Below are 64,284 nucleotides of genomic sequence, written 5' to 3' on the forward strand. Positions count from 1 at the left end.
ATTCACATTCCACCTGAAATGGATTTAGTCAGGCTGAAAAGTTGACAGTGTCACCAAAACACTGCGCTCAAGTCAAAAACTCAAATTCCTGTGCTCAGTCTCTGCTGTAGCCACTATACTTTTCTGTAGCTTCTGTTTCACAGCAGGCTCAGACACCAGGAGCTCAGAGCTCTCCATGCCTCATTCAAGCCCACAGCCCAGTCAAGGCTCAAGTGGTTCACTGTGAAATATCATCTGGTAATGGGAAAAATCTTTCTGTATTGAATAGAGTTTGATTCATTGCATTTTTATTTGAGCTGCTCCCAGGAAAACCTCTTCCCCAAATAAGCTAGAAATCCTACAGTTTATTGTGTCCCTTCCAAAGCTCTTGCTTACTTCTTCCTCTTTTCTATTATGAACATAGATTTATAATGTATAAGGTGCAGTCTAGTTAGAGGTGTCCCCCAGGGGTCAGTACTGGGTCCAGTCTTGTTCAACCTCATCATGAGGGGAATGGATGAAGGGTCAGAGTGATGACACAAAACTGGGAAGAGTGGCTGATAGCCCAGAGGAACGTGCTGGCATTCAGGGACCTGGACAGGCTGGAGGATTGGGTGAAGAAGAACCTCTTGAAATTCGACAAAGAGAAGAGCCCTTCACCTAGGGAAGAATAACCCCAGTACAGGCACCAGTACAGGCTGGGGGCTGACCTGCTGGAGAGCAGCTCTGTGGAGAAGGACCTGGGAGTCCTGGCGGACAGCAGGTAAACCATGAGCCAGCAATGGCCCCTTGTGGCCAAGAAGGCCAACGGGATCCTGGGCTGCATTCAGAAGTGTTGCCAGCAGGTCAAGGGAGGTGATCCTACTCCTCTACTCAGCCCTGGGGAGGCCACACCTGAGTATTGTGTCCTGTTCTGGGCTCCCCAGTACAAGAGGGACATGGACATGTTGAAGAGTCCAGTACAGGTCTACAAAGATGATTAGGGGACTGAAGCATCTCTCATATGAGGAAAGTCTGAGAGAGCCATGAGGGTGACAGAGCACTGGGACAGGCTGCCCAGAGAGGCTGTTGAGTCTCCTTCTCTGAAGATATTCAAAACCCTCCTGGATGCCGTCCTGGCTACGTGCTTTAGGTGACCCTGCTTGAGCAGGGGGTTGAGCTAGATGGTCTCCAGAGGTCCCTTCCAACCTCAGCCACTCCATGACTGTGATAATCACTTCTTCAGTTAAGCTATCTGGTGCTGAAATGTTTAGAAGTGACTTAGAAAGGGTATTTTTAACATGTAAGTACAGTTCATTTCCTACATTTATTTTTGTTGGATGCTTTGTAGTTTTTAGCAATTTGGAGCAAATTTTGGAACTCAAAACAAGGAGGAAAGCTGAGCGAGAAGTCTCCTGAACATGAAAATCTAGCTGTCATTGGGTCCTATCATTACCAGACTTCTCTGCCATAAAACAAATTGGCCTTCATCATCAGAAACAAGTCTGACATAAAAGCTTCTGGCTCTCCATAATGCTGAAGAGAAAGTAACCACGTGGAATAACACAAATTAAATGTCTCAAGCAAAGTTCACAGGCTTCTCACTGAGCCCCTCCAGTCACTGAGCAACTGACTTGATTTCTCCAGTTGCTGTGACAAGCTATGTTTCCACAAGTGATTCTGGACGGAAAGCATAAGGTGGGTTGAAACATTTTTAGCACTGTCATTTAGCTTGAAAAGGCACTTCATAAAAGTATTTTAGGGAGCAGTAAAAGTAATTGCTTTTTGGAAAGCATAAGGAATAACGGATTTATCTACACTTTTTTAGTTCGTTTAGTCACTACTAAGCAGCAGTACTGAGAGAGCTCAAGTCTTCTGAGATGTTTGTAGTACTGAACAGATGAAATTTCTAACAGAAAACTATGATTTCTCTAAATCACACTAAACTGCTACTCTTTCAGGACAGTTAGATTCAAATCCTCCCTTTGGACGCTCATAGAGATGAGCCAAATCTAAAGTACAGCTCCACACAGCGAGTACGGCAAGAACTCCACCATTTACCTCAGGAAATTATTTACTGTCTCTCAACTAATGTATTCCATGAAGTGTAAAATTGTTTTTAAAAAATCATTAACTGCCTAATGGTGCAACATGAGGTAATTAACTATGAGTCCTGACTGACATCTGTCAGTGACAACTCATACAAGCTGTAGAAATACACAAGTGCAAACTATTGTTCAGGGGCTCTTAAAGTGCTCTATCCCTAATTCTGGGGTAAAAACTTAAGGTAAACTACAGGGAGAGAAAGAAGTGACTTACTTTGTAGTAAAACAGGAAAAGTCCAAAGAACAGGCTGTAGAGGTCCGCAGTCAGAATGCCCAAGTTGACTGAGGTTGCACTCGTAACTTTAATCACTACTGGCATGAAGCTGTACAGCCCAAACATACACAGGGCAAACACTGCAAACAGCAACGCTGAAAAATAAGGTAACAATTGACTCCTCAGGGATGGAATAATGATTTTAAAGAACACTGATATTCCTCAGATGTGTCAAAACTACGTATGTTCATCTTTCGGAATAAGGTGTCCTAAAAGATACGGAAATGTAAATTTAAGAAAAACGCAGCAAAAACATTTCTCTTTCAAAACTACCCTGTACTGCAGAAATGACTATACATATATATATAAGGTTGTTCTTTCCCAGCTAACATGACAGCTGACTAAAGAAATTTAGATCCATATTTCTTAATAAAGTACAGTTCTGGACGTACAGTTCTGAGATCTAAATGTGTCACAGATCCCATTTTCCCAGTATTTCATCTAGGAAGAACCAGCGAAAAATACTCTTGCAATGTTCCAACACCAAGCACATTTGTGATTAAAGGGGGTTGATTTTTGCAATTTATTTTGAAAAATGATTTCATGCTGTATGTAAAATGCAAAATCTGAGCTCAAAGTTCTAATGTTCGACCCTGCACTCCGTATGTCTTTGTTGAACTGCAAAGTTTGCAGAAAATAAATGTGCAACAATATGAATGTTACTTAATAACTAGAGAAAGGAAATGAAAACCCCAGCATTTCAAGTCTAAATCATCATCATTTTTCCAGTGTTCTGTAAAAATGCACATCATTTTGCCATACACATACCAATTTTCCAGTTCCATTGAATTCTCATTATATCCCTATGTTCCACGATGGCTCTAGAGTTAGAGAAAAGATATAATATAGTAAAAAAAAAAAAAAAAAAAAAAAACACATATTATATTGTATTCAAAGAGTGAATTTAATTAGCAGAATACACAAGAAACATTTTGATTTGTAAGCCCTTCATTTTTGTTTGAAATGTTATTGAATGGCACTAACTCCAACCTCTAACAAGCATGAGGAAAGACTTGAAAATTAAAGTGCCTGAAAGTCAAGAGCACTTTTATTGAATTCTCATGCCTTCTTCCCAGGCCTTTTCATCCTTCAGATTCATTCTTATTTGAAATATAATTTGAGGAAATTATTAACTATAATGATGAGAAATGAGGAACACAAAATTCATTAGATAGGCTTAAGTGTATGTGGTCTGTTCCTCTAACGAGGTTATTTGTAGAAGTATACATGGCTTCATTTGAAACTGAAGTTTAATACGGACGACCTCCTGCTAATGATTATCTCCTAAAACTATCCACTGAGAAAAGCCATTAGGAAACACATTCCCGCAAGCAGTCCTCAGCGAGCTGCATGTCCTCATCAAGGTCAACAGATCGAAAATAAAGCCAAGTATCACTTGTACTCAATTGTAGGATCTGAGCTTTACAATTGCTGTAGTAAGAGCAGTGCAAACCAAAAGGATATAAAACAGATGCTGATCAGCAACAAAAATAAAATTCAAATAGAAGGACTCCAACATAGCCCAAATGCAGAGGCAACAAAGAATTAACAACATTTCATTGAAGACAAGCAATCATCTGCAGAATATTCTTAATTAGTTTTAAAATAAATATTAGATCCTTACAGCTGTAGACCGCTGATAATAGTCCCAAACAAGCCCACCATTCCTAGAAACTCCACTCTGCTCAGATTTTTCACAATGTATTCCTCACTCACATTAGATATGGCATACAAAGAAGCACCCAGAAGAACTAAGACATCTCCAATCACCACGTCACTTCCTGTACAGAAATATTAATCCACAATAAGGGTAATGCTGCAAACACTTTTGTTTTAAAAACTAGACAAGCAAATTTATCTTTAGCATCTCTATTTTCCTTGCACTTTTCAGGGTAGGGGGGAGGGAAACATCTGTGTGCAGGCGAGTTGCTGGCTGACTCTGCTAACTGCTCGCATCCCCCTGCACAGTCTGGAAGGAGCTGAACTTGGCATTTAAATCACATCCTGACCAAGCTGCTGTGTAGGTCCAGGTCTGCTTCTGCTGACATTAGGCGCTGTCGGAGCTGCAAAGCCCAGGTTAGAGACGCTCTCTGCCTTGCTGAACATCATCCCGCCTTTTGCCATAAGGCAAAAATCCATCTATTGATTTCAGCGGGACCTGGACTGCGCTTCAGGCTTCTGACAGATGGTAAGTGGGCGCTGCAGACAGGTGGTATCAGGTGTCACGCTGAGCTATGTGCGTGCTGGGCAAGTGGTACTCCCCGTAATCCAACCGGTCATCGAGCAAATGCCGTTGTGCATCAGCTGAACAGCAAGGCAATTGCTGTTGTTTAAAGCCTTGAATTGATTTCAAATTTCCTACCCTGAGCCAGTTGGCAATCACTGCAGAGATATGTCTGGAATCTGAGGGTAAGCAATAGTAAGGACATGCAAGTTGTGCACAACAGGCCTAAAGTCTAAGGGAAAGAGGATTTTTCTCCCTTAGGGCCAAGGGGTTTGTAGCACACAGCATTATAGCTAAACCTGTTTGTCTTTCTACCTTACCTACAGCACTGACCCCAAAATAAGGCCAAAAGGCTTAGTTTTATGCTGCCTGATGAAGGCAATGCTACTTTCCTGCCCCTCTGAAATTTGCCTTGCCTCATACCCTCTGGCTCTGGAAATTCTCAATTCTTATTCAAAGTAAGATCACTGGGGTTCTGGGCATCCTTCCTCCCTGCTCCTCTTGCTCTCATGCCATAGGACAGCACTTTCCAGGCTGGGGACCTTGGGGACACGGGGACTATTTCTGCTGGGTCTGCCAAAGACAACCAGAGAAGCGAGCCTGTTGCTAAGTAGCTTCTGATTTGCTATTTGTGCTCAGAGAAAACGGCCCACCAGCAAAGTCTGAAGCATCTTTTATCAGACACCATCATATGTAAAATGAACAAGCTTTTGAGAATAAGGCCTGTCATCAGGTTTCATAAACAGCAGCAAAATTTAAGCTTATCGTGAGGGTTTCCCTTTTAAGGTGGAAGAAATAATCCAAAACCACAAGCAAACAAAATTTCACAGCTCTCTATAAAACCAACATCTCCTCAGCCTCTATCTTGTTGAAGAAGAAATACAAATAGCAGTGTGTCTTCTCCTTTTCTTAAAATCAAACTACATCCTTTCCCCCTGCATTTGCCTCTCTTTCTCCTTTGCAAGTTGGACAATCACGGAAACTGTGACCCCTCTTTTCCCCCGCGTGATAAGCGATTCCTTACCTTCACTGTCTTGCCTCCCTGCCAAAATGTCAGCACCCACCATTGTTCCCACACCCAGCAAGCAGACGGCAACTGCGATAAAATGGATCAGTCGGTATCTTGCACGGAGGATGAACCAGGACAAAGCCATCAGCACGGGGATCCCGAAACAATCCAGCAGCTGTGAGCACAGAGAAATGAGTTTCACTAGAAGCCCATCCCAAATCTGCATTTCACTGTCCTGAAAGCAAACATTCAGGATTTTATCTTCCATCATCACCAGATGTTACTGAAAACCACAAAACAACTCCCGTGGGTTTGTTTAAATGCAGGAGGGGTCAGACCCACATTTTACCATGAAAAACACATTCAGACCAAAGGGCCTGGGGTGGAGAAGGAGGCACTGTCCCCTCTCTCACTGACCTAAAAACTCTTCCAGTGATGGATCTCATCAATCCTAGCAGCTTCCCAAACGAATGCTAGGACATTGCAGTGAAACCACACTGCTCCCCATGACACCAATACGAGGAAGTGGCTCACCCACCCAAATCTGGACCTGCTAACAGACACAGCTGATCTGATTTTACAGCAAAGTGAGGAAGGCAAAAATCTGACCCTGCAATTTTGTTATTTTTTTTTTCAAGCGGGTCCTACTGAAAAAGCACTGGTACATGTGCTGGAAGCCGCATGCTAAATTGCTGGAAGGAAAACAGGATGGGAGGAAGAGGTTTCCTAAGCCACCTTCACAATCTTCCAGCTTCTCAAAGTCATGCACAATCCACCAGTGATTTTTCAGCCCACCTCAGCCAGAAGCAGGTAACTGGAATTTATCCATGCCACAGCAGCAAAGACACACAAGGCAGCTGGAGTTCAGAAGCACTTCAGATGTGTTTGCAGACGTTGCCCTGAGCAGATTTAACAGCCAAAGTTCAAGGATGTCTGCACTCTGTGACAAACACTGGCTTCTCTTTCCTTTCTTCGTTACCCCCTCCCTGTGTGTTCCTCAAACCTTGTGTATCTTTGCCTTGCTGTTAGCCTCACCCATGTTATGGGTAAGAAAATAAAAATCAAAAATTAGCTAACCACTTAATGCAGAAAAATAGGTAGCAGCATACAACAGGCTTAATGTTCTGTAATAACCAAATAATACCAAGAACACTGAGCTAATCATAATTGGTTCAATATTTAATTCGACATAATAGATTCTGTTTCCAAATTTGTCTAGGGAAAAGAGAGGTGGATTTTCTGAGTACCGTATAGAAGGGACCAGGCTATAGCAGACCAGATAGTCGGCCTTCCAAAGACTGCTCACAAATTACTCTTAAATGTCAACCTTTAAATCCTGGCCTCCTGAAGTCAATACCAAGTGTTAGGTTCAGGTCACTGTGACTGTGGCAGAAGCATTCCAAACCAAGGCCAGAGTCCCCTGTCCTTCTGTAATGTTCCTGTCCAACTTCTGCCAGCTTCTACCCACAACCATGGTCTTCTGCTTCTGTGGGTTCAGCCATCACCCACAAGGGTTACAAGCAAACTTTCTTAAGTCTGTTTTTACATTTGTAACTACAAACATTAAAGCCTTACCAGCACAGCATTAAGGGGGTTGATACAGATTAAATCCTAATGGTTCTCTCTAATCCTTCCATTTATTTGTCTTTGTTTCTTGGATTGTCTCCAGCTTGTTCAGCTTCAGAAGTCTGTGTAAAAGCACAGGTACTTCCCAGGCTGTATTATCAGACATTAGAAGCACACAAGTCATAATACATGTATTATGTATTTTTGTATTGCAATACAACTTTGTTCTATTGAAAAAGTATCATGCTGTGAGTTTCTATCTATTCATCAGCCTTTTTCTCTACCTCACCTTTTGTCTGGGTTCAAAAAAAAAACAAAAACAAAAAAACACCAAAACAACAAAAACTTGTAAGACTTCCTACGAGTTTGGCTGTTTTGACAAGTATCAAGAAGTGTTGATTTATCTGTTTCAGCACCATGTATGATTTAGCTCTCCTAACTCTGTTTTTTCACCTCTGGTCTGAAGCAGTTCTGTCCTGAATACAGAACTGTATTTGAAAGCACTGAGTTCTAACCAAAGATCTCTGGTGTGAAGTTGTAATCATGGAAATGAAGAAATATTACAAAAATAAAGGAGCAAAAATGTTTAACCCTCTCATAGTAGACATCTATTACTAAGTAAGCTTTCATTCCCCATTTATCGAGTTGTTACTTTGCAGCTTTCTAACCTCCAAGCAGTTTTTCAACCCAAACAGAAAGAGCGGAAGAAAAAAAACCCTTCAGTAAAAAAAAAAAAATAATACTTAATCAGGATGTAAGGAAGTAGTAGATAATGTCCTCTTTCAGTAACACCAGATGGGGAACTGCTGCATCCAGACCAATAACATGCCGTAGAGCTACCGCATCCTGGTTAGTGGACTAGCAGCCAGGACATGCAGGCACCAAATGATGAAGAACACACGCTGGTAATCTATTGCAGGGGACAATTACCCTCAATTACAGCCAAAAAAAAATCTGATTTCCAACTACTGGATCTTGACTTCCCTTCATCTACTACGTTACTAAGCTCTTTGGTGGAAAACGCTCTCTTCTGTACAGGATCAAGATCAAAGAAGTGCAAAGCAGATGCAACATGGCAATGAATTGTGTCAATGGAACCATTTAAAAGAATGAAGTTTATTTATTCCAGATTCATGACATTTCCACCAGGACCGTGGCTCATATTATTATTGCCAGCAGAGCCTCAGCAAACTCTCATCTTCCTCAATCCTAGCATGCATCTTTACAGGGGGAAAGAAAAAAAAAAAAAAAAAAAAAAGATAACCTGTTGATTCGATTTACGAGTGTTTTGCCTCAAGCCAGGCTTTGGCCACACTGTTTATAAGAAGGTTTTAAAGGTAGGGCAAGTAAATTATTAAAAGACGTTTTAATACGTGGTTAATCAATTATCACAGATTGCTGGAGGTTGCTGGTTTGCTGTAACTGCCAGCCCCAGACAGCTTTGAGAGCACTGAAGCTCACCAGCTCCTGCTGCTCGCTTCCCCGCATGCCTTCCAAAGGGCAGCCTGCAGCTGAGCCCAGGGGCTCACCCCGCAGTTCCTCCTGTTGAGGTTCAGACTCTTGCACAAGCTGCTCTGCCTATAAAACGTCCCCATCTGAATTATCAATGGAGAGAATGCTAATTGTGCCTCCTAATGTGCTGACAACACGAAGCCACAGCTGCACTGCTTGCTTTTTGCTGTGAAATGTGTGGTCAAACAACAGCACAATCGGGTCCTGCCTCCAGCTTGGAGCACACCAACGCTGAGGAAGTCTCACCCAAAGCTGAGACCAAAGTCTTTCTCTGTTTTTACAGAGCAGAGAGCTGCCATCCTGATGTTATCTCTGTAAAAACCTCCCAAACCCCTCCTTGCAACACTAGCCTTTGATAACTAAAGAAAAACTTTTTTTTTTTTTTCCTGTGTTTGTGTGAAAATACATGGAAGGTCCTTGCTGAGCGGAAACTTCTCTTTGAAGAAAACCACTGGGCTGAGCTAAGCTCCAGCCCGCCAGCATTTTCACAACGATTTCACTGTACTCAGGAAGGTCTCACATACTCCTGCTTTGCTCTTTCACTCCCTGGGCATCCGTTTACAGCCACTACTAAGGCCAGAAGCTCTGAACAACAAATTCTCACATAACTGCTGAACTGCTTGCTGCTGACAGAGAGCAAAAGCCTTGTGCTGGAGCAAATCACGGGCTTTTATTGTCCTGAATCTCCTTTCTGACAGTGGTGAGAACCTGGTAACTCCAGAAAATGTGCAAGAAACCTGGCTGCAACAGGCAGTTGTAGCAAATTCACGGTTGCTGAACTGGCACTTGAAACATCAGTCTGAAGGTTAGCACAAGCAAAAAAGGTTCAGCAAATGCTTGAATTTGGCAATTGAACTCAATGACCCCCTGTACCTATTCTTTCTTAATTTCCATGAAAGAAGTCATGGGAACAGCTTTATTACTGCTGAGAATTTGGATCAAAGTCCTGTCTTTTCCAGCAGTAAAGTACATGATCAAACAGTGTCTCAATTATCAGCTTAGCTTGGTCTTGAGACTGAAACATGTCATTCTTTAGAGCAATTTCTGAAGCATTATTTGTAAGTAAATTAAAGGCTCAATGAGCCATAACACTTAATTACAAAGTGGAAATGTGACAAGAAGAACCCATAAGGAATATTACTGTTCTTTTAACAGTGCAAGGAAAAGTTACTGCAGCTCCCTAAAAGGAGCCCAGACCTCGGGAGTTCATTGCTTTACGGGTAACTCTCTTAAATATTAACCCTTGTTACTTTGACTCTGTAAAAACACTGACACCTAAACACTCTTTTCCACCTAACAGCTAATTCTGCATCACCCAGTATGCCTTTATTCAGGTTAACGGGGCCATGATCCAAGCCACAGATCCACCACCAGTAACAGCAGGCAAAGGCTGGCACAGCTCCATCGCCCTCTGCTCTTGCTGCCGCGCTGTCCCCACCTTGTCCCAGCAGATGCAGCTGATGTCCATGAAGGGTTAAAAAAAATGCACCCTTGGTTCTCCTGCTGATTCAGGACAAGAGATGAGTCCTGGCGCAGCGATGCAGCACTGGCACTGCAGGGGACATCGCTGTTAACTAGCACTTTGGGTGCCCTGCACACCTCCCTCCCTCCCATCTCTTACAGAGAGGAGTCTGAAGGGCCACATCTGAAAGCCTCGCTGCATGGTCAGAAACACCAGCTAACTTCCAGCGTGTCCTCACGTGTGGGATTGCATCTCACAAAGCCTCCCACTGCTTCTAGGACTAGGCAGGACATCTACTTCGCTCCCATCAGCAAGAACCCGAGCTGAGTCGGTGTTATTCAGTCCTAAATCTTTATTCTGTCTCATAAAAACAAAAGCAAAATAAAACAAAGAACCACCTGAGTGGCTGTCAGCAAACTCTTAGAAGTGCTTTCTATCAAAATAATTAGAGTTCAACTCAAGAGCTGGCACTGGGTAATACCAGCCAATTTTCCCTGCTTCCTGGAAATGTTATTCATGAGGCAGGATGCTCTTCTTTGTACTGCAGAGAAAATAGATATTGAAAAGCTTTTTCAGGTTTAAATAGCTTCCCTATCTGTCCTATGAATCTCATTTCAGAAACGAGACCAAAACTGTAATCAAAGCAACAGTCCAGAAACTGGTCCTTACCTGCACGCTCGTGAGGGTCGTGTACTGGTAGGCTTTTACAATCGTGTAATTGGCTTCAACATCAGCCAGTCCCAAAAACAGGTACTTCCACCACCTCTGCTTCAAAATTTGAAGAAGACTGTCACCATCTGTATAGAAGAAAGCAGCAATCAACATGCTTCCTTGCATGGAAAGGAAAGAAACTTGCTTTTTAGAAGCCTAAGTAATACTGAGGGGTTCGGTTTGGATTGTCCCTGCTTAAGAAAGGTGTAACAACAGCAAAAGGTAGCCTGGGAAAAAACAATGCAAAGAGTGAAAAGCACAGAAATCCTTCCATGTGAAAAGAAAAAAAAGACAGGAATGCTTAAATAGTAAATTAATAATATAGGAACAATATTAAATAGCCTCTGGTTAAAAAAAAAAATATTACAACAATTCCTACTTCCTCCTAATATAACACAGAACTTAAACCCAAATATAAGAATTTTAAATAGGTATGAAGCAAAATCTAATTAATTGCACATTTAACCTATGAAATTCATTCCCATATGTTATTATAAGGCAGGAATTTCAGCAGGATCTTTAAAAAAAGAGGACAAATATTCAGTAAGTTCTATGGCTTCAAAATCTGAAAGGAAAAAGTAGAAGAGAAAGAAGAAAAAAACAGCATAATCTCCCATCCCGTATTTCACATACCAGTCCTAAATGCCAGTATTGTTGTATAAACTAGAAGAAGCAGAAAATAGTTGATAAAACTTTGCAACATCGGAGTATTCACTTGGTATTGTTCCGCTAGGTACTGGCTCGTAACAGCAGTCCCACAGATAAACAAGGAGAGCATCTGGCCCAGGAGGATGGTTTTCAGAATACGCCTGTAAATATAAAGGACAACACAGCAAGCTTAGAACCAAATGCTCAAGCTGGTTTTGAGAATGTTTGGTTCTTGTAAAGGGAAAAAGACGTTTTTTAGTTGGCAATTCTTTTTTGACTGCCTACCAGTGTTCCTCCATTCCAGCAGCAAGTGGTGCTCTGTCTGCACAGATCTCATCCAACCCCGTAACAGCCAGTATCAATAGGTGAGGCTCAGCCCGAACCAGCAGTAACTGAGGCTGCAAAACATTTGCAAAGATCTTCACGCAGCTCAGCCCAACAAGAGGATCTGTTCTCATCACGAGAGATTTGGATAAGCGCAGCCTGAGTTACACCCTCCATCCTTTTTGCTCTGTTCTGTTACATTCTGGTATAGCTGAGGACGGAGTTAAGAGCATATTTTGGCCACAGACCACATCAGCTTGTATGGTGACTTCTAAGTCCAACCCACAGCTGGGAAAACAACACCAACAAACCACCTCATGTTCTTCTAGCAGCAATTCTTCACTTAATACGAAGTGGCCTTGGACTATTCTGGACGTTCTCAGATGAGTAAGAGCACGCAGAGATGGCCGTGTATCCTGTGGTGAGGCTGGCTTTCCTGCCACAGGAGCTACATGGCCGTGCCACCCTGGTCCCTGCCTGCCTTCCCACAGACGCTGTCCAGCAAGGTTGGCTCGATGCTGCGCTGCCTGTGTGGGTCTGCACAAGTTCACATTTAATTTGTTTACTCTGAAGACTACTGATGACAACTTAACTGCCTGCACAACCGATTCGGTTGTTGCTACAGAGTAATTGAGCAAGGAAAGAGCATCCCCACTAGGAATTTGCACCTCTCCACAGCTCTCCACTGATCATTTCCAAGCCACTCCCGCGTGCCAGACACACCACAGGACGGACACTGGTTGTTTTTCCAGCGCGGGGGACTCCAACGCAGTAATTACCAGGTGACCCAGCCACGATGTGCAATCCGGCTGCCAATGTCATCCGTAGGAAGGGTGTGTTCTGGGGTGCTGAAGCCAACTCAAACCATGCAATCGATCCCTTCTTTTGGAGCCGACACATCATCTTTGCATGGACTCAAATTCAGCTGCCTGCATTTTGTTTTCAATTCAGCCTGGCACCAAGGCCCATCCAGCTTTAAAAATGCTGCTAAAAACATTTCTGTCTCCAAATCCATTCTGATGAGAGAGCAAATCTCTGAAGTCCAGCAGTGCTTTACTTCCAAGAGACAAGAGGCCCATGTTTTGCTACAGCTTGCCTTGAACATCCCAGCAACTGTGCACGTCCACGCTGCAAGTATTCATATTTCTCATGGCAAGCTTTAAGATCCTCTCCAGCCTGGTGTGAACACCTCTTTCTGGCCCATGAAAGAAATAAACATTCTCATTTCCAGCATTTGGAAGGCTGAAGTAAGCTAGAGAAACCATGTTTCAGATGGAAATTTATCATGGCTACTTTGTGGCACAGTCTTAACTGTAAATACTGCTGTAAAATGCACATAAAGCAGAAGCTGTGGTTGCTGGAAAAAAGAAAAAAAGCTTTGGAGCTATCCCAAAAGCTACCCCATTTTTGTCATACTGGATTTCTTTTTACTCTAGCAAGTACCATCTGGTGAACAAATTAGCAAAGACTTCTTATACTCCAGCTAATCCTTCAGACTGACGCAGAAATGTCTCTTTATGTACACCCAAAGAACTCAGGCCATCAGGTGCCATTAAGAAGAATTCTTAATTAAGAATTTCAGAGCTGAGACTACCTCTTCTCTCCAACAGACACAAGCACAGCTCCCGGCTCTCCCTTTGCCAGCCCTGTGAACTCTGGCTCCTCTCATAGGTGCTAAGAGGACAGAAGAGCCACTGAAATATCAAGGAAGAACTAAGGTGGTGAATGAGAGTACGGGAAAATGGGGTTTCAGTAACAAAGGCAATGCCACCCCACAGGCAGCTGGCCTGTTTAATATGGATTTCTGTGGAGCAGGTTTTTAAACATCCCCCCAGGCTATGCAAGAGGCAGCTTTGCTTCACCTGAACTTCTGCACCCTCTTTATCACCCTCTTTATAGAAGAGGCCTGGACTCTACCCGCACGGTGTTTTGGCTGGGTACTGACCAGGCTCCGGTGAGAGGCTGAAAGGACAGAGAATTTGCTGTCATTCAAATTTGCTAAGCATTAATCAGCTTCAAAATCAGCTTCATTTATCAAAATCAAGGATGACCTGGTTGTCTCAGTGGAGCTGACCGTCAGCTTTCATAATAACTAAGTTCCTCCAGTTTTGAGGACCTGAGGAATTCTCTCTTTGCATTTTTGCAGGTGGGAAGAGAAGCAGGTCCAGAATCTGCAGGACTGTTTGCTTGGTGGTTACTGCACCAGCAAGCATATTTAGTTAATGTGTGCTCAGGCACTCCTACAGCGCTTGCTTCTGCTGAGATCAAATGATGCAAATACAAACACTGCTCACAGACGGTGGAAGTCCATCCTCAAAAAACATCCTGAGAACCCCAAAACACTGTATTCCTGGCAGCTTTCTCAGCCACGCATACAATGTGGGCCTCTTGCATGGATGCTCTGTGCCACGACGAGGTGCACACCTGCCAGGAAGCAGCAGCATGTCCTCCTCACTCTGTTTATCCAGGTATCAAAGTGAACTTTTTCCAAGCAGGATGCCTACAGGTACCTGTGGTGTGACGTGGCAGCAAGGCAGAGGTTTGACACAGTAAGGTTACTCATGTTAAACGTGTGATCAGGTGCTTTACTTGAGCTTTAGGAATTCAGTGCTCACCTAATTTCCATAACAAATGAAAAAACCTTTCCACAAAGTGCTCCTCTGCAAAAATTTGAGAGTAAAGTAAATCCTATCGGTTTCATTTTGCAAAACAATTTCTCATGGGAAAAACGCTTCAGAGACATGTTTCCCTTCATTCTTGTATTGACATGACTATTGATTACCATGATTCTTATTAATAATTCAACTTTTCTTAAAATATATTAACTTCTCCATGCCAGAAATTGGTCCTCTCTACCTTTTTTGTTTGTTTATAAATGCATCAGTAAGGACTAAACCACTTGGGACTCCAGTGACGCAAGGTAAGTGGTCTGAAATGGCCTTTTAGTTTTATAGCTTATTTTTTTGGTAGTATTTTTGTTCTGTTGTATTTATTTATTTTTTTTTTTTATGAGGGTACTTTGTTTTTTTTACTGCTTGATAATTAGCTACTCAGTAATTATTTCTCCTCTCCATTTAAACAGTGTATCTTATCTGACTATACCTGTAAGCAGCTCTGAGTCCTTGGATTTGCAGAACATATGATGATTTCCCACAGAGGCCAGTGCTGACCAAGCCTATTCAGGGTGCAGCTCTCAACACCATGAGAAAGGCGGAGTGGCTTTCTGTGGCTCCATGTGAAATGCAGAGGAAAAATACCCCAGGATACTAAAATATACTGAGAGTCTGTATCTGAGGAAGTCAAAGAAAATCTGTTAGGCCCACTGTTAACAGTTTTAGTGGCTATTTTAATAAATCCTATGATTTCAATCTGATTTTTTTCCCAATTAAAACAAATACTGCTTTCCTTTCAGTAATTAAAATTTATTTATGCCAGAAGTTAAACAGTAAGAGGTAACACTTGGCAACACTCCACGTAGACAGCTTACTCACATTTTAACTTTAACTACTATTACTGACCCCTTCCTGAACAAGAAAAACAAAAAGGAGACAGACTTTCATTTGAACAATCCCACATTGCCATGTGAATTGATATACAAAAATGCAGGTTCAGACTGAAGCCATATTCCAATGTGATGAGTAGATAATTCAGGAGAGAAAAAGGTTTTTTCCAGAGTTCCACTTTTCAGTGTTTTGATGCTCTATTTTGAAATTTAATTTAATTTGTAAAAGGTAAGGAACTGGAGGAAAAAAAATAAAAGTTTTGCTTCAAGAACCAGAAAGTATACTTCCTATGTTTTTTCCCCATGTATTAAAAAAAAAAAAAAAAAAGTCCAGCTCATTTATTACATACAAGTATCAAACCTCCGTATACTCAGAATTCTAAGAAATCTCAGGTGGCTGAGCATCCAACCACCTGGAAAAAAAAATTAAAATTCAATTCAGTAACTCAGAGAGGACCTTGCAGAAGTCAGCGAGAGCTACTTATTTTCTTTCAAGTACCAGCAACAGACTCAGTACAGCCCTTTGGCAACATTTTGGCAAAACCACTAGTACAGGTGAGGTTCCTGAGCTCCTCATTCCAGCCCTATCCTGCCTTTTGAGGAATTCCTGGCACGCAGGAGGAACTGGAAGAGGAAAAACTTGTAACCGAGAACAGAAAGGCGGGTTTTACCCTCTGGAATGGGTCTGTACCTGACCACACACAGCCCCATGCAGTTCAGGTGTTAAGTGTGATGCTGGCAGGACAGCAAACGTCCTGTTTGTCAGCTGAGGGTACCTGAGGACTTCACAGAGACTCACCTGCGGCCCTAAAAAGGTTTTTAAACAGAGATCCCCTCCAGATGAAGGCTGAACATGCGGGCAAGGGGTAGTTCTCACAAGCGGTTTGTGCTTGCTGAAGGCAGCCCTTGCCCTGCACAGGGAGGCATGCAGCACCTGCACAGCCCGGTGGGCTTCTCCCCCCAAATTTTCTGTGCTTTACCAGTGCTGCCAGCGGAGGTGACACACATTCCAGGGGCTCTGTCCCAAGATGATTCAAGGGATAAGGGGATGGGAGACCTTGGTCTTTGTAGACTCCGCACTCTCAGGTATTTTCTGTTACCTGTCTCCCCCCACCCCCCTTTGCCACAACGCCGCTAAAAAGAGAAAAGCACGGATAAAGAGCAAAACATCACACTAAACCAGACCTACCAAACCCAACCCAACGACCCCGGAGCAGCCCGGCCCCTCTCCACGCCGGGAGCTGCAGCCCAGCGCTCCCCTCAGCGGGGCTCCGCTCCCCCACAGGCTCCCCCCCGAAGCCCCGCAGCCTCCTCCCCGTTCCCGACGGGGCTGAGCAGCTCGGCGAGCAGCTCGGCAAGCAGCCCGGCTCCACGTGGAGGCCGGCGGCCGCCGACTCACCATGTGCACAGCTTGGCCCTGAGCTGCGCCAGCAGCCGGCGCCGAGAAGGAGAAGCAGCAGCAGCGGCCCCTTGGGGCGCCTCAGCCCCGGCCTCGGCTCCGGCCCCCGCAGGCTCCATGGCGCGGCGCTGCCCCGCAGCCCCCTGCCCGCCGTGAGGGAAGGAGCTCGGCAGCGATGCCTGGCGGCCCTGGCCCAGCTTTCCCTTCGCTAGAGGCCGGGCCCAAGCTTTGTGCCCGCCGAGGAGCCGCCCCCAGGCGGGGCATGGCTCGTCGTGAGGCGGGAGGGTTGTGGGGATTCGTGTCTGTGTGGCAGGAGTGCCCGAGCTCTGCCTTCCTTGGGACCAAGTTACCCCAGAGCCGTAGGTTTGAAGTGTTCCCCGATCTCTGCCACAGCTCCTCCAAGTCTCCAGTTCAAACTGATGAGCCGCATCCAGAAAGATTTAACCCTGCCCTCGTCCTCTTCACCCACAGCTCTCACAGAATCGCAGAATTGTCTAGGTTGGAAGAGACCTCAAGATCATCAAGTCCAATCTCTGACCTAACACTAACAAGTCCTCCACTAAACCATATGCCTAAGCTCTACATCTAAACGTCTTTTAAAGACCTCCAGGGATGGTGACTCCACCACTTCCCTGGGCAGCCCATTCCAATGCCTCACAACCCTCTCAGTAAAGAAGTTCTTCTTAATATCCAACCCAAAACACCCCTGGCACAACTTTAGCCCGTTCCCCCTTGTCCTGTCACCAGGCACATGGGAGAACAGACCAACCCCCAACTCTCTACAGCCTCCTTTAAGGTATCTGTAGAGTGCGATAAGGTCACCCCTGAGCCTCCTCTTCTCCAGGCTGAACAAGCCCAGCTCCCTCAGCCGCTCCTCGTAGGACTTGTTCTCCAGACCCCTCACCAGCTTCATCACCCTTCTCTGGACTCTTTCGAGCACCTCAATGTCCTTGTAGTGAGGGGCCCAAAACTGAACATAGTACTCTCAAGTACTCTCAAAGTAAGATTAAAAAATAGAAGAATTATCATCCACTACATATGTTGTCATATCTGATCCCTACAACTGAGGTACTATTATCTTTGCCTTTCATTTTATTTGTCATATATTTGCAATCTGCTGCAGATTCACCAGTGATGGGGAATCGTGGGTTTGGTGCTTTTGGTCTCCACCTAAGCTCCACACTTGGAGTACAACAATCCAGGTAGGCTGCGGCTGCCCCACACCTGGGAGCTGCTCTGGTGTAACAAACTCGCTATCTTTGGAAAATTGTATGGTTTGTGGGTAAGCGTGGCCATGAACACAAAGATAATGGGATATCTAAGAGCCAGGAGCTGGACTCAGTGATCTTTGTGGGTCCCTTCCAACTCGGGATATTCTGTGATTCTGTGATGACTTCGTGCTGAGGCACTCCTGCTTCAGGCTCCTGCTCTTTACCACAGTTCAGTGTTCACCTCAGGTGTGACCAGAGCTGCATGGTGCTGGTGAGGCCAGTGACAGAGACACGTCCCATTCAGCCCAGGACTGGCATTATCGCTCCCTTGTGCTGCTTCACAAGCAGAAACTTGTGTGTGAACACAAAGGCTGTGCATCCTCCTTCAGGTGTGACAGCTCTGCTCCTGGAGATCTACCACAGCAACTGGGCTCACTACAATGTGGTTTACTCTGTCTTTACCAGGGTGAGTGGTTAAGTTTAACCACATTCAGGATGCATTTTGATTTTCAATGGTCCTCTAAAATAGGATACATCTCTTTTGACTTTGAAAAACATGGGTAAAGAACTATTAGCAATGTATTTGCAGAATTCTTTAAAAAATGAGGTATATTCAAGATTTATGTCAAACTATTTCAAAGTCTCACTGAAAGAATTGAGAATCTAAGTATTTCTTACAGCTGGTTATCTTCTAGAATGGTTGGGGGATACTCCAAAAGTAATGGCATAGCTACTTTTCAAAAAATAAAAATACAGATGAGAGGATATAAAAGTATTAGCGCAGCCATTACAAATGAGACTCAGATGTACCTTGCATATCATTATCTGCTTTCTTGTCCTTTTTGTTAAAGTTTGACTTCAGTCTGTTGGATCAAGCTGTTAATGCTGCTAAGACAAACTTAAGTTTGAGCAGGTGTTAAAAGTAGGTGGGGGGAGGAGTCTCTCCTGGCTTCTTCCTACCAAAATCTGCTCAATGGCTGGAGTCAATCTGTTCTCTCTCACTGTGCTATTTGTGTATTATTTTCAATAATAGCAGGTAAAAACAAATAATGTAATTTTTAAGTTGACAGGATCTGCTTTAAGTTCCAAGGAACTTAAATCAAAGTGCCATTGTACACCCTGACACTTTACCAGATATTGCTATTTTCTGTTTTTACTTTATCTACAGCAAGAAACACAAAATATTGTAGATGAACTTAAAATCTGAAACTGTTGCTGTGGTTCCTAATAAAATTATGAGCAAGCAAAATTGTGAGTTTTTTTATGAAAAGCATTTATACCACTAGAGGTCCTTCATGGTCAGATTATGATTTCTTACACATTTTTTTCTCCACTTCTTTATGCATACTACATATGAGAATTACTGTTTATAAATAAATTTATTTTGTTCATTATAATATAATCTTAGAAAAATTGTGATTTTTCTTGCTGAATTGTTTTATGGGAAGAAAAACAAAAGAATATATGGATTTTTCAAATAGAATATTTAATGGAAACTCCTTCTTTATGAAGTAAAATGTAATTTTATTTTGTAGCTCAACAACTGCACATTTAACATTTCCAATTTTTCATCAACTTACACTCTGCTTCTCCAACAAAACCTCTCTTCTGTTAGAAAAAAATAAATAAAAAGAAGCGAAGGTCAAACTACTGAGACAATTCAGAATAAACAATTCAAACAATAGAATAATATATAAGGTAAATTTTGTCTGCCTTATTTTCATGGCTTTCTTCATATTTTTCCAAGTTAGAAGACGGTTGATAATGTTTGAAAACTGAAAGAACTGTGCAACCTTGGGAACTTGGGTAGTAGGACTGAGATTAGATGTATCTTTGCAAAACACAATACTGCTTATCGGGAAACCAGTAACAAAGATTTGCAGCGTATGCTCATCGTTTGGAAACAATGAGGTCCTAAGACAAAGAAGTACTTGCTGTTCCCAGGATGGCCATGAGCTGGAAAGACCTAGTAGCAACACAAAGGGCAAATGGTAATCCTAGGATGCATCAGCACCCAGAGCCAGGACAAGAAGCAATGGGCACAAAGTGGCACACAGGAGGTTCCCTCTGAACATCAGGGAGCGCTTTGGTACTTTGCAGTGCTGTACTGTGCAGCACAGCTGTACTGAGCACTGTGCCTCGCTGGCACAGGCTGCCCTGAGAGGCTGTGGGGTCTTGTCTTCGGAGATCTTCAAAATCCACCTGGATGTGGTCCTGGACAGCCTGCTCTGGGTGTCCCTGCTTGGGCAGGGGTTGGAGCAGACCTCCAGAGGTCCGTGCCAACCTCAACAATCCCGTGATTCTGTGGGCCTGTGATCAGCTGGAATCGAGACAGAGATGCACTGGACTATCATCGGTCCTTGGAGAGAATTCTTCTGAAATATGGCGTACCTGATGATTGCTCATGTTCAAGAAGAATGCACAAAAATATGCAAAAATGGAGGCCGTGAGAGCATGGCTTATTAGTATAGCTGAGATGCTGAGATGGACGGGGCTGCTGTCAAAAAAATGCACTGAGAACAAACCTCAGAAAAGGAGATAAACCTTTACAAAAATAAAAGACAATGTTAGCAGAAGAACAAGCATGTATATAGTCAACTTTATTAATTTTAGGCTGAAAATAAGTGACGTGCGGAAAACGGACTCCACAATCAGTAAAATGGTGAAGTAGGTATGTTTATTCAGCACTGGGCAGCACAGGGGGTAGTCCCACCGAAGTTGTGCGCACCCCAACGTGGCAACTTGCCTTGGTTATATGCAGTAAAGAGTTACATATGCAAGGTTTCCCAATACACCTATACATATGCATAACCTATCTCCACTTCATATTAAAATTAGTTCCAAGAAGTTATTTCCATAAACTTCTCCCATCTGCGCTTGCACAGTGTCTCCTGGCGGTGGTTACCGGGGCTCGTGGGGATGAAGGCTGGCTGATAACTCTTCTTCATCACCACTGGCTGACCCCCTGCCTTTGTGCAGACTCAGCTGCTCCGTGGCACTTGTCCAAACCACAGGGTTGGTCTCAGCTGGCTTTTGAGACAGGTTTCCCGTTTTTGTCAGGAACCTTCCGTTGTGAGGGGCCCCAAGACTTCTTGTTTTGGTTTATTTGCACAGTGGTAAGCACAGACATTCAGTAACATCTGTTTTTAAGACAATTATCTAGGTGTTCGTTAACTGTCTACTAAGACTCTCTTAATTCCCTCTCTCATGAGAAGACATATTTCATACTTGCAATGCAGCGGCCTTTATCCAGAAAATCAGGCCCTGGAATAGATAATTCTTTGGGAGTAGTAGAAGAAAGAATCACGATAAATTACTTAGTGCAACGTAAGCGTTAGGCTGACTGACTCAGGGCTAAAATTCCAACGTTTATGGTTCCTAACGGGCCTGTTTGCTGACAGCAGGCACTTATGGGGAGCGGGTGGCGGTGAGTCGCAGGACCCCACAGGCTGAATGCCGGGCATTTGGTGCTGAGGGAGGTGCAGCAAGCAGGCGGAGGGATGCGCCATGGCACCTACACCATGGCACCAAGTGCCACCATTTCCCATGTGCTGAGTAGCCAATCAGCAGGCTCTGCCAGTATCGTGCCCATGGCTTTCCTGCTTTGATTGGTCAACCCAGCCGTCACTCCATGAGGTGACCCACTCAGTAGCGTTGGAGGCAGAAGTGGGGCGGGGCCTAGGCACAAGGAGTGAAGGCGTCAGGGTGGGGGCAGCTGTGGGCCCCCTGAGGGCACCTGGCTTTGTGGGGCCCAGATGGTCATCTGAGGTGTGACCCCAAGAAAATATCTGTTGTTTTTGCAGATTTACTGCCCCTGAGGCCTAAGTAAACTCATGAGAGTGCTGATTTCAGACATAACCAGTTAGATCTCACAGGATTTCACTCCCAGCCCAAACATGACTGCCTCCAACCTTAAGTCCTCCAGCACTGGCACCACCATAAAAGAGCTGAGGGGATGCTGGAGGTACAGCTTCACCAGGGCAGCTACGTCTTGGGAAGGCAGGCACAGCAAAGCCCAAGTACCACCACAAATTGCATCTGCTCAGGACGTGTTGATAGCATGACTTTTCCCCCATTCTACCACTGAAATGAAGGAAACTGTTCCTCAACCCCTTAGCAGATTTCTGTCCCTTTTCAAAGGCATTCTCCCAGTGGCTTCATGGAATAACATTTAACACCTCCAGTTATGCAGCCACAGCCTGCAACAAGACCTCTTTGACTTTAACCTTCTTTTCTATGGACTAAACAAAATAGTTTTGTTTAGTTTTGTTTAAGTTGGTCACCCTGATGATGATGAACATAATACTGGAACCTAGCAAATTGCCTCGTGTCCTGGGTTGCACTTAGTCAGCAATTATAGCCTAAGGAATATTCCTGAAGTTTGGAAAGATTTTTCTTTTTGTTTTCCAGGGAGAAACTCCTGACTACATGAATTCAGTGGGGATCAAACAAGTGCTCTTACACTTCCAGTGCAAAAGCAGAGGCATATGGGGTATAGGGCTGGAGTAACAAGAACAGCTCTAGTGTAGATCTGTTTTGTTAAGATTGGGTTCTTCTTGGTGAAGCACATTTTTCTGTGGTCCCACCCTATTTTTAATATAATCGGTTTAGGAATTTTAATGTTGAAAAGAAAATCACTAATTGCTTACTACGTTGATCCCATTTTATTATCAAAATACTTTGTGACAATACTCAGCCTTGATATTACAGAATAAGATACTATGGGTGTATATTTGTTTGCAAACCTTGCCATTCTGAGATCTGTCTTAACCAAGAGTGCATTGTGTCTGGAGTATTTATTTCAGACCACTTGTTTGTTGGTGATGGCACACTGAAAGAAATTATCACTAAACTCATCATGTCAAAGGCCAGAAAATACAGCTGATCTGAGTGAATGCCAGACTTTGCATTCTGTGTAGTTTATCCTTAAATATTAACACATGCATGCAGACCAAGGCTGAGAAGAGACTAACCAGGCACTGCCAAAACCAGGTTTAAGGCTGTGATAATAAAACCTAGTTTTTTCCTTCTTGTCCCTTTTTGCTATATTTTGTTTTCAAGTATTAATACAATCAGAACTATGAGAATTGAAATGCATTCTGAATTTTATTTTATTTATTTTGCACAAGCTCCACAAAGAAAATGAATATCCTAATTGTTATAAGGTAAGCACGTGAATGGAGGTCTCCAACTGCTCCGGCCTGATGAATGTTCCTTTCAAAGTGTTTCTTGGCTGCCCACTCGAGCGGAACCACGACAGTTTTATCAAAACATATTTTAGAATTGCAGAATAGTTTAGGTTGGAAGGAATCTCTGGAGGTTATCTGGCCCAACACCCTGCTCAAAGCAGAGCCAGCTAGAACAGGTTGTTCAGGGCCATGTCCAGTTAAGCCTGAATGTCTCCAATGCTGGAGATTCCACAACTCCGGAGGCCCTTGTCCCAGTTTTTAAGTACCCTCATGATATGTGAGAGAGAAAGATATGAAGAGAGAGAGAAACAGACAGATTCTCTCCTCTACTCAGAAATTCCCTTATTGTAAATGATGACCGCTGTCCTTTGTCCTTTTGATGTGTGCCTCCAACAAAAATCAGGCTCTGTCTTCTCTACTTCCTCCCAACAGGAAAAGCAAAGACTGCAGTAAGATCATGCAGCGTGGTTTAGTAGTTTCACCATTTAATGTCTCAGAAGCATGGTTTCTGCCAGTTTCTTTTTGAAGTCTTACATTGTCTTATTTCTTATTAACTGTTTCTTAGTTCTTTTATTCTGTTCACATCTATATTGAAAGAAGGGTTACTTATTCTTAGGAAAGACATCGTTCTTAAAATCAATGCATGCCTTCTGACACTGAGAACCACGCTTGGAGGAAGAGTATTCTGTAGAAGAATATTCGGTGTTACACAAGAAAAATCAGATATTGCGTATCAACCTCAATATGGAACTAAGATCAAATTAATTTTTCTTCATTTTAAGTTTTTGTCAGTATCAACAAGACATGAGTATTAGCAGACGGTGCATATGGTGTAAAATAAAACTCTATTTGACATATTAAAATACATGGTAGAAAATAGATACTGTACGCTCATATAAATAATGCAGAAGTAAACAGAAATAAGATTTTTTTTCCTAATTTTCCTACATACACAAAAGACGTTTTATTCATGTTGCCTGCTTGAAGAAATTCTAGTTAAAAAACATGATCTTGTGTCACATCATTTTCCTCTTAGAACAATAATTACTTTTTTCTCAAGAACATTCTATTTCAGTATTAAGTATTTAAAGATTTTGTTGTAAATATCAATCTGTTCTATTATTAATGTTGGATCTTGGGTTTTGGTATTTTTATTCTGAAGAGTTCCTAAAAACCTTCTCTAGGAAGAGAAAGAGGAAAATGCTTCATAACAGTGGAATAAAATATAAAGAGGTTAGATGTCAACCAAGACCTGTGGAACGGCATTCCAGTCTTTGTTTTAATCCTGGCAAGACATCCGGCTAATGAGCAAATGATGCAAGCTGCACCTTTAACACCGCATTACCTTAGCTGAACTTTCGCTGCATTGGAAAATACTGGAAGATATTTGAAACCTACAGTTTAGCATACATCCAAAGGGGATTTTGTTATTGTTGTTGTTCATCTCATAAATGAACGCCAAATGAGCAGGTTTTGTTTGTTTTTGTCAAAAGGAGTCTCAGAAAATAGTAGTCTTGCAGACACTCAGGCAAAGCTCAGCTGCCATATTAGAAAAACATTCAGTACATACTTCACATGCTGAAGTGCTTTCCTAAACATTTTTACTAAGAATTGTAACCAGCTTGGTTCAGCCATTCTTTTTTCCTATTCCTAGAGCTAAAATTTATCACAGAATTCTCTTTACCTGACACTCTTCATATATATACAACTTTAGTAAAATCAGTGTTATGTTGAAAAAATAAATCAATGAAGAAAGACTAATTCTTGGATATTTGTTAGGAGGGAAGAGTTTACAAAATAAAATATGCTCCTGTCTAAAATCTCAACTGTTTCATAGTAAAATGTTAAGGATTTTATCAGGATTTTATCTCACTTAAAGCAATACAAGGTAGCAGTGCTCTATGAACTTTGATAGTGTTACACAAAGATACTTGTAATGTTGACCAGCATTCTGACGGTTTTTTCTTACAACTTTTCCTTATATTCCTGGCCATTAGTTTTGGAAACTACAAGTTAGACCTTTAGACCTCTGGAAACTGCAAGTTAGACCACTTATACCACTAAAACCTTTGCCACCATTTCCCAGCCTTAAAAAAAGCAGACAGTGGTGTCAGCCACAACAGTCACAATGTGACACCTCAGTATTACAGTGATCACTTCTAAGACACGTTTTATTTCTATAACCAGTACGTACAAATCAACGGTCATTCAGTTCTCACAGCGTGCTAAATTATACTCCCTTGTTATCTGCATTTCATTAGCAGTGACTCAAAACTTTTTCAAATAGCTCTGATTACTTTTGCCTTTTGAAAAGACCATTGTGCTTCCTGGAGCTGTAAACAGTACAAGGTATTAGAGAATGCACACTCAGGAAAAAGGGTTTTCAAAATTTATAGGCAAATATGTATTTACTTGTACTTTGACTCACCTGGAACTGTCAGACAATTTCCCATTTCTTAACGGGTAAGTCAGAACTTCACCTAAATCAAACAAAGGGCTAGGTAGCCAACTGCTCACCTGACCCTGATGAGCTGCAATTATTGGATATCTTCAAGGAAAAATGTAATAAAAAATGTTCCTATGAACCTGATATAAATGCTTCTAATTGAATGAAGTATGAAAACCAGAATGTTTGATAAGGCTTAATCACTGCTAGCGAAGGCAACTTAGCTTTTATCTCCAGGTCTGGCATGACCTGTAATGTTGCCAGCAGAGCTGAGCATGCCTAGGACTTCCAAAAAGGGGGCTTGTTCATAAAAATAACCCTTAAACTCAGGTAATTGTCTTCCAAATTATTTATTAGTCTCATACTGTCAGCTGCTTGTACTAACAAACATTCATTATTGTGTTACTGTTAGAGCAGTGAATGTGATGCTATCATTTAAGGAGTCTTCAGCAAAGACAATGGGGGAAACCCATCTTACCACAGCTATTGGAATTTATTTCTGGAAAAAAGTCACTTTTCTAAAAATGATTGGTCTGTAAATCTCTCTGTGAGTCCAGTCCTACAAAATGCTGAGAATCTCTGCAGCACAGATGTTTTTTTCCATTGGCTTTGACAAAAGTAAGAGGAACACTTCACTTAGGCAAAGTGGTTGTTTGGTTGGTTGTTGTTGTTTTGTTTTGTTTTTGTTTGTTTTTTTTTGTTTGGTTGGTTGGTTGGTTGGTGTGAGAAACACTCCATAGCCAATAACTTAGGCTCAGGCGAGGATCTCAGTGAAGTAGTAATTTATTCGCGATTGCAATGGCGGGCGCCCCACAAGCAGGAGAGAGCGCATCTACTAGTTCCAAAACACAGTTTATATACCTTTTGATGGCAGGACCCTCCCCTGTTTCCCCACTGAGTGGGTAATCCAGATTCACAATCTATCTGATGCTTCACAAACAATGCATGGCCTTCAGTTGCCGGCCTGTTAAATTTCAAATTTCTTTTGACATTTTTACTGCTTGAAGTGGTAATGTTTCTTTACTTATCTGACTTGACTTGACACCGTGATTTTCACCTAATTGTCCTAAGGAGTCTGATTGTCTGCATTTTACAAGGTCGCCTGCTAAACTTTCTTATCACTGTAAGCATATCTCAGTACCACATTCCCTCCTTCTAAACAATGTAACTCTGCAAAAACAACATTTCTATTCCCACAATTCCCCCCTTTTCTTTTTTTTTTATAAACTGTTGATTTTTGCAAAAACTCTTTTTATTTTTATTTATTTATTTATTTTAAGTGTAATTTGGTAAATATCTTCCTCTTCTTCACTTTCTTTGCTCTCCGTTTCCTCTAATATCATTTTATCTGAGTAGGGTGGTGGATCTATGGTCATTTGTTTCAATAATGTGGTTTCAATTAACCGCTGGACAAGTCCCCTTACACAGGGGATAACGCAACAGCCAATAGCTGTCAAAACTCCTGCTACTATAATCAAGGATGTAAATATGGACATTACCATCCCTTTCCATTTACCAAACCAAGATTTCAACCATCCTGTGATGGAAGTGTCTGCTCCCGAATTTTCTGCCAATTCATTGGCAAGGGTGGTAAGCCCTTGCAATGCTCTTGTTACTGTGCCATCCGGGGCAGTATTGTTAGGGATAAAAGTACAATGGTTGCCCAGCATCACGCATACACCACCCTTCTCCACAAGCATCATATCTAATGCTATCCTGTTTTCCCAAGCCATTTTGCTGATGGCATCTAGTTGTTCAGCGATTCCTCTCATCGCATCCTTAGTATAATTGATGAATCTCTGCTGATTATAATAGAAATAATTAATCCAATCCACATTTTTATTGATTGTTACCCACCAGAACAGTAACTCAAACCCTGCAGCAATTTAATTTCTGGCTTTATATTCATCCCGAATTCCTCTAGGTACCCCAATAGAATCTATGTATACTCTATCATCAAATGATATTCCTAAGCCTCCTTTACTTCTTCTGGGTATTTGTGATGTTTCTCTTTCAAATGCCAGGGTGAAGGGTATAGCTGATTGAACAAGTGCACAAGTGCCTTCCCAATTAGATGGTAGGGTGGACCGTAAGATCTTCCCTCCACTGTACCACCAGAGATCTGCCCTGGGGATCTCTAGTCTTGAGCAGTTTCCCATCAAGTCCTTGGTAGCACAAGGCAAATTCTCCCAGATGCCAGGTAGCACTCACACCCTGCCGTGAGAGGCAAGCTGTATGGTTACCTATAGCTGTAGAGAATGCAGGGGGAACTGTGATATTGTTATCATGCAAGAAACAGCAAAGAGAGACTTACAGGCCTCATTTCCCCAGGCAGTCTTTTCTTGGTACAATGCAATCATACATCGCATCCCTTGGGAGTCTTTGGTCCACCCCCATGGGAAGGGCACTATCTGGGCAATCGGTCATCCCGAGGCACAAGCATAGCAGTAGCTACGATTGAGACTCTGGACAGTATATTTGACCCATTCTATCCAGGCATTCACGTCCCCATACCCTGTTTGAATCTCAAATGTTTGAACTGCCACATTTCAGAGGGCCTCCTGTTTACTCTCCTGTTTTCTCCTTGAGTTTTTCCCTTTCTCTGTTGGCAATAGAGGATTGTTTCCATACAGCTATTCTCAATCTGGCTGTTGTGTCTCTGCCAGTTATTTGTTCTTTCTGCTCAATTGTCATTGGGCATTTAAATCTCCACAAGCTAACACCTCACAAGCATCAAACGTGACGGCTTGTGGTACATAACCCTCTGTCACAGTCACCCATATTTTGATGGGGTATCCCGTTTTTGCTATTATCTGGTCATGCCTTTTCCAAGTTACCAATTGACCGAGGCCTTCTCTGAGGCCTAGAATCACTAAAAACAAAATTAATAATCAATTTTCCCGTCATTACTTTTAAACCTTAGGTTTCCAAATAATTATCGATACAAAAATAAGATGTACACTACTACTATAACAACCCCCCCTTGGGAGCACTGCAATTCGCTATAGGTCTGTCCTTTCTCTCAATCACAAGTCACACTCGTTAGTTACCTGTGAAAATAAAAGGTTAGTTTACAATTGTAAGCTCTTATCCTGCTCAGAGTCCACTACGAGATTTTTCTCTTCAATTTCAACTTCCAACAAGTCTTTTGTAGGAACAGCTTCCCAGGTACTTAGCGTCGATGGATGCCTTCACTCGAGTATAGTGAGTCCAACCTTTTTCCGCAATTCTTACGGCTGTTTCAGTGGTCAGTAATTGTCCTTCCCATTCAGGCCGGAGTTGACTCTTTCCAGGTCCGAATCAGGACCCAGTTTCCTGGGTGATGGTGGTGAATGGGGAATTCCAAAGGTGGGGTTTGAGCCAACAGCCCACAGGTCCTGAGAGATGACAAAGAAGAAGACAACCCCAGAATACAGTTCTTAAGGAAACTCTTATTTTGAATTGTGGTATCTCATCCCTTCTGCCCAGATAGGGCAATCTGAACAGCATCTCATATGGTGAAATTCCTATATCCTTTCTTGGTGCTGTTTAAACCTGTAGGAGTAAGCATTTTACCCAAGGAAGTTGGGTTTCTAACACTAGTTTAGTTAATTGCTTCTTTAATGTCTGATTCATTCGCTCCACCTTCCCAGAAGAGGAGGGGTGCCAGGGGCTGTGAAAATCCCACTCAATCTCTAAGGCCTGCTTTAACCCTTGCAGTAAAGCTTACACCCATCTAGTCACGTGGTCTATTAGGACAAACAAGTAACTCAGTAAAGTTTACCTGTATACTTTGGAAAGGTCAAACCCCTGGCTCCCGTCCCCCTCTAGATGGGTTACAGAACACCTTTTTATTTACCTTTTGACATATGGTACATCCTCTACATATTTGCTTCCCTAAAGTGTATATTCCTACACAGACATACTTTCTTAGCACAACATCACACATTGCTTGCACCTCCTAATGACTCTTCTGATGTAAAACAGTTAATATTTGCCTCATTATCACTTTATTCAGCATTTCTCTCCCATCAGGGAGTATCGATTTTCCTTCAGACTTCATGGCTCCTGATTCCTTAAAAAAAATCTTTCTTTTAAAACTTTTTAGTTCTTTCTTAATTTTCAACAATTCCCTGAATCCTCTCTGCATTTATTCTGTTTTCCTTCAGACATTAGATGCCTTAAATACCTGACTTCTCTTTCTCCATATTGTAATTTATTTATTTATTTATTTATTAATACTCCCAAGCCCTGCTTTCCCAGAAAGTTGAATAGCTTGTTAGTAGCTTCCTTCACAACTCTTTTCTCCTGTCCTGACAATAGAAAACGATCCACATATGTGTTAACATTAATACCTCCTTGGGAGGTTGTAATTGCTCCAAAATCTCTTTTTTTTATTTTTCTTTTTTTTTTTTTTTTTTTTAGATCTTACCCAAATAGATAGGTGTCCCTGTAAACCCCTGAGGTAAAATTGTCCACCTATATTGTTGCTTCCGCCCCCATTTCAGGGTCTTTCCAGTCAGAGGTGAATATACATGTATGTTTGCTCTCAGGGCCAGAGAGCACTCCATTAATAACACTGTTATTCCAGTCTAACAATTTACTATTTGAATGCCCAATTTAATCATCAAATCCCTTCCCAACAAGTTAGTCTCTGCCTTGGATACATACAATAATTGCCCAGTGATCATTTTATCCCCTAGTCTCAGCTTGGTATCCCCCAAAAGTGGCACTGTTATCCCAGCCCCTTCTACCCCCATCACTTTTTAGGGTTTCATTAGTTAATTTAATCCCTGATACTTTACAGCTCAGTAATGACCTAGCTGTTCCCCAGTGTATTGGGTTTGATGGCAAGGTTCGGGGGCTGTGAGCAGGGGGGTGGGAAACTGCAGTGGCAGCCCCCGTGAGAAAAAAAAACCCGGAAGCCTCCCCGTAGCAGATAAGGGACAATTTCATCTGGCCCTAAGGGGCCCACTGCTGCCCAGAGCCAAGCCATGAGCAACACAGTCCGTGCCTCTGTGAGAACACATCCACGAAAACAAACAAACAAAGAAACAAACAAAAGCCTGCTGCTCAACAGCAGTTGGGAGAGCGAGAAACCCCCCCGCAGACACCAAAGTCAGTGCAGAAGGAGGGGGAGGAGGCGCTCCAGGCGCTGGAGCCGAAGCCCCCCCTGCGGCCGCTGGAGAGGCCCCTGGTGGAGCAGGCTGTTCCCCCCTCCCCGATGCTTGGGAAACTGAACAAACACCACAGCAAATATGCAAATATACCATAACTTCTAGACTGTTACTTAGATAATGCCTACATCCTCTTTCCCTGCTCATTCAACTTCAAACAGCTCTGTTAAATATTACATGCCACACCTTTAACACCTTCAGCAACTCTTTTAACACTTCCTTTATCTTTTTCCAGCCTGTACTTTTCTAATACCAGCACCAAAGGCTCAGTCAGGGTCCAACTTAATTCCATACCTTTTCCCTCCAAGATACTGAAACAACATATCAATATAGCATATTTCATCCCATATTCCTTCTTTCCTCCTTCTTCCACTCCAGATATTCCCATTCGAAGTGGCCAGCCTGGCCACGCTTAAAACATCTTATCAAAGCCTGTCTCTGCTAGGACTCGGGCCACAACACAGGCAGCCTTCTTTGCCTGCCATTCCTTCATCTCTCTTCCTCTCCTTTCCATCCTGGCCCTGACTCCCCCTGAAGATTTTCTTCATCTTTCTCCAACCCTCTGCCTCACTACCCGCTGCACTGTCAATACCATTAGTTTCGATCCTTTTTTTTTTTTTTTTTTTTTTTTCCCTTCATTTCTCCCCTCCAGACACACACCTCCAGGGCCTCCCACAGGAGGGTCCCCCAGTGACTGTTCACTACATTCCCCCACCTTCTGAAGCATTTTCTGCGTATTTTGCAAGGCTTTAATCACACAATGAACTTTCAAGAGCCCTTGGGATACTGGGTCCTCAGGTCTCATCCCCAAGTACTTTCTCATTCTGACACTAAGTCTCTCATATAATTTCTGTGTTGCACACTATTATTATTCCAGCCAGGATTGGCAAGTGGGTATTTCTGCCCTGCCGGTATTACCCCTGGTCCTGGAGGATGAGCTCTTTCCCATTCTTGTATAGCAGCTCTCCTCCTGATCATTCACATTTCTTTCCCTGTAAACAACATACTTATAGACATAATTCCCTCCCCCAAGAGTATAAATAAGGTCGTAGGAACTGGTCTAATTGTTCAACTAGGCTGTTGGGGTCCTCGAATAAAGAATTCCTCTCCTTCTTAAAAGTCCTAACCTCTCTGCTGGTAAGGAGGAGGGGGTAGTTCACCTAAGAGGATACACAGTTAGTGTTAGTACTGTTAGTATCAGGGAAGGCAAAATTCTCAACATATCTTCTACCTTGTTCTAATTCTTGCCAGAGCCTAGAGTACGATCCTTCTTTAGGGACAGTGTTAATTACAGTCCCTGTCTCCCTTCCTGGAGTGACTGCTGCTGCCACCAGTTCAATATTAAGATTATAGGGAGCATAACTTGACTCCTTCTCTGAAAAAGGAATCTTATTGTTTATACATAAATTTAAAGCCTGCATTTTCATCAGACCCGTATTTTGGCCAAAATACTGCTGTTTCCTTAATTGATTCTTTTGTCCAGACTGATACGCAATGTTTAACCTTTTTTTTTTTTTTTTTTTTTTTAATTACTTTTCTTTTACAATCCCTCTAATTTTGGGATTATGTTTCCAATTTCTTATCATTTTTCAGGAAGAACTATTAGTAGGCACTCCCCCAGGGATATCTCCCTGTCCCCTGGAACTCATATTTTCCCATTTTTCCTAACCCTCACCAGTATGTGCTACAGAAATTTCCCTTCTGCAGTGTACCACACACCAACGTACTGAAAAATGGGGGTGTACCGCCAAGCACTTCCCCGTGCCAGCGTTACCGCACACCTATGAGTTTACCAGATTCCCTGGAACTCGTACTTCCCATCTTTCCTAACCCTCGCCAGTATGTGCTACAGAATTTTCCCTTCTGCAGTGTACCACACACCAACGTACTGAAAGATGGGGGTGTACCGCCAAGCACTTCCCCGTGCCAGCGTTACCGCACACCTGAGTTTACCAGATTCCCTGGTGTACTTCCAAGCACTTCCCCGTGCAAGGATTACCGTACACCAGATTCCCCTGGTGTAGTGCCAGCACTTCCCCGTGCAAGGGCTTACCATACACCAGATCACCCGACCCCCAAGGCAATACTTAATATTTCTTACCTTGGTCTGTGCACAGAGTTACCGGATCGATTCTTAAAAACCCGGAGTGCCTACCTTCTTCCTTTCCCCACTACTTCACGGATCCTGCCTCTTTAACCAGTCTCGGGCCCTCTGTCAGCTTTCCGCAGAACCGCCACCGTCGATGCACAGGACCGCTGAAATCAGCGGGGCATGCCTTCCTGCTGCTGCGGCGGTGGGGCTCCCCAGCAGGTGACTGGATCCCGGACGAGCCCCCAAATTGTGAGAAACACTCCATAGCCAATAACTTAGGCTCAGGCGAGGATCTCAGTGAAGTAGTAATTTATTCGCGATTGCAATGGCGGGCGCCCCACAAGCAGGAGAGAGCGCATCTACTAGTTCCAAAACACAGTTTATATACCTTTTGATGGCAGGACCCTCCCCTGTTTCCCCACTGAGTGGGTAATCCAGATTCACAATCTATCTGATGCTTCACAAACAATGCATGGCCTTCAGTTGCCGGCCTGTTAAATTTCAAATTTCTTTTGACATTTTTACTGCTTGAAGTGGTAATGTTTCTTTACTTATCTGACTTGACTTGACACCGTGATTTTCACCTAATTGTCCTAAGGAGTCTGATTGTCTGCATTTTACAAGGTCGCCTGCTAAACTTTCTTATCACTGTAAGCATATCTCAGTACCACATTCCCTCCTTCTAAACAATGTAACTCTGCAAAAACAACATTTCTATTCCCACAGTTGGTTGGTTTGGTTTATGTGAAATTTTTTTGTTTGTTTTTGTTTGCTGTTTTTTTTTCCACGTCTTAAAATTACGTTGGCTACAAAAAGAGTCCCATCTCCATGACACACATTCTGTGACATCTCCGGCATAGCACCTCACTAACACATTGTATAATTACAACTTCTGAACAAGCTTAATTACTGCCAAGGCACCCCGATAAACCCAGCATGCCCTGTAAGGCACGACTGGCTAAACAGAACGTATCTGAAGGTAAAGCACTGAGTTTGGCAGGTAAGACGTTGATTATTTTTTTTTTTCTACCACCATGCTCAAACGTTTACTTTTATAAACTTTTACTTCATGAAGAATTTTCATCACCGCCCCTCACGGCAGCAGCGGGGTCTTAGGCGCCAAGATGGCGGCTCCCCGGCGCCGCCTGGCGGCTGGAGGAGCGGCGGAGAGCGCGAGCTCGCGCGCCGGGATGGGGGGGAGGCAGGCGCATGCGCAGTCGCGCGCACGCCAGGCGCGATGGCGGAGGGATGCTCGCCCAGCTTGGGCTTTGGCGCCAAGGGTGAGGCGTCGGAGCCATATTTGGTTCCCTTAGTGTGGTTTAAGCTTCGGAGCTTTACCGGATTAGTATTTGTTAACGCCCTCCACACCACTGCTTACAATTTATGGATTGTTGTTAATAAACAGTGGAAATGTTTGTTAGCAGTACCTCCAAAATTAGGTACCGGTATAAAAATCACAAAGCTGGCACTGCGGTTTGAGCAGCAGTGGCCGCAGTTGTGGTGTCCATCACTGTGGAAGCAATTAGGCTCAAGAGCTCTCACATGAGAAACTACTTCCTTTCCAAGCAAGAAAGATGATATGCAGGGCTACTTCAGTGATAACTGAGAAGATAAAAGCCCAAATATCCATGTAACAACTATTACAAGAATTGAAAAAAAAAAAAAAAAAAAAAAAGCACATGCTTTTCTATTAAAAAGCTCTACCTGTAATTCTGCTATCAGCATAAAATATTCAAGTGAGGCTAATAGTAAACATTAACTCTTTCATTGGTAATGTTTGGTTTTTAAAAGAGTAAAGAGCCATTTCTTCGGTATACATCCCCTTTGTTCAGCATTCCAGGCCATATCGTATGTGTCAAGGAAGGAAAAGTAATTTGATTGTTCGCTTATCTGGGATAAACTTTTAACGTTCATCTTCATATTTTCAATGTTAAAATGTGGGTTCTGCCAATAAAACACTCAGAAGGCACACGTGGTAACATGGCAGATACACAGATGCTAAACTGTTGTGTCAGGGAGTAGGTATATTTTGAGAACTGAGAGTGCTGGACATACTGAAAATTTTTTCCTTAATTTCTCAAGTGAGCTAGAATGACAAAGTCAGTTCATGCACTTCATAGAACATGAATTATAAAATACCCTGAGTTGGAAGGAACAGACTCGCAGAGGGCTCCTCGTACAGCTGAGGAGGGAAATGAGAGATCTCCCAGCCTGCATGGGGTTTGTGCTGTCTCCCCACAGGGATCCAGCAGCTCCTCACCCCCTTCTAGGCCTGAATTCATCCCCAGGCTGCAATTTCCTTTGGGGCCATATCTGACCCTGCAGGGGTTCCTTCATCAGCTGCAGTCCCTGCAGGGAGGACTCCTCATAAGTCTCCTCTTGCATCTCCTGTCGTCACCTCTTGAGCCTCCTTCTGTATCACTGCTTAAACTTCCTCATGTCTCCCATTGTACTTCCTACCTCCAGCAGCTGTTTTTTTTTTTCTTAAATATGCTTTCACAGAGGGCAGTGTGGTTCTCTAATTGGTTCTAGTTTTGGTGCAGGATGGGTTGGTGTTGTCCATGCCAGCTGGAACTGGCTGTGACTGAAGGGCTGCCAGTGACCTTCTCCTACAAAGGTCGCCCGTGTAGCTCCCCTGCTACCAGCACTGCCAGTTATGCCCAATATACCAGTTTCTTTCAGCACTGGCAACTCAAGATCTAATTAGCCACCGTATTTAGACAGAAGTGTTCTCAGCCTCACCTCTGCTGCTCCACTGGCCAGATTTCCTCTGTCTCTCACTGCCACCTGGTGGATAGTGCTGCTTGTCAGAATTGTCTACCGTGGCACATCAAGCAGACAGACCCAAGGAGCTTCCTTTCCTTCGACACAGTATCCTTTGGCAGATAAAAAGAGAGCTACATAGCCATCACTGTCAATATATTGATTCAAACCAGTCATAGCATGTAAGTAGCAGCATTCCAAGACTGAACACTGAGAATCCCTAAAAATCTTTGACTGATTCCTGAAAAGAGTTTTCCTTGTGAACCCAGACACTTTCTGGGCCATAAGAACTGAAATGCTGAGAACAAAGAGGTGTGGGTGATCTTTGAGAAACCTCAGGCTGGACTTAGTGTGAGGGTTTGACTTGTTGATAATGATTTTCATTTTCATCCTAGGTGTCATTCAGATTCAGATTCATCCCTGGGACCAGGAGCAGGACTTGAAAAGAGGCTTCACCAATGAAAGGTTTGTCTGTGTTTTATCTGAACTAGAACAATCTCGTTTGGAGGGCCGGTAATATCCCTGACAGTAACAAATGACTCAGAAGGGGTAGTGGAAGTGAAACCCTCCCTTCCTGGCAGGGATCTCAGAGAGCTGTTTCTGCAATGGTATGCAAATAAACCCTGCTTCAACAACCTTACTTCCCTCCACACCCCTCTCCCCCCTCTTTTTGTTATCCTGTTCCCTCATCCACATTCCGCTCAGTCCCTTCAGTGAGACCATGGGCAAAGCAGCAGGCTGGGGTTGGCGCATGGTGGTTCCTCCATCAGTAGCTGCCCCTTTAGTCATCCCTGGCTGGGTTGGAGTTGGGGTTTGTGTCGCAAGCTCCATCCTGTGGGAGGGATGGTGCAACCCCGGCGGGAGGTTGGGTGGCTCAGCCTGGAGGTTCCTGCTGTGCTGGGTGTCATGCTGGCACGGGGTCATGAAGTTGTACCGGGCTCTGTTCCCCTCCCTGGGCTCCCCACAAGTTGCAGAGATGATCCTGGTCATGGGTCTTCCCTCCCTGTAGTCTTTTTTCAGCCACAGCCGATTACCCCAGTACCTGGCAGTGCCCTTGGGTAAGGGATTTGCTAGAGAATACATTGTGGATAATTAAGCCATTTCTTTTCTGGTTTGCTCTCACTGTTGCTTATGTTCACAGTCTGCTTGCTCCAGTCTTGTCTGGATGCTTTTGCAATTCTTGGTGGTCAGTAGGTCATTTGCACAGCTTGGCTGTGTCCTTGAGCAAAACCAACAGCCCTCTGATCATGCTTTAACTGAGTAAAAAGTCAGTTAATGTTCACAGTTCGTGCTAACAGCTACGCTAACTCAGCCTAACCCGTACTAATACCCACACACAGCAGCTCAGCTGCTCTCTCCAGCTGCTGAAGCCCCAGGTGTCACTCGGGGCTTCTTCTGTCTATTACACACACTTGCACACAGAGAGCCCCCTTTCCCGGGAAAATTTTTAGAAATGCTGTTTTATAAGAAGCTCAGACTAGATCTTCCTAGACTGAGGGAGACAGAAGAAAGGTTCAGGGTATTGCCAGACAAGCTGTCATGGTCCTGAGGACTCTAACAGGCCTGAATTGCCCTGATCAGCCTCATATGGGGCCTCCCCTCACTCTCCAGCCCATGGGAAACTTTATTTAAACTCTAGTCAGCTTTAAGTGGCTTTCCAAACCCTACCAGAGTGTGAAGGTTCCCATCACAGGTCTGCCTCTGACAGCTGTACGGAAGCTGTAGTTCTTCAAAATCTCAGTTCTTCAAAATCTCCAGTAACACACTGGGGCAGCAAAAAGTCTTATGTACCATAAAATATTTCCACAGCTTGGATTTCAGCATTTTTAAAATGTTCTGTGGCTGAGCCTCTCACTTCACTATGAGTAACAGGATGGGGAACATAACACTGCTTAACAACTTGTTTAGAAGGCAGTTTGGAAATTCTTTTCCTTCATCTGTCTGTAGTTTCTGCTGCGTGCATTCCCTGTTAAGAGCAGTTTTTAAAGTCCCAGCTATCTCAGAGCCCAGCTTGCCTTTCAGACCCAAAGTCAGGGCCTATTTGGATTTTTAATTTATATATATATATATCTCACTGCCAAGATGTGCTTAACACTGGCATTGCATTTGGAAAACTCTTGAATAACTACTGAAATACACCCTCCATACATTGAACATCCCCCTTTTGACACAATCACATTGTTTCTTCTAAAATGCTTTCTTGCAGGCCTGCAAAAGCTTTAAGCATTCCTTGTTTATGAGCCATTTTGCTCACCTGGTGTCTGTTCAGATCAATGGTTTGTATTTTAGCTGCTTCAGAAAATAAAATTCCAACACCAGCACTCCACATCTCTCCAGGAGCTAGTAAATCTCTTTGGCCAGACACTCTGGCATAGGCATGTCCAGTAACACACTGATAGTACACCTGCTTGTTTGTTTGTTTTAAAAGAAAAGAAAGGAAAGCACCAGACAGGCAATCTAAGTCATGGTCAAAGACATCATTAACGAGGTATCTGGGATCTGGGGGGTTGCCTGTGTGGCACCTTCAGACTTCTTTCTTTTTGAACACCACTGTCTTTGACCTTTCTTTGAATGCTGCTGTGCCAGGCAGAACTAAAACTGGTAAGAAATGCTGCCTTTTACTCAGACAAGTTCAAGTTTTGGAAACTTTCTGCAAAATCTCTTTTGACCCAATGACAAGGAAACACAGCACACGTATGTAAGACATGAGGGTATTATGAGTAACTAGAGTGGAGATCCAATGCCTACAATTTACTTCATTTATTTTTCTTTCTATCAGGTGATGTTTCTTTGGGATCACATCTCCATCCTTAGATCTGGGCTCTTCAGCAGAAGGTACAGCTTTAAGAATTGCAAAGACTTTTTTTTTCAGATGTCTCATGAAAAAACAATGGCAATAAGTGAGACTTCAAACTAATGGAGCCAACTGTAGGAGGAACCTCTGGCTTTGTCACCACTGTGGAATTCCCTTGGGCAGAGGGAGGACTTCCTGCCCTGAAGGCACTTGATCTACCTCCAGTGTAAGCAAGGTGGGGCTCCAGCTGGCAGCGTAGGGACTGGCTTTTGGGGTGCAAGACCCTGGAACCTACTTGCAGTTCCTAAGCCTGAGACAAACCTTTGCCCTAGAAGGATGCAGGGCAGATGACATGTTTTTAGGATTTACATTGCCCCTAGCCTACACCATTCCTCCAGCGGTCAGAGGGAGTTGGGTGTGTGCTCCTGTGCTCATTCTAAAACTGTTTATCACTTTCTGTATTAGATCATCAATACCTAAGCTGGCAATAACTCTGCTACTCATGTGTCTTTGTTGTTCCCTGTCCCTGAGGCAAACTAACAATTGCCACTGCAGTTTCTGTAACCCTTCAGCCTTCCACCCAAATTGCAAGGGAAGAAACCTTACCTGTGCTACCAGCTTCTGCTGGCGTAACCTAGTCAGCTCAGGCTCAGCAGATGTAATTATGGCTCATTTGTCTGGGCAGTTCTTCCGGGCAGGTGAAACTCAGTGACACCTACCATGCATGGAAGCTCTCTGTGTAATTTTCGTAAGTGGTGCAGGGAGAGTTGTCTTCCCATCCTGAATTAATTCAGCAATTCCTTTTGTGTATCAGCGTCTTCTGTGTCCTTTGTGAGGCCTGAAACAGCACAACGCATAAGAAGAGTTGCAGGCACACGACAAGGAAGAGCTATTGGGAAGGCAATTAAAAATCATATTCCTCTTCAGAATTTATCAAAGAATGCAGCTGGGGCAAAGGTGGAAATTTGCGAAACACAGATGAGCATGAGAGTGGGCAATGACTTACAGGGTTCCTTCAGAGGTGCAAGGCTTACAGAAGAAAATACTGACTTTGACCAGCGTACCCACAGGGTGTATGGCACAAAGCTGAGACAAAAAACATCCTTTGTGAGCTGAATTCTACATTGTTTCATGCCCTGGCACTTCCCAGACTGAAAAGAGATGTAGGAGGTGGACGTCACCAGAGCAAAGAATGTGCAGAATCTCAAAAGGATTTATTCCAAGTGACAAATGGAGAAGCTGAGTGAGGTTACAAGTAACAGAAAGGAAGGCAGGAAAATGCATTGCTCGTTTTAGATAGTAGAATAAATTGCTATTTGGATTTGGTTCTTAATCTCACCTGCCAATGTGCATGAATTCAGTTGAGTATTTCAGTGGGGCAGATCGCATGTCCCTAGGTTTTCCTGACCCCTCCCCGAGCTAATTGTACTTCTGTAACTGTGATGCCTAACAAGGCCAGATTTGGGGAAGTGGAGACCATCTACTACCGGAGCAAACAGACATTTGGGAGGCAATTGTTGTTGGAAGGCTGATCTAGACACAGTCAAGGTGAAACTGGGAGTGGCTGCGCTGGGTGTAATAGTATTACAGCATCGTGAGGGAGGCAAAGAGGGCGTCTGCTGAACCAGGTGACAGGCCTATGGATGGGAAGCTTACTTGTTTGGAACAGGGGTGGCTTACCAATTGGTGAGCTGTGAGGCAAACTACACAAATTACTACATGTTTATAAAACATCAATTAAGTAAATACGGAATTTCTGGCTTTTAATGTTCTGAAGAGTTGTGGCTTTGTAAGCCTGTCTCTGAAACTATGGTGTTGGCCCTTCTGGAATACCGGGTTTGAGAAGTTGGGAGAAGTTTTCCTTTTCCATCTGGGCGTTCCTGAGTGCCTCTGTGAGTTCGTTCCGCTGTGGAGTTGTTTCACTTGTGTCATTTGCACAGAGCAATTAAAATGCCTCATGAGCAGAGCAGCTCTGAGCTATGTATGTGTAGGATCCGTGGATTTTGATGATTCAGTTCTGCAGCATTTTCTTTCTTATTTTTGCAGTGTTTATGCATTTGTTCTAGCACGTACACATCTGTCTCAGCAGCACAGGGAACACCTTCACATGCATCAACCAAGGACAGCTTCTGAGAGGACAGAGCGTACCTTTGAATGAACCACCGCATTACCACGCAGAGACTTAGGAGGCTAAAAATACCCTCACCAACCATTTATTTGTGTTGAAATGACTGGAGACTGTTATTGATACCATAAACTGAAAGAAGCTTATAACTCCTACCATGTTTTCCCAGAATCTTCCTCTCTCCTTGGCCTGTGAAGAGCTCCAGGTGTTCCAGACACAGTGCCAGAAACAAAGCTCCAGCAATACATAACAAATGAAATAAGATTGTGTTAAGCAATAAATACAGGAATTTCTGACACATTTCCCTTTACTCAGTGGAGGTTTTATGATGCATTATTTTTTTTCTCAACCACCTCAGCTCCTTCTAACACATCAGCAACAGGAATTTGCCACCTGTCCCTAATACTGTTCCACAGGTCTGTGGCTTTTTATGGTGGACATGCTGTCCCACAAAGTTTAACTGCTTTTCTGCATGCAGTAGCATCACTTAGGTTATTCCCCAAACAAACTGCTCCCAGTCTGTTCTGAAGTTTGAAGCTGGAGCTGTATCAGAGCTGAGGAATATATAATTAGTGTTTGTATCTTCCAATAGGTCTGTTGGTTAAATGGAAGATACTTTCTTCCCTTACAAACCTTGCCTCTATTACAAAATAGAAGCCTCTATTCTTAGAAAAATGTTTTTAGTTATTCCTAAACTTTACTGTAGAAAGACGAGCTGAAGGTTCTCATACAGAAGGACTATTTGGAGGAGGGAAAACACAAACAAACAAACACCAGCAAAAGACCAAGCAGGCACATGATGGCATTCTGGTAGCTCAGTCATGAGAGCTGCGTACAAACCAACACAGGGCAGAGACGCAGCAGACTGCCAGAAATACAGAGCACAGGAGTACTCTCATTATGTACAAACCAAAATTTAAGCAGGATTGAACAAAAAATGTTCATTTTTATTTAGTTCTGTTCCTACAGAACAGAAGGGGATGAAAGGAATTTTTTTCAGCTAAGAAGGCTGAGTAGAGTAGGGTAACACCAGAAGTTCACATGTGGTATCCAGTCCTGCAAAGGCTGCCTGGGGGAGCTCAGGCAGGTAACCTGGATCTCACTGCCTGAGCCCCACTTCTTGACATGGAGATGGCACTGTAGCATACAGAATGTAACTACACTGATATTTCTTACACATTTCCTTGTGATTTTGATGTGAGTTCGACAACTATTACTTAAAAGTGTATTTCTCTAACTTACCAGAATGCAATTTGCTATCAATATGTAATTGCATAATCACTACTCCTTTTTTGATACAAACACTTCCATGCTTGAAGATATTTTTCATAATTTTTCTTCCAAAAGTACACTTTTAACATCAACTTTAATGTTAGAGGGGCATAAGACTTATGATGGTTCTGATCATATAATTTGTTGGGTTTGTTTGCAGCCATAGACAGCCATACAAGCAGCGTCATTTCCAACAGAAGCTGAACAGTATGATTGCTACAACCTTAAACATAGTTTCATGAGAAGGTGCACAAGCCCTTGTCAGACAAAAAGAGACTGGGTTCAGTGTTACCAACAAGAAGAAATGTATCTGCCATTGAGGCTCTAGTAAGCAAATTCAGTGATTCTGAGGAAATTGATGAGTTTACAGCAAGAGGAGTGCCTGTGTGCAGCTTTGTCTTCATTAGCATTCAGCACCTCGAGCACTTAATCCTAGTTTCCACTGATGCAGGCACACACAGACCCGCTCAGCAGCTACTGCAAAACTTTGCGTACAAACATAGTGCAAAAGCAAATGTGGTGGTCTTTTTTTTCACAGTCTTGCCAGGTGAATATTCACTCTGCACTTCAGTAAAACTGTACCATTGGCTTGGGCTTATGTTGTCAGAAACGCCTTAGAATAGCATTTAAATACTATGATCTTCCTTTGGCATCATCCCCTCATCCTTTTTTCTTAATGAATTTACTTGAAGATGTTCATATCTCCCTCTTACTGAGAGCAGAAAGTTCCATAAGCCATCACAGAGGTTTATGTTAGCTTCAGCAGGAGTTGGAATGACTCACTGAAAACACCACAGGAGAAAGTGTGAAACCCATCGAATACTATGAGCTGCAAAAATAAAGAAGGGCAGCAGATTTATTCTCATACCACATAAAAGATTTTAAGGCAGACTGATCATATCAACATAGTGCCATTGTGCTACTCAGATACTAAATTTATGTGTGCATCAAAGAAGTGAGTGAAGAAACATTACCAGACTGTTATGGTTTAAGAAACATCCTTCCCACTGAAACCCAGCTGGCTCCATGGCACTGAAGGAGAGTCATTATTCATTTGTAGGGAGTATCCCACCTCCAGTACTACTCTATAGAAAAAGAAAGAAAAAGAAAAAAAAAAAAAAAGAAAGGGAAAGGGAAAGGGAAAGGGAAAGGGAAAGGGAAAGGGAAAGGGAAAGGGAAAGGGAAAGGGAAAGGGAAAGGGAAAGGGAAAGGGAAAGGGAAAGGGAAAGGGAAAGGGAAAGGGAAAGGGAAAGGGAAAGGGAAAGAGAGGAAGAGAGAAAGAAAGAGAGAGAGAAAGAGAGAAAGAGAGAGAGAGAGGGAGAAAGAAAGAAAGAAAGAAAGAAAGAAAGAAAGAAAGAAAGAAAGAAAGAAAGAAAGAAAGAAAGAAAGAAAGAAAGAAAGAAAGAAAGAAAGAAAGAAAGAAAGAAAGAAAGAAAGAAGGAAGGAAAGAAGGAAAGAAAGAAAGAGAAAAAGGAAAAGGAAAAGGAAAAGAAAAAGGAAAAGAAAAAAAAAGAAAAAGAAAAGGAAAAAGAAAAGGAAAAAGAAAAAGAAAAAGAAAAAGAAAAAGAAAAAGAAAAAGAAAAAGAAAAAGAAAAAGAAAAAGAAAAAGAAAAAGAAAACTCCCAGCATCTTCCAACAGCATATGCATAGTTGAACTTTCCCTGCAATGAACTGAGCAGCTGTGTCAGCCTCCAAACTTACAACCTAGGCCATAAATATGGGCATGGCATCTTACTTCCAGTCTGGTCCCTTAGTTCTCTTCGGTTCTTGGGGAAGCATAATTTTTCAGACCCAGGTCGACTGGGGTTGAAAATCCATTACTTTGGTCCATATCTCTCTAAGCCTCTGTGTAACGACGCGTGCATGTTCTTCACCTGATCTGTGGTGTCCTACCCACTTTAAAAAAAGTTAAGAATAATCCACACAAAATCACAAATAAATAAATAAATAAATAAAAGAATTGAGGAACTTTCAGATTGCAAGGTATTGAGTTATGGCTTAGTGCAGTCATCTATCTAATAATACAGTAGATTTGGAAGTAGTATTTTTGTAATAATTCCCCAGAATTTAGGCTGGATTTACGCTTCCTGGGAAGAGCAGACTCCAGCTGCCAATGTCCAGGTAGTGGAAACTGTCTGAAGGAAGGTCAGGTTCTCGCTGCTGCTTTAACTTCTCTGTTTAATCTGTTCCAGCTCCTCAAACCAAACCAATTTTTGATTGATCTCTTCTTCCAACCACTGGTCAGAGATCTCTGCAATGGACTGTGTGCTGTCAGGGCCTCTGCTGTCTGTCAGACTAACAAAATCTTGAATGACTTGGAGATAAAGTTCACCCACCTTGGCCAAACACAGGTTTCTGAGGTAGCATCTCACACATGGCATTCAAAAGATCCCAAATGAAGGTATAAGGCTGTGCTTTGGATATATGTGACTTTCTGTCTGTCTTTCTACAATGCCAAGCTGAGTTAGGCAGACCAGACTCTGAAGCCTACAATACTTAGGAACATGTTTAGCTCAACTGTAGGCAAATTTCCTTCTGTCCCATGTAGGAATGAAACGAGCTGTGCAACTCGTTAGCGTGAGGTTCTTCCAATCCTGACTGCAGGGGACAACAACCTGCTGTGCATCTAAGCCAAAAGGCACAGACCTGAGGCTCTGAAGGCCTGGGGGTGTCAGCCAGGGCACTGATCCACGCAGGGTCCAGGCACTACATAAAGAGCACTTCTGACAAGTATCAGAGTTGCTGATACCACATACCTCACGCCTCTATTTCGCAAGCAAATGTTTTTTGTACCCAAGCACCACTTTTGTTAAAACAGTTAGAAAAGATTGATAGAAATAACCTATAAACGTGTCCTGTATCAAACTGCAAGAATTGGATTGATTGCATTCTTCTGAAGGTTCATTTATCAAAGTTAGCATTGTTTTATTTTAATTGTTACTCAAAGGCAACAACTACGCAAGTACAAGCTACATTCAATTTATTTTTCACAATAGCAGCTAGTGAAAGTAGAGGGGAGAAATGCACAGGGTTTGGTAAGAAACACACTCAGAGACGCACGTAGGCACAGAAGTCCTGGGGACTGACTGGCCATCCCAAAAGGTCCTTGGAGAGATGAGATTCTTGGAGCAGGCGGCATCCCACAGCTTTGGCTCAGCCTGCACAGCAAGGTGAGCCCCTGTGGCAGCTTTGCCTTTTATAGTTTCTGGGTGGCCCAGCTGAGTGTCCCAAGGCCAGCCACCTGGACATCCCACCCCAGCTCATTTTGGGGCTGGAAGCTGTGATCTCCTACGTGATTCATGCAAACCCCTCTTCTTCTGACTTAAGACCTGCCCTTAGTCAGGCCATGCTCTTCCACACCATTGAGCTGCAAGGTCTACCAGAGCCTACGTGGAGCTACACTTACCTCATCTCACCCTTGTAACCACCTAACACGTTGGAGTACCAAAACCAGACTGAGGCAATGAGAAAAGTGGTCACAGATGTCCCCCAGAGTTACAACAGGCTGCGAGAAACACATCACCCATCTCCTCTCTCCCTTTCCACTCTCCAAGTGTGCATCCATACAAGTGTCCACTTGCTGCAGATCTGCCAGCAGCAGCCCACCTGCCAGCTCTGCCAGCCTCCTCCTCATGGCCCCCAGGCCCACAGCCTCCTAGGATTTCTGTGAATTTGTCCCCAAAGCAACCAGCAACCTGTGGGTGCCTGCTATCCTCTGTGGTCCTCAGGCCTTACAAGAAATCTGAGGAAGCTACTGCTCAGCAGACTGACCATAGCATGATACTGAGCTGAAGATCCCTGAGACAAAGGAATTCCTCAGGAGGGCATCCATGCTAACAAAATCATTTCATTGCCAGGGTAAGGGTATTTCAGCAAGGCACCCAAAAAGCGGTTTGTACCACGTGGAAATGAGGACTGTGCACCCATTGCCTCCCCTGTTCCCCTCTCCTTCCCTGTATTATGCCTCTTCCGAAGACAGCAGACAGCACACTCTCCTCAGACACATCAAATTAAAGTCATGGAGATTATTATTCCTCTGGTTGTATCTTAGGGAGAATAGGAGGAACAGGACTCCTGAAGAAGCTGGTGAAGGGCCTGGAACACAAGTCCTGTGAGGAGCAGCTTAGGGAACTGGGTTTGTTTAGTCTGGAGGAGGCTCAGGGGAGACCTTACTGCTCTCTGCAACTGCCTGAAAGGAAGTTGTGGGGAGCTGCAGGTCGGCCTCTTCTCAGATAACCAGTGACAGGACTAGAAGGAATGGCCTCAAGTTACACCAGGGGAGGTTCAGGTTAGAAATGAGGAGACATTTCTGCTCAGAAAGAGCAGTCAGGCACTGGGACGGGTTGCCCAGGGAGGTGGTGGAGTCACCGTCCCTGGGGGTGTTCAGGGAAAGGTTGGACGTGGTGCTTGGGGACATGGTGGTGTTGGTGGTAGGGTGATGGTTGGACCAGATGATCTTGGAGGTCTCCTCCAGCCCTAACGACCCTGTGTTTCCATGATTTTAAATGTTCCCCCGTCGCCACACACCAGCTCCTCGCCCACCTCCCCCTCTCCCCGCTCCGTGCCCGCCATTTCCTGCGGGCTCCCTCCCGCCTTTCCCTCAGGCTCCCCCCATCCCCACCCCGGGGGCTTCCACTCCGCGTCCCCAGCACCTCCAAGAGGAGGAGGAGGAGGAGGAGGAGAGGACAGAGGAGGAGGAGGAGGAGGCGGCTGAGGAGGAAGACGAGGAGGAGGCGGCCCAAGCGGGAGGGCTCTGCCGCGCCGCCGCAGCGCAGCCGAGGGGAGGGCGGCCCCGGCGGGCAGCCGGTGCTGAAGGGACAGCGGCCGCCCCTGCCCGCCCCGTCCCGCCCCGGGCGGCCGCAGGGAGCCCCCCGGGAGCGGGGCGGGGGGGAAGCGGCCGGCTCGGGGCTCCCGTCCCTCCGCCCGCCCGTGCTGCCGCCCCCCCTCCCGCCCCGCTCGGCCCCCCCCCGCCCGCCGCCGCGCCCATGCCGGGCGTTGGGGCGATCGGAGCGCGGTGCGGGCACCGCTACCGCCACCGGCCCCGGCCCCGGCCCCGGCCGCGGGAGAGCCCCCGAGAGAGCCCCGAGGAGGAGCCGGGCCCGGGCGGGGCCGCCATGGACGCGGCGATTTGGATCTACCAGTTCCGCCTGATCGTGCTGGGGGACTCCACCGTGGGCAAGTCCTGCCTCCTGCACCGCTTCACCGAGGGGCGCTTCCCCGGGCCGCTGCACTCCGACCCCACCGTGGGGGTGGACTTCTTCTCCCGCCTGGTGGAGATCGAGCCCGGCAAGAGGGTCAAGCTGCAGCTCTGGGACACGGCCGGCCAGGAGCGCTTCAGGTAAGGGGCCCCCCGGCTCCCCGGCAGCCCTTCGCCGCCCAGCCCCAGCCGCCAAGTGGCCTCCTGCCCTCCCTGCGCCCTGCCTGGGGGTGCCGAGCCCGCAGCTTGGTGGCCGGAGGGCCCCGCAGCCCTCCCCGCTTCTGACTTTGTCATCGCCTCCCCCGCAGCGCTGCCCGCCAGCTCCCTGCCCTCCGTCCCCGCAGCACCGCAGGCCCTGGCACCCGCTGGGGCGTTACACCTGCCTCGGGCACCTGCCCCGCTATCCACCAGGGCAGCGAGAGCGCAGCCCAGCCAGCTCCAATGCTGCACCGAGTGCTCAGCCCTCTCCCATCCCCTCTCTGTCACAGTTTGCATACAGTGTTGGTTTCGAGCCAGGTAGGTGTGAGCAGGGCGCTATCACGCAGCCCATCTGCCTGCTGTGCCCTGTGCTGCTTCACCCATCACTGGGTCCAGCAGTGGGGTTGCGATGGGTCCCCACACCGACAACAGCAGAGCCCTTTCTGCTGCCTGGCTTCCTCTGCAACAGTTGTGCAGAGCCTGGCACTCGGCTCAAGAGGTGGGGTTTCAGCATCTTACCAGGGGAGGTGAAGCCTCGTTCCATAACAAGCACCACAGTGAAACAACAAAAAAAAACTTTCCTGGGCATGCATGAGTCACAGGCTTATATATATTTTCGCAGGCAGGCCTCTGAAGGGTTAGGAAAGAAATTACCAGTGATAATGGCAAGCTCTTAACATTTTTCATCCTCCTCGTGCTTTCCAGCAAAGAAGGAGAAATCCTTGTAAACAAGTGACTAAGGAGGTATAATCTCTTTATTTTGAATTTGCTGACGAATAGCCAGGATAGCCAATGACAAGGCACTTGACTGAAAGGAATGCAAATACAGAGTTTTGCATACATCCTAACTCCAATGATAGCCATCGTTTACAAGGGGATGCTCAGGGGATATTCAGTGATGAGTCATGCATTCAGCTGCTTTAAAATTTACCAGGAGTATACATCTGTGTTTTTTCCAATGCCCAGCAGATACAAGCTGGGGGAAGTAGTTTTAAACATCTGTGGTTGTTTTTCTGCTAGAAGTTTCTTGTTGTACCAATATTGCAGCATTTATTGCATAGTCTGTTTTGCATGTACTCAAGTAAATTATAACTATTTTACTAAATTATACACCACAGGTTAAAAACTTGCATGTTCTGCTCTCTGCTACTGGAGAAGTCTACACAAGCAAGGATAGTCTTGGGGAAGAACTAATTATTCTGAGAAATAATCCAATTTTGCAGAATGCCGAGCAGTTTGCAGTTAACATTCCCAGTTGTGCTCTAATTCACTTGCTTTGGTACTTTACAGGAGGTAAAACCAGCTTTAAAAGCTCCTCGGGGAGTTCCCGTGTGCAGGACAAATGCTGGCTGTATAATCACCCCCTTCTCTTTGTCCCAGCCATTAGGGACGTTGCCCGGGGACAGGTGGGACCCACCTGCCATCACACCATCTTGAACGAGAGCACTTATTTTCTCAGAGAAATTGCTTACCTGTGCCTAGTTCATTGATGCCTCTGTATCTGAACTGGGCTTCTTGCACGTTCTTAGAAATCATCCGTAACACGCCTCGTTTGCATTACTGCTCAGAGGAAAAATAATTCTTAACGCTTCCGCAGGCAAGCTGCGAGCACAGTTTACTTGTTATGAGCCCAGCCAGTGCGGTTACTTACTGTATCTGTGGGGACACCAGTGGGGCACCAGTAAGCAGGATCTCCCATGGTACAGGCTGCCATACAGACAACGTGCCTCATGTCAGTGCCTCAAGTGGGTCACTAGAAAAAGAACCTACAGACCTGCTTAGCGTAGACTCAGGTCCATAACGTAGACTAAGGAAAAGAAGGGATTCTCCCTTTCTTCTTAACTTGGGGTTAGTTGTTATTTACAGCAGTCTGCTGCTCTGGCTGGTTGTTTCACATGGTCTACTTCGCTGTGATTCGTTTGGTTTAATTTTCCTGTATTTAAAACCAACAAAAATGAATTTTAATCATGGAACTTCCAAGGCTATGAAGCAATGCTGCTAAGACAGAGAACTGATTTCAAGAAGTTAGGCACATAATACTATGGGAATGCCTCAGTTATGTTAACCCCGATAATATAGCAGACTATGATATTAACTAGGTACGTTCTGTTTCCAACACATCTTGAAAATAAAACACTACCCTTACTCTTCTTTCTGAGCAAGCAGTATGTATTTTCAAAATTGCTGTCATTATAATGTAGTCTTTAGTCCTAGTATAAAATAACTCCTCAAAACTAGATAAAGCTTTCAGTGAAGGTTTGGTTCATCTGGTAAGCATCAGTGAAATCATAATGAGAAAGAAACACTATGACTGATTTAAAGTCATCCTAAAGCCATGGACTGATGTGATTAATACATCTTCTAATTCATTTTCAAAAACAATTGTTCAGTGGCCGTCATCTTACCAAGACTTTCCTTGAGCGTATTAATTAGGGTCTTACATCTTTAGCCTAATATTTAGATCAAGCTAAGAAGATGACTTCTTTTTGAGCCTGTACTTTCCCCTGCCATTACGCTACCGTAATCAGAATAAATGAGTGGAACGAACACGTGCTCTACGTGGGAAGTTATCATTTCAAAAAGAATTTACAATCTGCATTTAACAACTACTCCCATTAAAACTAAAGACTTTAAAGTTATCCTTTGTAAAAAAAAATCTAACATATCATTACTGTACATCATAACATATGCCTTCTTGAGGAGTAGTCTCACCTCCAGCAGTTCCAAGTGTAGATCAATCTGGAGGAACTTTACAGCATTCGATATCAAGGTGTTGTGGTTCCCTTTTTGTCCTTGTAGTCTTACCTTTTAACGGGTTCTGGTCAGGGGAAAAGTGATTTTCTCCAGCCTTTTATCTGTATTTACCTTTCCTTTATTACAAATGCCAAGCATTTTCCAAAAGGAGCAAAAATATTATTCATACAGGTATTTTTGCTGAAAATCAGGATTAAGGACAGTCTAGAGGATGCTAGGACAGTCCGTATTTAACAGCAGCATAGTTAAGGAGCTTTGTAACCTAGATTTTGTTTGCATGGAGTGGGGGAGAAAATAAGAATTACCTTTTCAATAACGCTTACATCAATTTTTGTAACTTCCAGACAAAGATGGTATAATGTGTTACATATTATACTGGCCAGAGACTGCAGCATACCCACTGTCAATGGCCGGTGTGCCATGCACTGCAAGGAGCTGCACAGCCCCAAGACCCCAGGCAGAAGGGGTTGCACTCACCTCTGTAGGTAGGAGGGTTGTTTCCCTTTCCTTAGTGCTGCTTCCTTAGTGCTTTTTCCTTCCTTTAGTACCTACTTCCACTTGAAGCAGCCAAACTCCCTCCTGAAACATTATCAGCTTGCGCCTCCAACAAGGCACACGCAAAGGCATTGTTAGGACATTTCCATTACCTATTGCTTCGAGAAGGGTTCAGAGTCTCCTGTGAAAGAGAAGTGGAGAGAGGAGGAGAGGAGGCAGCAAAGAAGTATCAGGCACAAAGGAACAGAAGAAAAACGAAGTGTCGTAGGCAGAATGATAAGACACGTGAAAGGTAGGTGCGGGGATGGATCGGAGAGTTCAGTCCCCTTTCATTCAAAGCCACAGGCAGATTTGCCAGATTCTAAATCCAAAATAAGATGTGCTTCCCACTTCCAACACATAGTCTGAAGGCTTTTCAGGAAAGCAGACTTCATTGCCTGCCATCTCCCTCATTTTAGAATGGGGGAAGAATGAGGGAAGCCTTTAGAAGAAAGGCTGGTCTTTGGCCATTATTTTTTCATCCTAATCCCACCCTGTCCTTGGCTGAAGGCTCTCCCACTGCCAAAGGAAATACTCTCCTCTCCCTCCTTCCCCACAGAAAATGAATCATGGTGCTGCAAGTGACGCATTCCCTTCCATAATGCTAGTTTTATGGCAATTAATTAGCTGAACCAGAATTATCTGTCTACATAGGAAGACATTTCGGGAATTTAGGATCTACATGGGGATAACTGGAGCAATTGGAATCTGAACATCCTTTACGTATAAGCTGGACAACGTTAAACCTTACCCACCATCCGCTCCTCATCCTGACCCTAAGGTTTTCTTCTTCTCTTCAAAAAGGAGTTTTCTTCATAAAGGAGTTAAAAACATTTTGCTTTTGGAGTCTGATCCTGCAACGCTTACCAAAGCGTGTGTAATCCTGTCAGGGGATTCTCTGCTCATCAAAGAATCCAAGGAGGGCTGGTCTGGTTTTGTCTAGGGTCCGTACTCAGGTATCTTGTCTCTGATAGAGTCTCTGAATTCTCCAGGGTACTCTGCTAGCCAGTACTTTCAATTTGAGGGATTTCCTGAGACTGATGTGGTTTATCTATTTACTAAACCTCAATCAGTCTCTTGTTTGGTCTGCTGTGCATCACAGACAACCTCTCTGCATTCATAACATCTTTCCCAAGGAGATCCACAAGTCTACCAGCTGCTGCACGAAGAGCCAATTTTTCAGTTTGTTTCTTTTGAGTCTGGCTCCCAGCTATACTTGGCAGCCTCGAGCTTTTGTACTTGAAGAGGTTAACTTTGAATCTTTATCTGCTCTGCCTGTGGCACTCGTGGTTTTGTAGACCTCTGTCGTATTTGCACCACATTGTCTCTTTTTAGGCTGCAGTGTCCTCGCCAGCTTGGGATTGCTTGCTTTGTTGAGATGGTGCTGCTGTAGAAGGGCAATGTCGTGTGTTGAAGGCTTTTTCCTTCAGTTGTATCAGCTGAAGGCTGCTGAGAAATACCACTTTAAAAGCTATTAGAAGATCTAGGGCTAGATATCACTTAGTTGCCTGGTTGCTGGGGTGAGATCCAGAGCCTTGTATTAGGAAGGTTCCTTGCACAATGCCTGAAGCATCAGACCGAGCACAGCCTCAGGTGGGACGTGTCCCAGGGACAGCAAAGGGGAAGTGATGGGGGTGGGAGAGGGACCAAAACCAACCCTGCTTTGAGGGGCTTCTGCCACGTGAAGTGCACAGCCTGGAGTCACCTCCTGGGAGCAAAGGTAGGAAGAGAACAGAGAATGCCCTCCCTGTTCGTGAAGTACAGGTGCCTGTAGCTCCTATAAAATGCAGCTCTTAGGGTTCTGAGCACATCAACAGTCTGCAACCTCTTGCTTTACCAGGGGCCTGGCTGCTTGGCGTCCAGCCAGTTCTTGCTGTTTCTTTACAATAACAACACAAAACATTCCTGCAGGAAGCAGGAAAAGTGTGCTTGGACACATCTTTCCTAATCTCGGAGTGCATCTTACCAAGAAGGCCATTCAGGGGTCTGGGTCAGTGTTTCTCACTCCCAATGGTGGCACTGCACAGAGAGGAGTACAGGCTTTTTGAGCCAGAAGCAGGAGTACAACTCTAGACTGGTGAGTAAGGGCTTTGCTCTGAACAGCAGCACTGCAGAGTCTGACCAGTGTTGTAAGTCCTTTGTGCATTTTACATTACCTGGCCAAGGGATGAAATATCTGAGTGCTCCTGGGTTCAGAACTTAAGAAGTGCACCTTGAAAAATCCCTGTGAACTTGTCTCTCATGCACAGATCCAACAAAAGAAGAGAGTATTCCTCCCTTCACTCAACTTCTGCGTTTGCTTAGATGAGCCCAGCACCTCCTCTTCCCCTGAGGGCCTACGGCCAGTGGCCCCCAAGCTTTCCAGATGACTCTCAGCCCTCCTTATCTATTGCTGGCCACCTTGCACACTCATCATCAGGCTTTTCGGTGAAGACCTACACAGCATATTGACATGGTCTGCACCATCTCTAAAGGTGGAAGTGCTCTGAGCAGAACGCTTGGGGTGGCCTCTGTAGTGTGGGCCCTGTGCACAGGGCCCTGTGCCTGGTGAAGCGATGCATAGGGAGCTGTGTGAGAGGTAGGTGCTGTCACTAAGAGAAAGCTCACCTGCATTTCCTGAGGAGCTGGAATCCATCTGAAGGTGTTTGGTGTGTTCCCGAGGAGCTGCTCCTGGGACACTCGGGTTGGTTTCCGGCTGTGACAGGAGCCGAGGGAAGGCAGGCGCTGCCCTGTGAGGCGCTCCCAGCCCGCGCAGAGGCAGAGCACACAGGCCCTGCAGAGCTCGTCTGGGCACCACGGTTAGATACAGAATCATAGAATCACTGTCATTAAGGCTGGAAAAGCCCTCCAAGATCATCTGGTCCAACCATCACCCCACCACCAATGTCACCCACTAACCCATGTCCCCAAGCACCACGTCCAACCTCTCCTTGAACACCCCCAGGGACGGTGACTCCACCACCTCCCTGGGCAACCCGTCCCAGTGCCTGACTGCTCTTTCTGAGAAGAAATGTCTCCTCATTTCCAACCTGAACCTCCCCTGGTGCAACTTGAGGCCATTCCCTCTAGTCCTGTCACTAGTTATCTGTGAGAAGAGGCTGACCCCAGCTCCCCACAACTTCCTTTCCATGCAGCTGAGTGGAGCACAGCTAGAGATGTTGGTCTTTTAGCTCTGCCTAAGCCTTGCTGAAGGCACCTAAAAGTCCTATAACCTTTAGGCATAACATTAATGAGGTAAAATTTGCTCTTGTACTTAGTTTCATAGGGTGAGAGAAAAAAAGAAGCAGAGACTTACCAGACCATGAAGTACACCCACTTTACACAGTTCATTTTCCAAGTAACTCTGACATCCACTGATACATTTGTCCATACTTACTCTACTCTAATTGTCGTATTTAAGTCAAATATTTTGCATCTGTGGGATGTTTCAGATACTGTTGAACAACCCACTATGTTCGTGTGCCCAGATGTTTTTCCCAGTTTTTGCGATGCGCAGCCCAGAGTTACAGATGCTTTTTAATCATCTTTGTTACAGGCAACATATACAGAAAATTAAATATAATGGCCTAGATCGCCAGCTAGTGCCAGTTGGCGTAGCTCTGCGGAACTGAGTTACAGCCAACAAGGGTACACAATTCCATGTGTAAGCACGCAGTAAGGCAATAAATACTGCTCTTCAGTGCTCCACTTCACAGACACACGATACAACATTATTCTACATAAAAATGCTAAGCAAATGATGCCATGCTTTTTCAGTACTAACCTTTTTTTTCAGCTGCTAATATATTGCTTTGGCATAACTGCTTTCAGGACAGGTTCTTTTTCTTGAAAATTGGTTGTATTAGCTATCACTTTTCGAAACCAAATCCTGTTTTTGTCACACACTTCAGCTCTGTCTGGAACAACCTGAATTGTTTTGATGTATTCATCTGTCTTTGCAACTGTTTTACTGAAAGAAAAAAAAAAAGAAAACCTGAAGCAGATCGTTGTGATATCTTTATTTAGTACTTCACAAAATACAACAGCCTTTATTTATGGTCATTTTTCATACCCAGGCTATGTGAGTAAGTTGAGGGTGAGACCCTATTGTCTGCAGATTTAAACTGATCAGAGATGTACTCCATGGAGTACTCTGTTGCTGGAAACATAGGAAAGATCTTTCTAAAACATTAAGACAAACAACCGCCCCCCCCTTTATCTAAATAAAACCCATTCAAATGCAGTTTGCTGTGACTACATTAATTTAGTTATGCCAAGTAATCTAAGCCTTATCTAACTGCACTTACCTATCTGCAATATGACTGCTGCTCCTAATTATGCCTCGGTGTTCAAATTGTTAGAAAACACTATCTGAAATGTGATTAAGTGAAAATCAGAGGGAGCTCCTTTTATGGCAAGATGCAGCTGTGTGCCATTCATCCTGATTCAAATGTTTTGAAGCTCCATTCTCCCCATAATCTTAAGATAAAATATAGTTAATTCCTTAATATATGACAGTTAATATAGATTTTATGTCTCATTTCATCTGGAGAATACTTACATATACACTCTTGCTATATGTTTACACTACTACTATAGTGCTTGCATCCACTTCTAGGTAGGCCATCCCTTCCTTTAAAATGTCGCTTCTCACCTTCTCCATCCTGCCCTATTGCACATGATTACAGACTTAAAATCATTTTTTAGTCCCCATATCTTTCTCTACATTCTAATTAACTTTTTTTTTTTTTTAATATGTTATTATTATTCTACAGCATATTAAAAATCTTTCTGGAGGAAGGGTCTCCTTCTTCCAAAATTACTTCCAGCGAATGGCCTGGAACATAGAGGGCTGAAAAGCAGAAAACATGTCCACCAATCCTGGAAGTGCCAAAAAATAATAAACGTAATTAATGAAGAGCTTGTGAACCTCCACATGAATGATATGCTGGAAGTAGAAGTGTTCTTTGTCAGTGCTGTAACAAGTGTGTGTTTGCCCAGCTCAGTTAATATTATACAGTGTTGTTGAGGGAGCTTCCTTCCTTGGTCAATTGACCTCTACAAGCACAAATAACTCGGGATTATCTGTACAATATTTTCTATCAAACCATTAGTCTGTAAGGAATACAAAAGGATACAGTTTACCTGTTTCATTTTAAAATGACTGATTAGAACAGAGTGAAGTGAATATTCATATAAAACTGAAGGACTCAGACTTTAACAAATGCTGTCTATATATATATATGTATAAATATTGTCCTGTGAACATGTGCACAGTTTGCTAATAAAGAGTACTTTGCAGAAAAATTCAGCGTTCAAAATTGGCAATAGAAATGTTGACTTCAAGAACATTTAGAATATGACTTCTGAAGTAGGAAAAAAGTAAAACGATCTTTTTTTTTTTGTGGAAAAGGTAAATTAATAAATTCCAGTTAATTTCAAAAAAGCAGTTAGTTCATAAAACTTACAGTGGGTCAAAAAGGAACGTTATCACACGGAAACGTATCTTGTTTACAAATAAAGTGAAAAAATATTTTAATTTTCTTTTTTGTGTTTTTCTTCACAGATCAATAACACGATCTTACTATCGCAATTCTGTCGGTGGCTTGCTAGTGTTTGACATCACAAATCGGCGATCTTTTGAACATGTGAAAGACTGGCTAGAAGAAGCAAAAATGCATGTACAGCCCTTTCAGATTGTTTTCCTGTTAGTGGGACATAAATGTGACTTAGTATCACAGCGTGAGGTTACAAGGGAAGAAGCTGAAAAACTGTCATCTGCCTGTGGTATGAAATACATAGAAACCTCAGCAAAAGATGCCACAAATGTTGAAGAGTCCTTTACAATTCTTACACGAGACATCTATGAACTTGTAAAAAAAGGAGAAATCACAATACAAGATGGATGGGAAGGTGTTAAGAGTGGCTTTGTTCCAAACGTTGTGCATTCATCAGAGGAAGCCGTAAAGCCCAGAAGACAGTGCATCTGCTGAATGTGTAGCATGCCAAAGAGCACATCAGGTGTTCAGAAGACGACTCCAACCTAAATAACAGAATAATAATTCTGAAACAATATGAGATCATGGCATAGCTGAATCATAGGATAATAACTTGGTTTTGTGTCCTTTTGTCTAATTCATAACTTCATAAAGCTTTAAGTGCTTTTTTTTTTTCTTTTACAGAGTACAATATCTTTATGTGGTCTTCAGGAAAAGAAATTATAGATTGCTAAAGGAAAAATTAATCCTATAGCAAGACGCTGTGCAAGCGCAATAATCACCGTGACAACATCCTCTCCTGGGCTCTGTACTTTGAATACAGTTTAAAATCAAGCCCTGCTAGGTGAGGATGAGATGAGCTTATTACTTTTGTTCATCCTGCCTTAGTTTTGGACAAGAAAATACCATACCTTATACTTTTTTAATGTGATTCTTTACTCAAGTGCAGCATTGCTCATCAACATTGAAGTTTAGTAAACTGTAGAATTTCATAATAAAGATAATTCTAAATAAAGCAAGCTGAAAGATTGCTCCAATAGCAAACACTTTTGATATGATTATGAATACAAGCCTTACTAAAGAAAAAGAATGTTTTAGAAAAGATGATTTATTTGTATATGAAAATGGGTAATAGAAGCAATGAAATTTAGCAATGAAATTTACTATTAAATATTTTCTGAATTGCCAATGAAACTAAATGTAACATCACGTATGATCCAGCTATTTTGACTTGTATACAAAATAGATTTCCCAACTGCCTGTGTTACATTTTGGAGGCCAGATCCTCAGCTGGGTAGTTACCATAGCCACACTGATGCCTAAAGAATTGCGTTAATTTACACAAACAATTTCCATATCACCTTAAAAAAAAAATAAAAATCTACTTCTAGCTAGATGTAAAAAGGAATTTAAAAGTGCTGCAACCCATGGGGACCCAGACCTTGCATTTGAAGAGAATAAGGATTGGTTTAATCTCAGCCAACAAATGTTAATTGGCTGCCCAAAAAATAAAGGTTTTAAAACCAAAACTGTTACAAGTACAGTGTTTGGAGAAAAAAGAATTTCTGAAATAATTCTTGGCTACAGGCAGCAAAGTTGGAGAAGCCCTATTCTAAGAGAGCAACACACGATAGCTTTTAATAACAATAATAATAGGAGAAATCTGTGATCATGTAGCATTTTACTGAGCTTGAGGTCATTCTACTACTACTACTCTGAATATAACACACACTAGCTTTACGCAAACTGTGCCCTGTATGTCTAGCACTTAAAAACCAAATGAGTCTGTGTCTATTTTATCTCTAGTAGTGTAACAAGGTGGCTTGATCTCCAGAGTTGATAAGCATCTACAGTTTACCTGAGCATACTCATAACCTCTGAACATCAAGCCAATTACTTTCATATAAAGACGTGTTTTCAGGTTACAATTCTCCATTTTCATGGTCAAGGAACAGGTCCATCTAATCTTAACTTTTTTCTTCAACAGTTGTGCAATTGGTTTTCCTTCAGATTACTTTTAGGTCCTTTTACAAGCCTTTTGTAAATATTACATGCTGTCAAGACAAGTTGGTTCCAGTCAATTTCTTCATTTAGGGCCACTAAAAATCATTGTCTTCTGAGGGAACAGAAAGGTTATTTTTTCAATAGTCTGAGTCTCATTTGCACTGAGGCACAGTTATGCTGTCGTAGAATGATACAGAGGCCTTAATATAAACAGGAATCAGCCTTAATTCGTTAGCAATTAAAATAGTTAGGTAATTCTAGTCTCAGCATGCCACAAAGTAATTGCTGTGAGCCTGATTGTCTATTAAACTACACATTTTAGTCATTTCTACCAATTCCATTTTGATTTGAGGGCATTTTAGGCACTCTAAGTAAACATCCATGACAACAGATGCCAAAAGCTAGTGCAGAAATCAGGTTGTGTGCATTTGACACTGATTATCATAGTGGGCCCATGTTGTGTATCTCAAAAGATCTTCTCTTAGTTGTTTAAGAGGACAAAATGGACCAATAAATAAACCGGTGGCTGGGGAGCCAACAGGCCTGAAGTCTGCCACTGGGTCACTGTGTGTTTGTGAGCAAGGCATTTAAGTTTTCTGTGCCTCACCTGTATCTCAGAAATGGAGCTGATCGTTCTTCCTGGCATTCACAAAGTCCTTTGAGACCCAGTCTGACTGAAGGATCTCTGGTCTGGACTCTCTGTGTGTGCTATCTGTTGTAGAGCGTTTAGCGGATGCAGTATCCATGGGATGTGGATGCTGCATTCTCCTATCATACCAAAAATGATTTAAAAGATTAAAACAGCTATATAAGTACCAGGTATTGCAGTTATTATAAATCTACTTTTCATTACACATTACCTTCAGGTTAAAATCTTTTCCCTTAAACTTTTCTTCCTGAATACTCTGGAACCAATGAGCTTTTCCTTCTGTATGAAGAAATCTGCGTGTGTGCAGCAGAGAAGGGGCTGGGAGAAGAGGGGAGGGAGGGGAGGTGTGCACAGAGAAATAAACACTCGTCAGAACAGAGCCTTAACAACCTCTGCTGCGAACGTTGTACCTGTAAGTGTCTGTCACATTTATTACAGTGGGAGTAGAGCTTTGAACCAGCTTCAACTGTGTGATGAACTGGTGTTGTCAATGCAACGAGAAGAGAAATTCACTGCATTTTCAAGTACTGTGCACATCGTTGTCTTATTTGTAACTCCTAAAAATGTAGATTAACGTGTACATTCAAACATTGTCTATCCTGACGATATATTAAACCAATACCATACCTTCTCACTACATGCTTGCAGTTAATGGAAACGTCTGATAAATAGATTACGTGCTGAAATATGTCAGTTTGCTTTCAGATGCTTTGCACTGAGTGTATAAGTAACAGGTTGAACATGCTGTAGAGCAGATTATAGTTCAGTGCATGTATATTCCTTTTTTTTCTCCAAGAAAGGACAAATGCGATGCTTACTATTGATACCAAAATGAAATTTCCATAAATTTGGCAACCTAATTAGAAAAGTAGAAAAGATTAAAAATGAACAAACAAGAACAAAAACCAGTTGCAAATTAAAGTTTGGTAAATCCCAGATAGGAAAAGGAAAAAACAGTTAAAATAAAACCTGTTTGTATTTGGGTTCGCAGGTCCAGCGAATGAACGGATATGAGAAACTGTTTTTGATTTCCTACAGTTTTTAACTTGCATTGCTTTAAGTTTGATAAAGAAAAAAATAATCTTTCTCTGCTCATTTAAGTGTTTTATACATGATTTCTTCAGATATTTTGGCTTGCTTATAACTGGATTTGTCCTGTGCAAGAAACAGAGCATAGCTACACACCTCAGGAGTCGTGTCAGGGAATCAAGGAAAAAACCTGAGGTAACACACATTCATAGCATTCATTTCTGCCGTCGTTATGGAATAGGCCTACTGAGCTAACTCTGTGCTAGATGGTTGAATTCCTGGTGGCTGCCCTGTGCTCACAGAAAATAATGCTGCTTAACTGGGTGCCCACGTGCACTTGAGTTGCTCGGTGCTGAGATCCCCCTGCTCCAGCCAACCTGGGACTGGCACCCGGGCTGCTTACTTAGAGCAAGGATGGGTGGATCCCCAAACCTCACAGGTATGTCAGGCACTGTGTTCCAGCTCCCTCGCACAGCACACACCTCCTTGCTCTCTTTACATAATTAACATCCGGGAGAGCAATTTTCCCCCAGCTGGAGACCCGAGCACGTAACAGCAGCTTCTCCAAACCTCCACCCTTGCCTTTTGCCCAGAGCTGGCCCAGCAGCCTCAGCAGCCTTTGTTCAGCCTCAGAGAGCAAGGAGGGCCCAGGGCTTGTTCTCTGTGCTGGCCTGGAAGGGGCATGACAGCCTACTGCAGACGTGCTGGGCTGTTTGGGAAATGGTTAAGCGTTAAAATACAACTGTCTATAGCTAACATTTGCTGTTCTCTAATGATTCCTCTAACGATGCATTGTCACAGTATGCAACTGTATGCAGCACCACTTACAATGCCTAAGTGAGTTTCTTAAGGATAATAAGAGTATCATAGAATGTATTTAGAATGGGAAAAAGTTGACCAAAAAATTCATCTTCCTGATCTTTAGAGAGAAAGATGAATCTCATGAATGCATGTACACATATTTCCCAGCCTGCTTCTAGCAGTAATTCAAAGCCTGGGTGTAGCATTAGGTTGCTCGAGGCTTTCAGCTGAAATCCGACTACCTACAGGCGGTGCCATTGTACTCAGCAAAATTCCCTCCTCTGTGAGGCGAATGCAGCTGCGGAAAAACTGATTTTTACTCTCGAGCATGGCGGGTTGTTGATCACGTTCCAGTGAACGTGCACATCTGACAAACGTAATGCGATTGAAGACGTGCCAGTCCAGCGTAACGTGAAGACTATGAAGTTGTGCAGGTTCCTGAAGACGATTTGCCTTGCATAATACTTAATTAGTGGGAGTGTAGCCTACGTGTGAAGAAAACAAAGCTGGTTCTGAGAGCCCAAAAATATTTCACTGAGCAGCAATTCTGCCATGGAAGAGCCGGCTCTGGAAACCCAGACCTGCACTGAGCCATTACCTTTCTTCTTGGAGCTGCTGCTCCCACAAGCAACGCCTGGAACAGCGAACACGAGACTCAAGTGTGTCCAGGAAAAGGACTCGCTGACAAATACCAAACTGTGATAACGAACCAGAATAGCACAATACACACACGGTGGGCTTTTTCCCTGGGAATAGCTGCTCAGTAGCAAACGCCACCGCAGCACCTGAATGGCATCATCCACCCTGACTGCCCCTTGCCCCTGAAGGGTGGACAGGAACAGGGAGTAGGAGCTTTTTATGGAGGGGCAGGTAAATTTTAATTTAAACTCACAGATAAAGAATCCAAAATCAAGACCCAGAGCTGCTAGAATGGACCAGCATCTTTGAGGGTGTCCCCTGTACTCGTTTTGCAGTGAAAGTCCCGTTTTAGGCGAGGCCTGGGCTACTTGGGGACTGACACTCAGCGTGTCACCTGCTGGGAGTGGGAGCAGAGCTGTGCAACAGCTGACACCAGCCTTCAGCAGTGTCAGCCCGCAAGGGCAGATCAAACTAAGAATAACCCTGCTTACCTCCACAGGCTGCTCAAGTCCCACCTTGCAGCCAAAGCTTCTAAAGAAACCTAGGAGCAGAAACAAGAAGTTGCATGCACTGTAAATAAAATCAATGCCTAGGTAAGAGAACTGAAATTTCAGCTAAATCACTGGGATTCTTCGTTGCTGTGGCTTCAAACCTGCTTGTGTAAAAACTGATTTTTCCTTTTCTATGAAAATTGTGGAGCGATGGACAAAGTCTCCTGTAGCAATAAACTGGCCAGGACAGAACTCGGTTGCCTGGGAAATGAATGCATCAGGTCAGGACAGAAAGGAGGACACAGATCACCTCCTCCACCCCTGCCCTGCCCAGAGAGAGCAATGAGACTGAACGTTGTCAGAGCCCTTAGCGCACTGCAGGAATTGCCATAATTGCTGTGGGACTGCGGGTGGGATGAAGGAAAGTGCCAAAGACCTGGAGCTGACAAAGATCTACAGGCTGCTGCATCCACCACTCCAGCTGCTCCCTAAGGATCAGTTAATGCTGTGGGCAGCCACAGGAGAGGAACGGTTGGGTATAAATCTGTGTGGACACTGCACCCACCTTGCAGACTTCTTCCCATCTCACTCTCCCCCCCTGCATGTCTGCTTTACAGGGAAGCACTGCCAGAAGCTACAGTTGGCACTAAGGCATCACAGGGAGCAGGGCGATAACAACAACCACTAATATTTTTCAAGTATGAAGGTCCTAAGACTAAAGGGAAGAAATACGGAAAATATTTCAGTCATAATCCTAGTAATAAAAAACTGGCAGGGCTGGCACTGCTCGGCAGCACTTTAGAGAATTCTCAGGATTGCTTAAGTTTTCTACGACAGGCAGATAGTTTAGCTATTTAGTCATATTTTACATTAATTTGCTATGTAAAAATAATAACTCTGTATTATTCAGGGGAAAAAAAAAAAAAAAAAAAAGTCTTGTCTCTGCATATCATGTTTGTCATTTCCCTGATGTACAGCCAGTGTAACATGCAATAAAAGAGCAACCTATGCCAGGGCATAAGCTCAGAAGCCTCGACTCTTGTCAGTCAGAGCATTGAAACAGCAACACCGTTCATTTTGCTGGGACTTTTTTCTCTGCCCACTTCTCTGTGGAAAAGTGTCTGATTCTCAGAGAGCTTTTAAAACAAAGCAGAGACAAAGCTCATTGAGCAGCGAAAAGGAGCTGAATTTGTGAGCAAGTGTCAGAAAAGCAGCATACAAAATTATAACTTTTCGTGTTAAATCCTCTTGCACTCCACCACGCTCCACAAAGTACAGCTCCCTGAGTACACTGAGTGAATGGAACAGTAAATTTCTAGCTGTCCAAAAAAGGCTAGGAGAGGAAAAATTAGATCAGATTCAATTCCCTGCAGCGGTTCTCTGCAGCTCCGTGACTGGGCACGGAACAATGGCCACATTTTGTCTATCGCACGCCATGTGCTTCTCCATGTCCCAGGAGGAATTCAGCCTGGGCAAAAACCCTCCTGCAGGTTCTGCCTGCAAACAGTAGCACTGCACCGCTACGCATCATCTTCAGCGTAACTCAGGGCAAAAAGCAAACTTTTCCACCAGGCAAACTGCGAGGGAATAGCACTGTTGTCTAAAAACATATCAGAGGGGAATAAACATCAGGGAGGGAGAAGAGTTATCTAATCTAAAGGACAATGTTGGCATAACAAGCAGGATGGGCATTTCTGGTAATGCTAAGATACAAAAATCTTACACAATTTTATGTGAAAGCAACAATAATCTCCACTCCTACATGCAGGCAAATTTTCCAGGATACTCTTGTCATTAGCTGAAATGGTGAGCTGAAGCCCAGATAGTAAACAGAAAAAAAAAAAGGAAAAAAAAAAAAGTTGTTTTTTTCTTGCAGAAATAGAAACAAACACAGAAGTTTCACATTAAAAGTTTGGTCACCGATGGTGCTTCTGTTTTCAGCTGCAGGTGTAGGTTTCTGTGTCTCCTTGCCCCTTTAAAGTATCTTCAGAGACCGTCATAGCACAGGTCATGCAAGGGACAGTACTGCAGTGATGAACGAGGTTTCCTTTCGAGGGGAATCTCTACTAAATTTCTACTAAATTTATCTAGTTTGACTGGAAAGGAGTCTAAAACTGACTAATCACTCACCATTTTTTTCTTATTTTCCATCATGGACTAAGTAAAAATTAGAAGCAACCATGTATGTCTTACTCATACCATGTGTTTCAGGGAATTAGGTGCATAGAAGTGCGTACGTCTCTCTCTGATGCAACTCAAAGCTAACAGATTTGCCCCTGGACTCAATTCACTCCAGCCATCTAGGATATTACGCAGGGTATTCATTTCACTGATCATCCAAATCTTCATGAGCTGCTACTTGCAAATCACTTCGGACAGCTCCGGGATTAAGTGTCATTCACTCTGTCTTTTACAGTCCATGCAAAGGATATAAAACTGTAGAGCAATGTAGCACCATATACTAATCAATAATTAATATCTTAATTACCATCAGAATTTAGTAATAGTCCATTTGCAATAGAAATATAGCAAATAAAACGAGATTATGAAACACTTTGTACTTTCGAAGTGCCCTGAAGTGGTACTAAAATACCACAAAGCCTTGAAGCTCAGAGATGTCTTTACTTCCCAGAAAAATAATGCACAGATATTTAGAAAAAAAATAATAATAATAATAAAAAAAAATCACAGTCATTATGTAAGCCATGCAAAATGAAATGAACTTTATTTTTAATATCAGTAAAAGTACTATTCACTCCTTGTCTCAGA

General features: G+C 43.5%; 2 protein-coding genes across 4 annotated transcripts in view; one reads left to right on the top strand and one right to left on the bottom strand.

Moving 5' to 3' along the window:
* The window catches only part of SLC35F2 (solute carrier family 35 member F2), a 19,676-nt gene extending 2,808 nt beyond the window's left edge, over nt 1-16,868 (bottom strand). Inside the window, exons 1-8 of one of the 3 annotated variants that reach the window (XM_082784516.1) lie at nt 16,695-16,801; nt 14,896-15,083; nt 11,455-11,630; nt 10,780-10,907; nt 5,586-5,745; nt 3,962-4,118; nt 3,106-3,158; nt 2,278-2,432 (exon numbers count right to left, since the gene is read on the bottom strand). In XM_082784516.1, coding sequence (XP_082640642.1) covers nt 2,278-2,432; nt 3,106-3,158; nt 3,962-4,118; nt 5,586-5,745; nt 10,780-10,907; nt 11,455-11,599 — 798 coding nt within the window. In that variant the 5' untranslated portion in view covers nt 11,600-11,630; nt 14,896-15,083; nt 16,695-16,801. Of the gene's footprint in view, nt 1-2,277; nt 2,433-3,105; nt 3,159-3,961; nt 4,119-5,585; nt 5,746-10,779; nt 10,908-11,454; nt 11,631-11,754; nt 11,888-14,895; nt 15,084-16,694 lie in introns of those variants that run through there. The other 2 variants (XM_082784514.1, XM_082784515.1) reach the window with 2 other exon arrangements.
* Nucleotides 16,869-46,522: 29,654 nt separating this feature from the next.
* Nucleotides 46,523-59,182, top strand: RAB39A (RAB39A, member RAS oncogene family). Its single transcript, XM_082752802.1, has 2 exons — nt 46,523-47,080; nt 55,971-59,182. The coding sequence occupies exons 1-2, from the start codon at nt 46,728-46,730 to the stop codon at nt 56,395-56,397; spliced, it is 780 nt and encodes a 259-aa protein (XP_082608928.1). The 5' UTR covers nt 46,523-46,727; the 3' UTR covers nt 56,398-59,182.
* The last annotated feature ends 5,102 nt before the right edge of the window (nt 59,183-64,284 follow it).

Source organism: Aythya marila, assembly GCF_965140915.1.
Source record: "Aythya marila genome assembly, chromosome: 1".
Classification (NCBI taxonomy): domain Eukaryota; kingdom Metazoa; phylum Chordata; class Aves; order Anseriformes; family Anatidae; genus Aythya; species Aythya marila.

Coding starts and splice junctions, on each gene's coding strand:
- RAB39A (XM_082752802.1), top strand. CDS start 46,728: ATGCCGGGCGTTGGGGCGATCGGAGCGCGGTGCGGGCACCGCTACCGC. Junction 47,081..55,970: donor GCCGGCCAGGAGCGCTTCAG/GTAAGGGGCCCC, acceptor TTTTCTTCACAG/ATCAATAACACGATCTTACT.